At 45.1% G+C, this 72,089-nt stretch overlaps 1 protein-coding gene across 2 annotated transcripts; it reads left to right on the forward strand.

The window, feature by feature from the left end:
* The first annotated feature begins 12,011 nt into the window (after positions 1 to 12,011).
* On the forward strand, positions 12,012 to 39,403 carry CALM2 (calmodulin 2). Of its 2 annotated transcripts, none has more exons than XM_069608422.1 (6): positions 12,012 to 12,235; positions 23,559 to 23,589; positions 24,040 to 24,183; positions 24,266 to 24,372; positions 26,861 to 26,996; positions 38,783 to 39,403. In XM_069608422.1, the coding sequence occupies exons 1-6, from the start codon at positions 12,044 to 12,046 to the stop codon at positions 38,809 to 38,811; spliced, it is 639 nt and encodes a 212-aa protein (XP_069464523.1). In that variant the 5' UTR covers positions 12,012 to 12,043; the 3' UTR covers positions 38,812 to 39,403. The 2 variants fall into 2 exon arrangements, with proteins under 2 accessions (XP_069464523.1, XP_069464524.1); XM_069608423.1 differs by lacking the exon at positions 12,012 to 12,235 and adding an exon at positions 12,311 to 12,647.
* Positions 39,404 to 72,089: the final 32,686 nt, after the last annotated feature.

Below are 72,089 nucleotides of genomic sequence, written 5' to 3' on the forward strand. Positions count from 1 at the left end.
ATTTGTTAGAGGGGAATGGGCAGAGCAAGATCAGTAGGCCTGGCTGGCAGAAATGATGCAACAGGTCACCTCCATGAACATGGATGTGTGGCAGGACGATGGCATGTTACATCAAGCCTTGAGCGAGTTGTATATGAATCCAAATATTAAAGGGGAGCAGATTAAAATGGTCCGACTCAGAGCCTACATATATCTCCACATGGGTGTAATGGAGGAAAAATATGAAGAAAATAGAACCCTTGCGCAAAACCAGTCTGAGCTCTTAAACCAAATCCAGACTGAATTAAAACTAGTAGAAGAGAAATTGCAAAAGAGCCAAGAGTCTCAGGTAGAATTTGAAAATCACATCAAACATTTAAAAGAGGACTTGGCTGTTCAACAACAAAATAATTCAGAGCAAGAGGCCCATTTAGATACATTAAAAGGGGAGTCTCTGGAGAAGGTTGAGTCCCTGAAAGAGTCCACTCAAATTAAACCAACAGGTGTTGTACAATAGAACCTGCTTAGGGGACATGATTGCATTACAAAATCAGATCACAAAAGTTGGAAGAGGAGAATAATAAATGAATCATTAAAGAACTCCACTTTCAAACAGAATTTGACCAAGAACGCCAGACATTAAGTGCTATCAAACAACAGCGGGATGACCTGGCTGAACAGTTCCTGAAATATGCCCTATGTCAGGAAGTGTGCAACTTAAAAACAGACCTACAAAAAAAAAGAGTTCGATCTCCAGGAACTGAATGTACTAAAAGTAGAATATGAAAATGTTTGGGTCATACAAGACAAGTAGAAGGTGCTCTAGAAGAGACACCCAAGTCAAAAGTGTGCAGAGTCAGGAGATGCATCTCAAGCAACAAATAATGGTCTCAGGGTTCCCAGGCAATACAGGCAGCACAAAAAGACAATGAGGTCCTCTGTGATGAGAACAGTGGACTCCCGAGCCAGGTAGCAGCCCAGGAGAAGGTAATAGAGGTCAGGCAAGCCCTGATAGCTGAGCAAAAGGCTCAGGCCGTTGGCTACCGTCAGGAGATAGGGGCTGAGAGGGAGAAACTTGGGCTGTTTGAAAAAGAGCATGCTAGACTGACTCAAAACTTGAGGGACCCCAAACAAGTAGAGAGGGACGGGGCCACCCCTGATCACAGTATGATGCCCTCTGTACCAAGGGCCTCAAATGCATCTACCACTTTGTATGAACAAGGCACTGCTGACTTCATGTCCACTGGTTCACAAGAACCGGGAATCAAGAGGCAGCCCGACTCTAGTAAGTCCAGCATGATTGAACAGGCAGGCTGCCGCCTATCAGTGATTGATGGGCGGGCGTCCCTGTACAGATACCAAAATGTTATAGCCAATATATCGGACCAGGAAGACTCCAATGAGGAGAAACTCAGGGAGCTAGACTTTAAGAAACATCATCTACAAAGGGACCATTTGGTTCGCTTTGCAGAAAAGAAAGAGCATGAATTGAGGCCGCAAAGGAGTATTCTGAAAACCTCCACCCAATCAGGGCAGTGGGGGGATTCTCCACCAACCATGGAAGCAGGGAGTCAGAAGACCACTTTCCTGTGCGAAAGAGGGAGTCCAAGGGGGTGACCAAGAGAGCCCAAAGTACAACAGGGGAGAAGAAACTAGGCCACACCATTCTGAGAGAGACTTTCATGCTCAAGGAATGAGGCAGCGCCAAGAGGACAAAGAGGGGACCTCAAACAGCAGCAGCTCCGGGTCTGTGGGCAAATGGACTTGGGTGAAGCAGCAAAAAAAGGGTAATAAACAAAAGAGAGCTCTGGTGAAAGACCCCATTAATCATGACCTTATATCACAAAAATGCCAAATACTCTGTGTCGGAGCATCTGGAGCTATATGAACAGATGATTAACTCTTGACATTAAAAATAGCCAGAATTGCATAGACTATGCCAAATGGATGTCCTCTCCAGAGAAATCCAGCTTCTTTGCTGGGCTGGAAGACCAAAACCATTCAAAGTGGTCCAGCTACCGGGCGGCCCTCTTGAAGCATTTCTCCACACACAGAAACCCACAGGAGGCCCGCAAAGCTGCCTACAATCTGCAGTGTGGAGAAGATGAGGCCCAAGAGAATTTGTGCAGGAACTGAAACGCACATTTGTGCAACTACCAGGTGTGTGCGCACGAATAGTAGGGAATTCATAAACACCTACTTCCATGCCCTCCCAAAATATATTGTGACACAGCCTGTAAGTGATTTTCATGATAACAGGACCCTGGACTGGGAAATAGAGTGGACTACCGGATCTATGAGGTCCAAAAACCTGTAGAAAGTAAAAACCAAACCAAAAAACCCAAATCAACCAACACCCCCGCTGTTGCTAAGGTGGCAGAGGTGAAGGTTGCCCCCATTTTGGAACTAGAAATGGGGGGCCTAAAAACACACCTTCCCCAAACCAGCCAAATCAGAGGCAAAGAAGACCTTCTGATCAATTAGCAGCAGCTGGTAGTCAAGTAAGAAACCCCACCAATGTAACCTCCATCTCTACTAATTATATCAGTCCCAGGTATAAAGGCAATAAACCTATCTTGGGGTACGTGTGTACTCACGGGCCCAAGGGGGGGGTCCAATCAGGTGAGTACTGGCCCAGGAAACTTCCCTCCTAACTTCCCTCAGGTGGGCAGTAATCCTGCAAATCCTGGCTTAAGTTTCTTCCCCGGTACCTTCCAAACCCCAACCTGCAGGACAACCTTCCTTTCTCTCCCCGCTTTCAGGATTTCAGACCACCCAATCAGGGAGAGGCAAGGCCAAGGCTGGAGGGAGGGTTACCAAGGAAATCCCCAGTACCCAGGGTACTAACTATCCCTTCTCGCGAACAACCTAGATTTGATCAAAGACCCCTGTACCAGCTGGAGCGGGTGTTGCAACTGGAGCGCCAGGTCCAGAACCTAATTCAGGATCTGAGTTGCATGTTGAGGGCTCAGCAGACCCTCAAATGAACATGGGGGCTTAGAAGCCCTCAAACCAAGGGTCTGGCACCCCGGAACAATGACGGGGAGAGAACACCGACAACCAACCAGTTCCAGAGGCGGCGGCACAGGAGGAAGGGCAGTGCAAAGCGCTAGAGCAAGCTTCCTTCCTTACCCGTGAAAAGCCCCTATACACCCCGGAACCGGAACTAAAATCTCCTGTCCACTAAAATCTGAAATCCAGGGAACAGAGGGTGGAGGAAGTCAGTGTCCTCCAGGTTGAAGGGCCAAGAATCCTTGGAGGATTCTGGGAAGAAAGTCTTCTCCTTCTGGGATGGGGGAATTCCTCCAAAAGAAAAACGGGTCCCAAGAGACCAGAACTCACACTGGGTAGGTGTGGGGACCGATTCAGAATAACCCACCTCTTAACGCCAGAATTATTATCCAGAGAACATAATGATCACAGAGGGATACACCCCACAAACCAATTCTGGCGACTGCTTCCAAGGCAGTGGGGGCAGCCCAGGACCAGATGATTCCCAAACTTCACAAACCCCTTCTGGTCACTGCCTCTAAGAAGGGGGGGCAGCCCCGAACCAGAGGAAAAAAGGGATTCTCATATTCCCCAAATCAATTCTAGTGACTGTCTCCAAGAAGGGGGGTATTGCACAGGATCAAGAAAGAAAGGGGAGAACTCCCCAAATCACAAAATGCAAAATTTTGTTTTCAGATTCCCAGACTCCGACACAGAATACTGTCCAAAACCCCACGGTGTCAGAGTCCAAAATAAAGAAATTGGACGCCCAGCTTGCCCAAAATGCCCATTACCTTTGCCCATTGGAGGAGAAAGGTAGATTTTACGCCCCCGTCCGAGTGCAAGGGAAATGTGCATTTTTACCACTGGTAGAAACTGGATCCCAAGCCACTCTTCTGTCCAAAAGGGCCTTTGAGCAGCTAAATTCAGGAAGGGGGAGAGACACCAGATCCCTCTCACCCCTCTTCCTGGACAACTCCAGAACTTCAACGGGAATAAAATTCCAGTCGATGGGACTGCCGATCTGGAAATTAAAATTGGGCAACATAAGGTGACGCACCCGGTTATAGTCGTAACTCTAGAGGGGACCCTATGTCTATAATATAATGACCTCCTCCGGAGGTTGTCTCCCCTGATAGACTGTGTAAATAAGGTCCTCTGGACTCTCACTAACTGGCCAATAAAATTAAAACAAAGTGTCAACAATGTTAGTTTAAATGGCACATGACACATGGTTGAACAAAAATCTGATCAAATTGAGTTTCATTTCCAAAATAATCAAATACCTGATGTTACAGTAATTCTGTATGACAACAAACTGGTGATGGGAACTCCTCTCCATTCTTGAAAATCAACCTTCCTTCCAGTTTAAGTGGCATTCGACACTGGAAGGAAATACCTTGACATGTTATACCAATCCCCAATCTGAAAATCCAAATCCTGTAGTCAAAAGAGATGAAAAAACAACTCAAAGTTTGGCTGACATTCAGAAAATAAGAAATCAGCTGTTCCTCCCTATTCAGTTAAATGAGGGGAGGGAGTCTGTTCTCGCCAGAGTGGGCCCGAATAATGGAAACAGCTTCTTCAGCGAAGCCATGTTCAGGAAACTCCCAAAAAATCTGACCATTCCCACATTTAATTTGATTGATAAGTGGGAAATGGGCCTGGAAACTCCCCATTCCAAACATCTCCTGCCTAGCAGGTATATGCTCAAAATTCCATAGGTGACAAAAGCATAGGGCATAATTGTTGGGTCGTGCGAGGTGTCCCTGCTGCATTCTATTTAGGCAGTGACATTCTCAATCGGTTTGCAATTCATTTGGACCTTATAAATTACAAGGCCTTATCCTGACTGGGGACAATCCTATGGGCTTTGGTGATTCTGAAAAGGCAGTTTGGTCAGCTCAATTGCTGCCGTATGAGGTTGAAGTTCAAATTGGAGAGGCGGTCACCATCGCAGGACGGATCCGACAATTCCCACTTGACTTAAAAATTAAGGACAGAAACTGCGAAGTCCAGACGCATATGTACACCCATCTTCAAAACCAGTGATTAGGGTTAAACCCAACACCATTAGTTAATATAGAGCACAGCACCATTTCAATAGTGGTGGAGAACAGCGACCTTAGGAGTATCACTCTGTGCACAGGCATCATTATTGGAATGGCGGTTGATGACAAGCATTTTTTTTTTCCAGGGACTGAGGAAATGAACTTATAGGACCAATCCCCAAAGACTGCTATGACTGTGATGATGACATACGGCCAGAAAGGATCTTCACCCGGCAAGGGTGGAATTTCCTGGTGTACTCCTCCTGCCCTTACAAGGCGGTGTTGGGGGGGAAGAGAGGTGATCTGTGACATAAGGAAGGATGAGGTGATATTCCAGGTCCACAATGACTGCCTCTCCCAACTGAAACCTTCGGTCCAGGTCAACACCCTCATCAGATACCTCTCCACACAGCTGGAGGAGGCTGCTGAGATCACAAAAACCAAAGTCTTTCCAGGCTTCAGACAGATGGTTGAAGAAATGGTCAACATCGCTGATGCCTGTGAGACCGAGGAACAAAAACAAAAGTTGAAACAGGTGTTTTTAGATTTTCAAGATATCTTTGCTGTGGATTCGTATGACTGTGGTCGCACCGAGAGACATACTACCTCAATTCCCATGGACCCTGGAATTACTACTGTATTCGTGAAGTAATATCGCTTGCCTCTCGCGTCTATGGAGTCTTTGACAGAAATGATCAAAAACCTAGAGTCCTGTGGGATAATTTTTCTAGTCCAAAGTATCTTTAATAATCCGGAGCTGGGGATTTTAAAACCAAATGGACAATGGAGACTTTGCGCACACCTTAGGGAGTTGAACAAATGGGTCCACATGTCCCGATGGCCTCTTCCCTACATTAACCAGGGGCTGGCCCAGATCCAGGGGTCAAAAGTGTACACCACCACAAGTGTACACCTCCTGACCAATGGATACTGGACCGCGCCCATCCGTAGGGAGGACCAGTACAAGCTGGCCTCTACCTTCAGGGAGCAGCAGTGCACATGGACACGGACTCCCTTTGTATACATAAACTCGGGCAATGAATTCAACATCTTCCTACACAAGGCCATGCCGACTTGGGTGAAAGGGGTAACCTGGCCTATGTGGATGATGACCTGATTAAAAGCTCAACTGTTGAAGAACACATAGCGGAAATCTGCTATGCTCTGGCCCAGTTGAGGGTTACCAGAGAAAAAACTGTTCTTCCAGAAGGCACAGTGGTGTGGGACCTGTGTCAACTACTTGGTCTCTGTCCCCAAGCAAAGAAAGTGGAAGCACTATTAAAACTGAAAGACCCCACAACTCAGTGTGAGCTAAGAAGCCTTCTTGGACTGACTAATTACAGTAGAAAGTTCATTGAGGATTACACAGAGGTCACAAGACCCCTGGTCCATCTGTTGAAGGGGGGGTCAAGTTGGAGTGGGGTCCAGAACAAGCTGAGGCAGTAAAACAACTCAAAAGACAGTCGCCTTGTCTAGCTTACCCTGTCAAAAACAAGTTCTTCTTGGAGATGGGGGTCTCGAATACATGCTTGACAGCAGTATTATGCCAAAAGCATGGCAAGGTCAATAAAGTCATCTCCTATGCAAGTAAGACTTTATCCGCTTTATAGGAAAAATTCAACAATTGTGAAAAGGCACTCCGGGCAACGGTGTGGGCATTGAAAAATTACAGCCCGTTCATCCAGGGTGAGCACATCATAGTGGAGACTCCACACCAGCCTTTACAATGCCTCCAGAGTGACAGAAACCGAGTAGGAAATTTAAGTAATGCCAGAATTAGCTCCTGGATTCTGTCCATGCAAGGCTTTCCTGTGGAGGTCAGATATAAGAAGAGTCCCCTCGTGCAAGTTCTGGCTGACTTGCATGATTGTGCCAGAGAATCAAGGACGAAAGTCTCAAAACCCAAGACATCATGGAGGCATACCTGAACTCCCCGCACACAGTCTATGAAGAAGACACGTGCGAGGGGATGCCCACAGTTGATGTTGGCGAGTGCTCCTATCACGTTGACAACAACTGGGAAAAGGAAGTGGTGGCCTGCATGGGGAATGCCTGGGTGAATGATGCCCCGGAGCTCTGCGCTGGGTACATAAATTGATCCCCGAAGTAGTCAGGTGTCGGAGTTGATGGCAGTTTACCAGGCCATCCTCACTGCCGTGCAACACCGGCTCCAAGAAATGGTCATAATCACTGATTCAGATTATGTCCGGAACAGGTTAGTGGAGCACCTGATCAAGTGGAGAACTAGCGGCATGCTGTGTGCAAATAACAAACCACTTATGGCAAGCTCATACAAAATATTGATGCTCTGGTCACCTCTAATGGGATAACCATCTATTGGAAAAAGATTAAGGGTCATTCCAGAATAGAGGGGCCAGACAAAACTGGAAACGACCTGGCTGATCAGTTGGCCAAAACCGGAGCCATCCAGGGGGATCTCCTTGAGATCGAGTCCCTGTTGGGGGAAGTCCAGGTCACTGCTGTCTCCAGGTCCCAGACAAATGCTCACAATGAACTCTGAACTGCCCAGTGGAGTAAGGGAGACACTAGATGCTGATTTAATCATGGCACAAAAAGGGGATCCGATTATTGGGAAGTTTTACCAACGCATTGAGGACCCTGTCAACTTTCCCTTGGCGGAAACCGATTACATTGGGAAAGAGGACCTTGGGGTGTTGATGAAGTGTCCCAAAATGTTCAGAATCTAAGACGTTTGTTGGTAAGGAGATTCATCTCTGGATGTGACCAGTGGGTGGTACCTACCTCATTCCGAAGCCTGATGCTCAGTCACGCCCATGACGCGGCCACTGCTGGTCATCGGGGGTTTCATACTACTCTAGAAATCTTGCGGGAGATAGCATACTGGCCACACATGGGGCAGGACCTCGACCAATATTTGAAGGGGTTTCTTGTGTGTGCATAGTTTCAGCCAAGTTCACTCACACACTGAGCTCCCCTCCAGAAGAGGGGGATGACACTGCCTTGGTCAGTTTTACAAGTAGATTTCATTGGGCCCGTGATTCGCTCCTCTAGGTGGAACAGGTACATGTTAACGGTAACATGCTTGTTCATCAAATGGGTGGAATATCTCCAGGCCCCAAATTGCAAGGCAGAAACAGCAGCTGCCCTGATGATCAACCACATCGTCTAGCGTTTTGGCCTTCCCCAATGGACTGAGTCAGACCGAGGAAGTCACTTCACCAGCGAAGTGATGAAAAAGATGTGGGAGATACTTGGGGTAAAAAGGAAACTTCATATTGTATACTGCATATCCTCTAATGGGGGAGTTGAGAGGTACAATAAAACCATTGCGAGCATTCTCAAAACGTTTATGGCAGGTGCTGGGCCAAGTTGGGACATCTGATTATTGCTTGTCCTAATGGCCATCATATCTACACCATCTTCTGCGACCAAAATGTCTCCATTTGAGCTAATGAATGTACAAAAAATTGTGCTACCTCAGCATCTGCTCTACGGAACACAAGAGCAGACACTGATAAACGCATCCACAACACATTAACATGGTTTTTCACCTTCAGCATGCTTTTGCGTACGCTCAGCGCAATCTGGAGAAATCGGCAGAGGGGATGAAAACTCACTATGACTTAAAAACAACCAAAAAGGAATACCAAGTAGGAGACAGGGTCTACTTGTACAGTTTTCAGAGGAACCAGCCCAAGGAGAGAAAATTCCTCCCCTCCTGGCGCGGCCCCTTTAAAATTGTAGACAAAAATTCACCTGTCATCTACAGAATCTGCATCCCCAAAGGAGAGCTGTCAGAAGAGAAATGAGAGACTATTCTCAAATCGGCTTTGTCCACAGTGGGGGATTCGCACGTATATTATGCAAAAAGAAGTTCAGTGACACACATTGCCTCTCTAAATGGGTATCCTATCTGGCAGTCAATACCATTACATATTTTTAATTATCAAACAATTCAAATGTTATTAATCACGCACAGTAGAATTATCAATAAAAAAAAAATAAAAAAATGATCATATCACGTAAAACAAATACAAAAGCAAAACAACACAAGTATCTATTTAAGTGGGTCCTAATCATGTGATTTCTCTTAGGACAAAATGTAATTTATTCACACACCGATCATTATGCCATTGAAATACTGGCTATTTCATATTATTTGCTGTACGCTATAGGGTCCCAACTTGTACAAGTTTCTGTCCCTTAAAGACAAAAGATGTAGAACAATCTTCAGGGGTATAAAATGTCTTGTGTCGGTTCTATTCAAAGTAACTCTGAATTCCGCTAGAAGGGTTTTCTAACAGTGAAGGTGTACCCTGTTGATCAAAAAGGAGGCACTAATTAATACTGTGCATCACAATACTGGTCTTTTTACTTTAACCACTTTAAAACCCTAATCCCCAAGGGTAAGGAGCATGTTATTATTCACATACCTCTCCGTCTCTGGATAGTTGTCAGAGTCTCTTAAAACCTTGATTGGTTTGTAATCGGCAAGTTCCAATTAATTGTGGAATTCTTGCCTTCTTTTCCTCTATCTCCATACTTCGACGAAGGAGCAGCGGCAGGATGTTGTCTCTAGTGAATTTCCGAGAGCTTTGTGTTACAGCATGAGGTAGTTTATAGTACTAACATGCTTTAACAGGTCACCAAACTATCTTTCATAGCCGTTATAATTTTCCTAAACTAAGCACTTTGCATGAATTAAGTGTGCTTAATGATGTGAGCCCTAATTCATATGTAAGGCAGGAACACAAGCCATTAAGGATAAAAGGTTTTTTGCCAAACCCAAACTTCCAATTTAGCTAACAAAAAGGACTCACTTGTTGGCCAAATTCCAACATAGTTGGAACTACTTTACCGCAATAAAAGCTTATTAAAGAGTTTGTATTTTGAATCTACCACACTTCCAATCAATATACACCATATGAGCTCCTTGCTGGTCCACCTTTTAACAAACTCTCTTCAAAAACCAGCTTAACAGTCATTGACATCAAGTAGAAGCCCAAATATTTTAAAGTCCTGTACTACTTCACGGGGCTGCTTACTGAGTTTGCACACAAAATCTGTCTTTCCTTTATGTCCTGAAAATGTTATATTAGTTTTCCCCGACATTCATTGTTATTCTCCGAGGTATACACATCATACTGAATAACCAACTGCTGCAACCCTATTTGTGTGTGGTCCATCAGGATTACATCATCTGTGTATTTGATACAGCTAATACTGGGGGTCTGCTATTTTTGGAGGAATAAAGGCCTTAGCGCAAGCCTTTCGTAGTGGAAATTGCTCTTGGACGTTTCGCTTGCATATTAACATGAACCCTGATCACAGTGTTAGTATGCAAGTAAATTAATATATTCAGGAGTTCCTCTGGTAACTTCCATCTTCTAAGTTTTTAACACAACCAACCGCAGCTATCTATGTTGAAAGAAAGCGATAGCACCAGGGAAGTGGAGGAGTGTTGCCCTTAAATGCTGCTCTTTGCATTCAAAAGTCCATAATGATACGGTTAAATATGGTTCCTATGCCTCTCCGAAAGCCAGTTTGAAATTAGGGGTGTACCAAACTTCGGCTTCGACTAAGTATATGGCCGAATTCTGGTTGAAAAAAAGCTATTCGGATCCGGCCAAATAGTTTCTTGCTATTCGGCTCTTGCCGAATACTTTAACATTCTAATTTGAATACAATGCAACATGAACTCAGAAATGCAAATATACACTTCTGCTTGCAAAACTGAATAGAATTAGACCAGACAAATTGCTGAAAAATATCTTATATTGTAATCTGCTCTTTAGGGCATGTTTTGTTACAGATTCTTAGACAAAAAAGGTGTTCATCTTTTATGCTTAGCCTGCAACAATGCAGGAACATATTTTCTTTTGGCAAATGTTTAGATTGCAACGTGCACTTTTTTCAGTTGGAAAAAAACAAACTGAAAGAAATGTGCATAGATACTTTCAGTTCCTGTCATATCACTTCCCATTGTATGTCAGTCCCCTTTTCTTTTTTTAAAGACGTGAGTCCCGAGTTTCACATTATCTGATATTTTATCCGGAATTATAAGTTGCATATGTTTGTGTATTGGCGAGAAAGAGTGGCGAGGTTAACTGAAAAGTGAGCAGCATTTGTTTGAGTGGGGTGAATAGTTGTGAGATGGAGTTCACGCATTTCAGATTTCCTCTTGACTTGTGTCCTGCATGAGTCGATATGAACCATTTTATACATTTCTATTTGAGCTGCAAAGAAGTTTTGAAACTCGACCGCATCAACTTTGCAACTGGATAGAGAATGCAATTCATCTGATTCACAAAGGAAGTCCTTTTGCATTTGTGAAGCCTCCACTTTAACTGGTGCTGAATATGCAACAATCTTCTGTACATTTGGTCCCTTCATTTTGGTTCAATCTGCTTTATTTCTGGTTTTCATACTTTAAATAAAGATGCTACATTAATTACAATGAAGAAAAATAAAATTATAGAATGCATTTAATATGGTGCTTTGTTTTTTTAATAAGTGTGTTTTTTGAAGTTTGGATGTTTGGCTTCAGCCGAATAGTTGACAGAGTACTCAGTATTCGGCCGAATACTAAATATGCTATTCGGTACAGCCCTATTTGAAATGCAGCCCCATTTGAAATGTCAGCCTAGCAGCGTTGCTTATCAATTATATTGTGCCAATCTCTCTTTAAATATAACTGAACAGTGTTGCCAATTAAAATGATGTAAAATCCCATCAACACCAAATACAAAGATAACAAAGGGAAACGTTGCATTTCGAGTTACTCACGTCTCGTGTATAAACTCTAATGCTTGCCTCAAAATTGTGCAAATGTACCCATTCGAATACACAGAATGCAACGGAGTCAAGCATGACTCGGTGAGGAAAAGTACATTCACAGAAAGGGGACAGAAACGTGGACGCCCACCGGTGACACTACAAGCAGAAGCAGTGGGGTCTTCTTCAGAACCGCAATATGTATTTTGCGTCTCACCAGCAATTACTGTCAAGACACGCCTGGGTTATTACACTGCAGGCCGGGAATGGACGTTCCCACAGCGTGGAGCGCGCAATCCCACAGCCAACCGCTGATCATCACACTGAAACGCCGCAATACGGCTCCTGCCCCTCCTTCTACTGCGTGCCGCCCCTCGCTACATTACGGCACCGGTCACTGGTCCTACGAAACGCCGGCGCGGCGAACCCAGAGTGAACGGCCAAGTGACGCATTGCAGGTACACGGGCTCCAATCAGAAGCCTCGGCTTCGTTCGTGTTACTAGTCTTCTTCCGCTTTCTTTGCTCAAATTGCAAAGTAGTGCCTTGCATTGAGTGTTGGTTTCTAGCACTAGGAGGCTGAAAATCGGCTGCTTTGTCGCTACGCATAGGTACTGAGACTTAGGTGGTTTTCCTACGAAAGAACGTAATTCTGAAAGGGAAGTATCGAAAAAGTAACGGGTCATCGTCATTCTGACATATCGTGGGCCGCGTGCACTTATTTCTAAGGATGGGGGCGCGGCGATTCGGCGGAGCGATACGGGGCGGAGACAGTCGTTTATGAAGAGCGGTTGACGCCAGTTGTGTGGTAGTTGTCAGTGGCGCGTGAGAGATCAGCTGTGGACCGTTAGACACACGCACCTGTCACAATGGTGAGTTTCATATCGAAAATGATCTGTTCGCAGCTTTTTTTTCAAGTGGACTTAGTCTGCTCCTTTCTTTTGACGTTAAATGTATTTAAATGGGTGCTATGTTCCTCGTTGGTCGGTTGCGCCGGTTTTAAATATTGAATTGTGCTTGGCAGGACTGTTTTGGTTGCTGGCATCTTTAAATGTGATACGATTGTGAGACTCGATTTTGCTTAACATGTTAAACTGTCTTTTGCCGTCACTGTTTTTGTTTGAAGACCGTGTGTTTGCTCGGAATGTGTTGTGTGGGTGGCGCTCTCAGGTTAGTTGCTATGTACCATCACCTTGATGGAACCGGGTCTTGGGAGAATGGTGGCGATGGGGCAGCCGCATTGCGGTTCCCTTTGAGCTTGCAGGTTTTCTTTCCCTGTGAGGGGCGGTTGCATGCATGGTTCGTGGGCTTGTCAGTCTGCGCCTGTACCCGTGTAGGGTGGATCTCGGGCCGCCGCACTGCGGCTTTGGCGGGTTCCAGCCCGGGAAGGAGGGAGAGGGGCGCTGCCTGCGGCCTCCCGGTGGGAGGGGCAGAGCCGCGCCCTTCGCTGCCTCACGCAGGAGGCTGCGTGACCCTCGACCCCGGCTATGGGGCACACGTTGTGTTTGTAGTATTCGTCCAGCCACATCTCTGGCCGTTACGAGCGGCACCACGGTGTGGGCGAGCAATAAGTGGGCTGCTGCTGGTACTGCTCCGCCTGCTTAACATGCTCATCACGTAGCTCCTGGAACACTATTTTATGACTTAGTTCTACTTGATGTCATTGCTAATATATGACCTTGTTGCCAGTCATGTGGTTTTATTATGTGGATCGCAAAATATATGGCCTTGACGCGAGTTCATAGCTCCACGCCTGCCGGGTTTCGCTTTTGTTTCCACGTTCTTGTAAACCAGCTGAGTTGGGTGCTTTTTTACGCACGCATTTTAGTGGCATAATTTAAGAATAGGTGATTGATGCTCGTAGCACGATCTTTGCAGTTGGCGTGAGTCAAGCCAGTGCGCGATGTAGTGAAGCATTACTCGCATTGGCCTGATTTACTCGTTGTCATAAATGCTTTCGACGCCCGAGGCCGGTTCAATATTTAAAATGAGAGAAGTCTACGACAATATCTTTGCAATTAGAAGAATGTACGGCGATAGACGTTTGTGCAAACGGTGTCCGTAGCGTTTGATGACCATGTCAACTTTTAGTCAGACGGTGTCGTTATTCTTGCGGAATTCTTCTTTACGAAAAGGGTGTTCGTGTTCCAGGGCCCTCCGGCATAGGGAGGCGGCGGTTCGTGTCTTCACGTCAACCGTGCCAAACTCGTGTTTGACAAACGCCCTTTACGGCAGTTTTCCATGCGTCTACTGTGCTTCAGCTCAACTCCTACGATCAGCACCACCCTGTGGACAGTAGAGTACCATAGCTGCCAAAGTCTCTTCCGTTTCGGCCTGCCACGTGTATACCTCACCCGCATGCAGTTACTTAACTTGCCACTATAGGCTGCTTAATAGCAGCCTAGCGGGATGCTGTATTTCCGTAGGGAGTTGTGTTCAGGACCGCCTTAGTTTAGGGGCTGCAGCAAGTCCCTTGATTAACCGAACTAGCTGCGTTTATCGTTTCCCGTCAATAGTTGGGTACTAACCCGCAGTAAGGAAATGCTAACCTATTCTCATTATAAATGTCTTTGAAGATAACTTTCTCATCAGTTAACCACTAGTTTTCATTTCAGATACACACACACACAACCTAAAACATTAAATGCAGTACTTATTGGGGCGCTTTATTTTGTTTTTATGCGCAGGTCCTGTTTTCTGTCACGTTAACTGCTCTCGGGCACCTTTGTATCCGCCTGACCTTTATTTCTCACTGCATACTGTTAACCCCTATAATAGGCCAGCTGGTGCATATTAGCTCCTTATCCCCATTAGGCATGCATCTCATGTGTGCTTCTGGTGTGGGTGTTCATTTACTGGTGCTGTATTAAAACTGCTAACATTTCGAAAGTAAAAGTTCACTGTATCGAAATGCTAATTAAACACTGGCACAAAATGAAGCATCGAAGCAGACCAGGAACCAAGACGTTGACTACTGCATTCTCACCTGGTCCATGCCCAAATGTCCCAGCAAGGATAACTAGGCATACATCGAGCGGAATTGCCACTTTTCTAGTGTACACTAGGCGAGCAAAAGCTTGTGAATACACAACGGGCCAAAGACATGTACTTGCCGTTCTTAATTACAGTTCCCACAATTGAGGCTAGAAACAGTGAACACTTAACCAAAGATAAAGTAAAAGGAAGCCCTTTCGAGCATTGGCTGCTGAGAATATCCGAATAACTGGACTAACCAACTGCTATGCATGAACAGAACCCGAGCCTATGCTGTAGATTTTTCTAGACCACAGCCGTTTTAGTAACCAAAATGCCCAATAACTACTTCACTTATTTAAAAAAAAAACCCTTAGCCCCTCAACCGTAGAAACGAGGCAATGAGCAGTGATGACATGCCAGTGACGCAAGTTTACGCCTGCTTGACTACTTTAATTTGGCTCGGGAGACCCTTCGTTGCAGCTACTTGTAGCATGGTTACTTGCATGCACACGTGATCATTCACTAGTGTGAAGTGCAAATGCCAAGACCATCCAAGTAGCAGCCTACTTGGAACCCACACCACTCTGCTTATGGAGTGGGCTGGCGTGGAGCATTGCATATTCCCCTTTGTGACCCCGGGTCAGTCTTTTGAGCCTAAGCTCACCATGCTACTGGCAGCAGTGCATAGTTTTCCATGGTAGTGCTAAACCTAAGCGTTTCCGTGTGTTCGTTAGTTGCTGCATGTCATGTTTTTGTGAAATGGCCTTACACTTCTGCCAAACATAGAATTGAAGACTGCCTCTAACTTACATTGGAGTAAATGTTTAGATACAAATTGGTATGCCAGTCTATATGTTAATGTTAAAGGACATTTGTACCACACACTATCACCACCGTAGTGGTCCCTTGGCGCTCTGGCGGCTCTGAAAGAGGAGGGGAGGATGGGTTAGTGGGAGGAAGCAGGAAAAGTGCAAGAGAGCAGTGATGTGCTGCAGATTCTAGTAGCTAAACCATCGTTTTTCCTGAATGTAGCTAGTTTTCTTTGAGTGATGGTTGCTGTGCTGTGGTGGCTTCCTGTACCTTGTTTTGTATTTGTGGACACGCAAAACCCTGTAGGATTCGATCAATGGTAACTTGCTAATACTATTCTGTTGGATTTGGTTGGAATTGCTTGTGGTTCCCATTTTACTGGGCCTAGTTCCTTTGCATGCTACGTGACTGCTAATCCCATAGAAGGGGGATGCAGAACTTCATGCAATTTACGGATCCGCAAGGCGATTTCAAAGAAATAGCCATTGTCTGCCTTGCGTTTTTTCTTTCCCATAAGGTTACTATTTTTGCTAAGATTTTACATTTCAACACGTTCTAATAATGTGATCTTAGTAACACAAGGTAGCATCCATATCTCGGTGTATTCCTCAAATGAGGTTGCCACACTAAATTCTGTTTAAATCACTGAGTAGGGATCAGGAAGCTGTCAAATTTCCATGGGACGAAAGTTGATTTTTCTTTAACCGAAAAGGTGCAAATAACAACTTTCTCTTGAACCTCCTGTATGATTACTCGTTTCTAGCTCAGATTTACACACGACAGCGCAGGCTATTTCAATGCATCTTAACGAGGAAATGGCAAATCCTGCCTTATAACCTCGTGAGTGACACACCCGAGTAAGCATCCATCCAAGTGCTGAGGGTCATCTTGGTACATGTTGAACTATCCGTTACATTTTCTTTTCCAATTGCCACAACTTAATTTTCTTGACTTTTATTAGTGTCGTGTGTTCTTTGTGGGGGCGGGGTGGGTGGGCGCTCTTCATATGAGCAACTTAATGTAATCTGTTTTAATTTACGCTGCTTTGGTGTATATTTTGGGTCTTTTGTCCTTTATGTTCACTGCATCCATTACTAGTTCTTGGTGGTATAGGTTTAGATGGAAGCCAGCACTACCAGCTTGGCTAGTATTCTAGGGCAAGCGTCAGTCGATCTTTTGTAGTCCCTTTAAAAACTGCCATGATCATACGAGAAACTGGAGTATGATTGCTTTTTGGGGTTAGAAAAAAGTTGCGAGCTACATGCATTATTTCTAACGACTACTGGTGAATGCAGTTTGAGCACTGATGGGCATGGCAGTCAATCGCCTCTGAATCTCTCAAATTCCCTATTCCAACTACCTTCCACTCCACTCCACGCAAAGCAACTGCATGCTCCGACTTGTAATGTACTAATGTACACATGGGACTGAGGGAGTTTTTTATGCCTTGGCGTTTTTCTGACCCAACTCCACAAAAGGCGATGTCTCGCCCACCTGGCTGGAGTATAGTTTACTGCTTTTTTTTCCGTCTAGACGGAAGGGGGCAGTGCTATTGCCAGAATCTGGCACTCATTTGGCCTGTAAACTAATGGCTCACTAAGCAATAACTTGGCCTCTTACACTCTGCCCCGTTTCTGTAGCAGAGACCAGCCTGTCTTAACTCGAGCAAAGCGGCCCATATTTCTCCACCCTTGTTACCGGAATCCTCTGCCAAACTGAGGCCCTTATTCACCCCATTTTCAAACTCTGGAGAAACCTCTCTGCGGTGGACACAGAATGACGCCTTTAGAACATCCGGTGCCAGATAGCAGTTTTGCAGTGGAGCAATTATTTAGCCCCAGTATCACCCCGGTTTTAAATCGGGTTGCTTTATTAGCTCTGCTTGCTGCATAACCTGAAGAGAAATGTAATAACCACTCTTTTGTTGGCAACAAACCTAGTAAGTCTTGATTTTTGGTATCATGCAAACGTTTGGATAGTGACAACTGGTTTGCTCAATTTTGTATTACCAAGCATATGACAAATTGTTTTAACTTGTGCAAATACTCTAGCCACTGTTGCAATTTGATGTTGGTGTGGCTACACATTCAGAATGTATCACATGGTTGCTATGTAACTGGTTGGAATATTTGAAACTTCACTGAATGTATCAATTGATTATCCTATTGGGATGGGTTTAAATACCATCAGCCTAGTTTAGGGGTGTTTCTTGTAGATCAAAATCCGTTTGCTGTGAACCTGTACTGTTTAAAGGTGCTATCATAACGCACCTAAGGCGTGACGAGGTGGGGGGGGGACAGAGGGAAGACAGGCCACCATCTTAGTAGGCCGGGTGACATTGAGATCACGCAAGTCCATGGGAGGGGTGGAAAGTGCAGGGGGGGCAGTGCAGTACATGGGATAACGTGCAGCCTGCTGTAGGGATACAGAAACAGCCCGGAGTGCGAGGGTTGCTGGGGGGCGGAGGGGTAGTGTAGGTGTGCAACGTTGGGTGGGCACCTGGGCCCGAGATCAAATGCTAGCCAGGTAACCAGTGCAGTTTGAGCCAGCTGGGGAGAGAAAGCAGAAGGTAAGAGGGAAGGTCTGGAGCTGACTCTCGTTTCAGAGGCAGGGAGGCTGGTCCAGAGGGAGGCCCCAGCTGAAGAAAATCTACCACCAACTCGATGCTTGGAGAAGTGATTAACCCTGAGGCAGTTGGTGGCGGGTGCACAAAGATATTTAGGAAGAGTTATTGAGGCCCCAGAAGGCCTTGTGGACAATGCTGAAGGTTTTGAACGTAATCCTTGCCGCCGTTGGGAGCCAGTGCAGAGATTTCAGTCCTGGAGAGATAAGATCCCTGGGATTGAGGCCGAGGATAAGTCTTGCAGGACTATTTTGGGGAGTTGCTGAGGGTGAAGAGTAGAGGCAGGCAGACTTGTAATGAGGCTGTTGCAGTAGTCCAGCCTAGAGAGAACCTAAGCTTCTGGGGGAAGGAGAGGACAGGAACACTACCTGGTGCAACTGGTAGTGTGATGTCGAAGATGGATGGCCCTGCGATTTTTAGCCTCATGGGTGGGAGCAGGAAGATGGCCAAGTTGAGCTTGGTAATTGCATCCTTGTCTTAAAATGAGGGGACCTGACTTAATCGTTTCAGCCCCTAAATGGGCTCAATTGGTCTAGCTTTTAGTGTAGTTGTAGCATTCCTTCGGCGTCCGAGTAATAGGTTCTTCTCTGGTCTGAGTACCTAGATCCCTAACAAACTCGTTCAAAAGCACTGCTAAGATGAGGCAGCAGTTTATTTTACAAACCCACTATTACTATGCTACATAGTAGGGGAGCTAGATTTAGCTCCTGATGGTGTGACGCGTGTAGCTTCTAAGAGCTGCGTTGGACTCCCCCAGGGCAACTAACACTTATCTGGTATAAACTCGCATTTGTGTAATACAGCATTGGGGCACATTTAGACATTTAAAGTCAATTACGTGAAGCTGTTGTACATTCCATAGATTGCCTGCTTAATTGTGATGCCCAAATCTGGGCATTCACATCTTCCACGCCGTTGGTTAGCTGTCTATTGGTGCATTTACTAAACACTTCCGCAAAACATACATAGTATTTATCTGGCTGTCTGCTTATCAGTCGGTGCTTATAGGGAAATACTGAAAAACTGGTTTTAGTTTAAGCTCGCCAGGCTCCCCTCGTATCCCAACATGCAGTGTAGTTGCATTTGAAACCTTTGTTACTGCTCTCTTGATAAACAGTTGAAGGGTTGTACTCATTCTGGAACATGCCCAGCGCTCAAGACTTTATTTCCATAATGAACCAGTATTCACAGTAACGTTTGCTATTCAAACATTAATAAGCGTGCCCCTTGGAGGAAGTTGAGGTGCTCTAATATATTCATGCATGCATTTGTAGTATCTCTGGGTATTTCTGCATTGAATATGTAGTGACTTCCGGTCTCTGAAAATGGCATACAGCTATGGCTCACTTTACTTCTGGTTCAATCAGATCTAGAATGCCAAACTAGATGGCACTGGTTTATTGGACCATAATGGGTTTTCTTGGCTTTATATGCTGAGAAACAATATCGCCGAATCTGGTGGCGTCTGCTGGAGAGGTTATGAAGAATAGAGATGAGTATTTGTATGGCCTTAAGGAATTTAGGGTGGGTTATAAGAATACATGTTCCCGTAGAAAGGTTAAACAAGGGGTGGGTTTTGCTTTTCAAACAGTGGCAAAATGGGAAGCTCATACTGTTGAATAGGGCATTCCCATTCCTGCCGTTTGTGCTTTGAAACATTGTACAGTGATGGCTCCGATTTTAGCTGGACCTGCAACAGGATCATGACCCATGAGGAAGCACAGGAAGAAAAGCATAAGATCGTGTAATTCGTGATTGTTCTTGAAATCGTCGTGTGAACCTCAATATTGCGGGCTGTCTCACATTAAAAAAAAGTGTTTTCTAAAGTTTCCTGAGATTTTTGGATTACTGAAGTTGGACCACTATTGATCCGGTCACAGTATCTGGATTATTGCCCTGGCTAGCTTCAACTTGATTTATATGGGTTGGGGCAGGCTTAAAAAAAAAGCAGCATTGCCAAACGACCCTTCCTCAAGCAATGTGTAAGCTTTTGTATTTTCTAGTTTTCGCATTTTGCAGACTGACCTGGGCATTTTCCTTCCTAGCTTGGAAAGACCCTGAGGCCGATGCCATGCTTCTGCTTGTTGAGTACATTTGAATCCTTTGCCCCTGGATGGACAACCCACTGTTTCCACGTTGCTATGTATGAAATTTGTTGCCAACTTTGCCTACGGTCCGGGTGTGTACTATAAATGAATAAACAATTGCAACAATATGGGAATCTGCCAATGCCTGGGGCTGTTTTTTCTCTTCCCAGGAATTTGTCTGCCTACTCGTTATTTCTGATGAGGCCTTGCCGGAAATCATTCTTGATGCAGGACTTGTCGTCCCTTCATGGGATCAACTTTAAACCATAGTACAACCAATGCTTTTTTCTGGATTTTTTCTTGCAGGCTGTTAAACTCTTGGGAGTTTCTCAGACCATGCTTTGTTTTTTGAAGGGAGTCCAGGGCCCTTGATTTCAGGACTTGCGACAGAAGTGGTTTTTCACCATGAAGTTTTTTCCCCACCACCCAACGGCCTAAATTGATCATTCTGACAACCAGTGGCACCCTGGCTTCTTTGCATGTTGATTGAAATGACAAAATACTGAATTGGAAGTGGCTGGTTGCCTGCTGTTAAAAAGTTGCCCCTGCTTAATGGATGCTTGCAGTCGGAATTTAGAAGTAAGCATGGGACAGTCGGTTGCCTTGATATGTACAGAAGCCAGCAAAATTGGAATGTTTTTCAAAAAAAGCCTTCCTTCTTGGACATGGTACTTTCAAATGCATTGTTTTCAATTGGGGTCTAGCAACACACTACCAGACTATGAGGTATGGTGTTAATTGATCTTCAAAAAGAGCATTGCCTGCCAAGGAAAGATACTATACACCATTTACTGGTTGGATTCCACCTCTAGGCCATGTGCACGATTGTCTTTGAGAATTGTTGGAACAGTATATTACTGCTACTTTGGAAGTATTCGATCAGTAGTCAACACATTTTTAATTACCAATTGCGGGGAGGGGGAGCTTGGAGCCTGGTTACCTTGACACCAACAGCTAAAATTTTGGCTCCCCATGAAAAGTGGTGCCAACAAACATGTACATTTAATTCCATTGGGGAAAATCTGTAAATATGACACATCTAAACATTTATTTCATAGGAATCCAAAATGGACAAACTAACTGTATATACTAGCTCCTTGTTCCTCAATGGTAGCTACTGATCGATACCCAGTAGCTGCACCTCAATTTAATTTCGATCCCTGTAATTGGACAGTTTTGCTTTTGAAGATGTTGGTGCTGTATAGACTAACAAAGGCTGCAACTCTAGCTGCTGGGTAGTAGGTGCATGTGAGCTTTTATTAACCAAAGCAATCTTACTACTTTTTTTAGATGCCCTCTTCCTGCTTGCAGCCATGCACTAACTAGTTTAGTAGACATGTGCTGGAATGGTCTGAGGTGTAATGTCACTACTAGACCTGTGGGTTGAACAAGGCCTGATGTTGTAGGTGGGTCTCCACCATCTTTGCCACAATTATAATTGCTTTTATAACGCCAACGAGTGGTTATAAAAGCGGCATTGGGATTTAAACCTTGTTTGTGCTGTCTTGCTTCCAAGACAAACTCGTTTTCCCCCAGAGCTAGTCTTCCTCCCACAATGACTCTTGCGCTTTGAGTTGATGGAGGTGCTTCTCAACACATACAGATACTGCATTAGTACATGGCCATTATTTTGGGACATCTAGATCAGTGGTTCCCCCCCCCCCCCCCAACTCCCCCTTCCCTCCCGAGCAGAATGACAGGCCGGCCCATTCCCCAAATGACCAATGAACGATTGTCACTGCACCCTACTCCCAGTATAGTCTCTCTGCTCCCATCACTATCCCTGGGCACCCCACTCAGTTCCCAGCAAGTCTGGAGGCCAGTGGGAGCTGGTGAGGGGCATACATATTTCCCACAAATGCCATGGCAACCGAGCTCGGCGAGGTAGCCTGAACTAACCAATCAATGGGAGTTCGTGGAGGTTTTTCCGGCTGTGAAGATTTTTAAAATGGGTTAAAATGTACTAATTGGTAAAAAGCCAAAACGTTGCAATTGGTGCTGGGGGCCAAGGGGGAAAGCGTGGTCTATTTTGACTGGACAAGACTGTACCTGTCCCCCACAATGCTTCAGCTGATTTTGGCAGATGGGTAGGGGGACCTTTGTTGTACAACCCTCCTTTCCCCACTTGCCAAAATCTACTCAACGGACCGAAAACCACAAGAACTGATTGAAAATCCAACAAAGATCCAAAAGAAAATGGATTGGATCTCAACGTCTGACACAGCCGCAACATACAAAATTGGTTGCCCACCACAAACTAAAAGCTTTTTTGGAAAAATATCCAAATAGAAGGCTCAAATACATTCCTGAGAGCCTGCTTGAATCTCCTCCATACGAAATTTTAGCAATTGGAGGTTTGTCTACATCTAACAAATGCAGATTCAGAATGTGTTTGAAACGAGACATCTCTTACTATCATGCCCAGGGAATCTGAAAAACATAATAGCTTCAGGTCACATCTTTAAGGAAGACCCCTCTGGTGGTTGCGGCTGATTGGATGAGAAAAGACAGCGTGGGTGACGACTAAGGCTAAAATCCTGGAACTGATTTTGATAAACACGACGATGGACAAAGAACACCGGAACAAGACAGGGATTTAAACAAGTCTGCTTGATTCATCTTGTAAAAACCACAGAGAAAAAAACACAATTTCTCTCAATCAGTACGAGCATACATGCCCACATTTAAATAAAACATACATTTACATAAATGTACCTTCTGCAGGGTCCTGCGCATGGGTGCTGAAATACCCTTCTCCTGGTTGATCTGAACATATGTGCTAGGAGGCGCAGGAGCTCCCCCCTCATACAAGCAGTGCTCCAACCAGCATTTCCTTTGCAAGACTGGCGGAGCAAAAAAACAGCATTGCATGTGCTGTTTCCCTTTCACGGTTCAGCCAGCCCAGGAGCACTAAGCAGCAGAGTGCTCAGTGTTTCACTGGACTGTCTCCTCCATAATGGATGGGGGGGGTAAGGGGGACACTAGTTAGACACCCCCTCGCCCATTATGGAGAAGCTGCCAGACTCGGACTGGCCAATAGGGCAGTGCCTGTACCTAAAATGCTAGGCCAGTCAAAACGGTCCCCTTTTTTACTGCCCCCTGACTTACTGTTAGTACAGGTAACGCTTGACTCCACAATGTCAGCAGGTTGCACATATTATTGTACTAAAATCTTTGTAGTATCCAACTTGTTTTGTAGCATTTTGTGAGTGGTCTGCATTTCATGCAGTTGGGCTAGCGTGTTGTAATGGTACACCTTTTTTTAAAAAAAACTTTATTTTTTGCAGGCTGATCAACTAACAGAAGAACAGATTGCAGGTAAAAAAAAACGACATTATCTAATCACCATGGAGCTAGTATGGATGTGTACCAGATCCCCGGGGTAACATGGTAGGGATTTCATTGCTATGGTGCTGAGCAATAGCAAGGGTTAAAAGGAGGGGTTAATGGAGGGGTGGGTCTCTGCAACATTGCCACCCAGTACAGCCTGAGGAACCAGTGATGGCTAGTAGAGCCCCAGGTTGCTCAATGGCTGCTTACCCGCTACCTGTTAGCGCAAGATGGCTGCCCACTAGGCGGTGGTGAATGGTTGAGGGTGGTGCGCACAGCATGCTTCACACCTATGTTTGGCTTGTAGATTTGGCACCTTCAGTTTTCGTTTGTCACAGATGGTGACAGTGTTGGCGTAATTGATGTGATCATGTACACACGTTCTTGACGAAGCTCGTTTTGCATTTGTAACCTGTTAATGTAACTTTCATCCTACAGAGTTCAAAGAGGCATTTTCCTTATTTGATAAGGATGGTGATGGCACAATTACAACAAAAGAATTGGGTACAGTAATGAGGTCGCTTGGACAGAATCCAACGGAAGCAGAGCTCCAGGATATGATCAACGAAGTAGATGCTGATGGTAATGGTTGAACTTGTTATAGGCTAGTGCATTTGACTCTTTGCTGGACTGTTTACAAATAGCCTATTTTTTTTTTATATAGGCAATGGCACAATTGACTTCCCAGAATTTCTTACAATGATGGCAAGAAAAATGAAAGATACTGACAGTGAAGAGGAAATAAGAGAAGCATTCCGTGTATTTGACAAGGTATGCATAGTTTTTCCAGAGCAGTTTCAGTATGCGTTCAGCTGTGTTGTCGCATGAATTTTCTGGTCTTATTTTGAAATGGCTGCTGTCTTTTTTTTGATCCACAGTATTCATTGACATGGTCTGCTATTGGGCTCAGTGTGTAACTGGAGTCCATGCACTATGTATACCACTGACTACATGATTCGAAATTTAGGGCTGCTGGGCCATTTGGCTCCTGCTTGCATGACGTTACCAAGAGCTACAGTGGCGCCCCAGGCCAGCTGATTTCAGCCACCCCTCCAAACATATGGGAATGAAAAAATTACATTAACACCTACAGCATTTATTTATGTGAAAGTAAGACGTTATGTACTAGCTACAGTGGCAGCTCCTGGTTAATGCTTGGGTGCACAGGAGCTGATTTTAGCTCCTGCTTATCAATATTGTTGATCCCTGAATTATTTTGTATCTTCAATGACGCCCAGGATTCTGTTTGTTGGCTTAAAATCATAGTCCTGAATCCTTGCTGGGCCAAACCAGATTTCTGCCAGGTGAGGAATCGTCATTCGTAATATCCTATGTCACTAAATGCCAGTCTTGTGTGGCTCAGCAGTTGTGCTGATATACCTTGTTTATTTCTGATCTAGTAGCCCTATGTCCTGTATTCCTTTTCAATTGTTTACATACTAAGGGTTGATGCACCATGTTGGTGCCACACAAAAGGCCTATCTTGGAATGTTATGAATATTTAATTGCTACATTTGAGGTCTTGTATTTTCTTCAGACCGTGTTTTGGTTTTTCACGAACGGCTGCATGTCTGCCAAGCCCTCGTCACTCAACACCTACCCTTTAGCATTTATTTGTTCACACTTGTGCCTTCACTCTAGAACAAACGATTGAGCACTCATGTTAACTGCCTTGATATGGGCTGATGCATGGCTGCTGAAGTCTTGGAAAGTCTCTTGTCGTAGTAAGCACACTTTAAGTGCTGCATTATGGTTCCTACTGAACCTCTAAGTGCGATTTAGCACTACTCGGCACCCTGTTAGTGGCCTTTTCTACTGAAGGGAAGCATGTAGCTGTCAGTTTTTGTTGCCAGTTGGTCCATTGGTGTTGATGAAGGTGCCCTGGGCCTCATTGGTCGAGATATCTGGCCATGTGTGGCTGGTGTGCACCTTCTGTCTGTCGCATTGTCATTTGTGGTACTACCTTACTTAGCCTCTGCTTTTGTTAAGAGTACCTCAAATGTTTCTCTGGGTCTGAATCAGCCCAGACATCTAACAGACCTTGCAACAAAGCAATTTTACTCTTGATAAGCGCTAGCTGCACTATATCATACCATGGTTGACTTCATGTCTACTACAGTGTTCCCCTTGACTCTGTATACTGACCTTCATGTTGATGGAGGGGCAGTGGGGTCTTTTGCCGTTTGCTAATTGACTTGGTCACTCCTATACCACCTAGTCTCGTATTTCACTCTCCTCATACAATTCACATTCACAATGCAGGGGCAGTCTGCAATATGTAAGATTAATTGGATCTGCAGCAGATGTGTAGCTATAGCTGTTTCATAGCTTGCATGTGTGCCCATCAGACTTCTTGTACAACATATGCACGCTATGTTAACATTCTCGGTCATTCCCAGCACTTATGTTTAGTTTGAGTGGCTTATGGGGCTGTCTTAACTCGTCCTCCACGTGAAACTAGTACTCCACCATCCCACTCAATCGAATTGGTTCACTTGCTAGCAAATTTGTTTGGTGAATTAATCACTTAATGGTTGAGCAAGTGTCCTGTTTCATTTTTTACCTTCACGTGTGGTGTTGCTGCACAAACTAGGCTTTGCTTGGAAACTGATGTCTGTAGTTGTGTGGAGTCTGTAGTTGTGGAATACACTAAAGAGGTTTTACCCCATGAGGTTGTTGTGCAAAAATCCTACATGCGGTTTTGCGTAAAGGTGACTTATAGTCATGACCATTGTAGTAAGCTTTTGTAAGGCATACATGTAACCTCATTTAACTGCCACTGCATGTATCCTAGGATGGGTATAATGAGTTAAAGGTGGCCTTGCTAGCACTTCAAAAATGGAATTGCTGCACAGCCGAGTTTTGGAGCTGTTGGGTATTGTTTTTCCTTCATTATGTTCTGCTTGTGTTCAGAAATCCAAGTAGAATTTTCCTTACTCTTTTGCATTGTGGCGTGGAGATGTGCAGTGAGTGTACCGGCTTAAAATCAAACTTTAAAGCTACAACCTGATGTCCATACTAATGGCCTGTTCAATGCATCTGCAAACCTCTCCCATACCTTCATTTACTTCTCATTCAACACAAAAACTCCATCTGCTTGTAGATGCGTTATTTCTTTGAAACAAATCTGCTTCAAGAGCAGTAATTCCTCCAGGTTAACAAATTCTGAACACCTGTTAATTTGTAAAGCATCAGATTGTTGACGAAGCATGCACTGTTATGTAAAGTAATTTGAGCTTTAATATCGTTGTTTTATTAGGATGGAAATGGCTATATTAGTGCTGCAGAACTTCGCCATGTGATGACTAATCTTGGGGAGAAGCTAACCGATGAGGAAGTTGACGAAATGATCAGGGAAGCAGACATTGATGGGGATGGTCAAGTAAATTATGAAGGTAAGTTCTGCAACTTTTTAAATGAGGCAATTTGTTTCTTGTACGTTTTCATTGGCCAATCTTGGGTTGTAAAAAGGATTTCAATACGAAGTTTCAATGGTAACCTCTGTCTGCATGTCCTTGAGGAGGTGCACTTGTTCCTAGTGAGTTGAGGCCATGTGTGCTTCCTATTTCCCCCCAACCCCCCAACTGCTCTGCTGCCCAAATCTCATATCTGGCATGCTACAAAGGCCCAAGCCTAAACATGCCAGCAATATGGCAGAGCAGTAAATCTGAACCTTAGCGCTACCATAGATGCAAAGAGACAGTCCAGTCCTGCAGGAGTAGCTACCTCTACTCGACCCCCAAAGAATGTACTGCCAGCCACTGTTTCTATTGAACGCTTCATTACTTCACAAATGATTTGCATTGAAGGGTAATGCCAATTGTTGTCACCCATCAAAAATATGCATGTGAGATTTTGTAAGCCCTGCTCGACTTCAGCGATTAAGTTAACCCCGCCCCCAACACTGGAAGGTGCCTGCCCCCTACCGGGTGGACAAATGGCCTCGGAGGTCCTGGAGGTGGTTCCATGTCAAGTTGTGGAGTCTATTTCTGGCTCATAAGGTCCAGGGATAGCATTGCACTTTACCTTCAGTTTGAGGTCCCACTGTTCCATTTGGTTACTCTAGATAACAGATCATCGTTTTTGTTGTGGGGCCGTATTAGCAATTCAAAGTGCACCCATCAGCCAAGGGTTTTTCCAAGTCTGGTCTGTATGCTGACGCTGGAACCAAAGCCAAGACGGACAGTTGCTTAACATCTTTAGGCTTGATTAATTAGAAAGTCATCCAGTAAGCGCATTTGACCACCTCACCAGTAAAACCCTTGGCATAATTTCAAAAGCTGCTCAAAGGTTCAGTTGGCATCAAACCAGATCATCCATCCGACATTCTTGGGCACTGGCTTCATGCATACCCTTGGAACCAAAACTACCACCTACCTACAGGAATTGGTGGAGCCTAGTCTCCTGCCACAACAGAATTCCAACGTGGTGTGTTCCACAGAAGTATCTTTGGTCTTAACAAACTGAGCAAGAAAGGCGTGTACCAACACGTGACAAAAGAGGGGATCGCCCATTTCGCGGCCGAAATGACGATTTTTTTTCGAAATACATTTATACGGGGAGGGGTGGGTTAGTGTAATATCGTGCTCCCCCATGACGGTGATAATCGCCCAAAAGATAATCTGATCGCTGCACAATAGTTTTGGTTTCACTTCATCCAGGAAGATGGCACGCTTTCAGGCATTATTCACAACCACATGTAATGTTTCTGAAGGAACCGCTCTGCTGGTATGGATTTTGAGTTCGAAGTTCTAGCCTCCCTAAGGGAACCCCCGTTATTGCCGTCAATGCTAGTTACTGTACCTATAACATGAAATTCTAAACTCCAGTCCACACAGCCTGGCCACATACGAGTTTGCTTTGACATGCATTCCAAGCCCATTTGGAAATATGCAGAACATTACTGACTTTCGGAATGGATTATGGGGTTCTTTTTCTCAGATTTTGTATAGCAGATTATATTGATCTTTTTGGAAACCTTTTGTATAAAGGTTTGTACAAAACAAGATGTTCACTGGAAACCTTAATGTGTGGACAAAATCGACTCGATATGTGCATGCACAAGTTATGCAGTTTTTTTTCACCATCAGTCTGGTTTTTAAATTTCATGGATCAAATTGCAAGCACTAGCTTTAAACCCTAAGCAGCAAATTGGTTTTGCTTAGAATTTGATTAGCTAAGAGGGGTGGCATAGCCTTTAAAAAAAGCTGAAGCCTTGTGCACTGTATTTCGTTGAATGCTTTGCTAATGGAGCAGAGCTTGCAGGGCACTGCTGGTCCCCCAAGCGCCATACCGGTCTGGTTAAGAAAATAAAGGATGTGAAGTAGGAAAGTGACAATGCTTATCTAAATTTGGAGGCGAAAGTGAAGCTCAAGACAGCTTTGATGCCTTCACCCTGAGACAAAACGGCGGCTCATGGTAAACATTGGCACTGGTGACTGTTTAGGGTGGTGCTTTATGTTCACGAACATGCTAAACCAGAGCATGGTTTCTAATGTTTATGAAAGGCACTGATAAATGGATTCACCCAGGTGGACCCAAGGCAATATTGCTGTCCAATAGTAACCGTATCGGGTACTCGGAATGTTTACTTTGCACTAAAGCAGAGAACGACTATTACCTGTGACTTGCTTTGGGTACTGCACTATTCTGCCGAAAAACATGATTGGCCTTTTAGACTGCCTTTGGGGTGGAGGATGCGGGAGAAAATCATGGCATCACACCCACATTGTAAAGAGGCCCCCTAAAGTACTATCGGCTTCCTCAAGTCCACTCAACTGTTCATAGCATGCTGTCAAAAGTGGCTATCCTGCATTGTAATGCGACGGTGGATGGAGTGTTTTCTTTGGCTCTCCGGGAAGCAAAAATGATAGCTGGGGTCCCTTACACTTATGGCTGCTACATAGGCTCAATCAGTTATGCCTGGCCAAATGGCTGAAGTAACACAGCTGAGGTGATAAAGTGATTTAGCTTCCTGTGGGAACACTGCACTGTCCTTAAGGCAAAAAACTTGCTGTGCAAAAACCAGCTCCCAATTACAGGCATCAAAGCGTTCTAGTAATTTGAATGTCAAAAATACCCTCCTATCCTTCACCAATGACTGTTGGCGAAGGATCACTGAAGGTGCTTCAACTGGAGTGCCTCGTGATTGCTAGTCTTGAGTTCACATTTGCACCATATACTGGTGTGCTCTGCACTCCATTATGGCGTGGTTAGTAATACAGATGGTAGGTTTTTGTTTGATCACAATAGCTAGGATCACAAATGTGTATCTGTTCGGCAACCACACAAAGCACAATTGGTGTAGAACCCTCTAGAAGCTCTTGAAACCAAGGCAGACTATGGTGCTTTGGGTTCCATGCCTAATGGGCCCTCCATGCACTTTAATCTGCTATGCAATCAGGAATTTAAGCACCACAGCTTTGCATGCTTTACCAATGTAAACTGTTTGCTTGACGGTTTTAGTGGTCTGTCTTGACCAGAATGTCTGCTATGCAGCGGGTTGAAAAAGCCCTGTAAAGCCAGTGGCTATATTGAATTGTCATGTTTTCCAACACTTGGGCATCCAGCAGGCTGTTATTTGACGTTGCATCCTTCAAAAGGCAAAATCCGAGTATAGCGACTCACCTCGGGCAGTGTAAAAGGCCTCTCGTGGTTTTCTGGAGGGTGACTCTGCAGCCATTGTTTCCCCCACATCAAAGCCACCGTCAGTGACCTAGAACCCATGGAAGATGCCAGCCAGAGATTCACCCCCTTTTTCTTACTGGCACGACTACATTTCAATCTGCTTTTAACCCTCCTTAATGGCAAGTAACCACTCTGTTCAGCAGCCCCTAGACACTGTACAGATTCCTCCCAAAATAGTCAATATCACCCTTTAGATCTTGGCAAATGGGGTAGTATTCTAGCTGACCGAGGGGCGCAAGCCTGGTGCCCAGGCCTTTTTACACACCGAAATCTTGTCCATCTTTGCATACCACTTGCACAGGTATTTAAGACACCTGCATAAATCATGGAACTCACTGGTGACAGCCTGCCAGTGCAGCTTGCAAATCCAATCAGTCCACACAGTTCCTCAAAAGAAGCAACGGGTGAGGCCTGGTCTGTTTTTAACTCCTCTTAATTATGGTATCAATTTAACTTGTACAAGAATTGTCGTTCACTTTGTTCAACTGCTTGCATTTTGTAGGTTAGTGTTTTGAATCATGAACCTGCTGTTCACGTTGCTTTAGGACACATGCGGTATTGTGTAAAAGGAGAATGGTCTTAAACAAGGGCTGCATTTATGTGTTTTAATTGGCTATAGAGGCAGTTGTAGCAGCATGAGCATTTCATACTTCACAGAAGCAGTTTTCACCAATTGATTTATGGCATGGGTTCTTGATGTGTTGGAGCCTCCCAGCCAGCAGTTTGGTATTTGTGGAGAAAGCTTTTGGTGATCAAGGTCTTAAGATTGCATGTGTTCACGTGCATGGAAGGGCACCATACCTAGTTTCTTAAAGCAAGGGATAAGGAGGCACGTGGTCTTTCTGATTGCCCAAAGCAAGCCAGTATAATGGAAACTGGTAGCACTGTATATATATTTTCAGTGGCACTGATTGTACTGCTAACCACTCAACAGTGTGTGTATATATATATATATATATATTGCTTAGATCACATGCTGTGCATAGGTCGACATCTAGTGGAAGCTGCGAATTTTAGTTTTTTTTTTTTCAAAGTTCAAAAATGGGTGTTGACACATGGCGTGCCAGTAATACTACCCCTAGTGTGATGTCCACTGTACCCATGATCCCTCACGCGTCTAGGACCCTCAGATTGGTTTTTTCCGCCATACTGGTCGGAAGCATCCCGCAGAGTTGCCTGGCCTTAGCCATAATTTTGCTAAATATGGTAATATTTCACAATTTTCTCCATCCCAACGTCGAGCCACGGACCTTCGACACTCGCTGGCGGAGAAGAAAAACAACCGTTGAGAGCTGCACAACGGAATTGGGCTTCGAAGGCCTCTGGCCTCGGCCCGGGCCTTGGAAGGCCTCTGGCCTCAGCCCTGCAAGTAGGGAGAGTGGTACATACTCTACACTCATATATATTCCTACAGCCCTTTCCAATTCTGCCCCAAGTGCAACCGCAAGTACCCTTGGGTTGACACCCGCCACGTGTAACTTCTGCTTGCTGAGGCACTACCCCGAGGCCAACTGCAGACCATGTTTTTGGTTTAAACCAAAAACCCTTAAGGACCGTGCAACCACAACAACGTTGGGCACGCCAGGCAACAAGAGGCCATGGCAGCGGAGGGTGCATTCAGCAATGGCAGCAACGCTGTTTCGACGGCGAGGGCAATGTGGCAGCCAAGCGCAAGTCCCCGACCTCGGAAGGTTGTCCGGCAGGGCAGCTATGGGGGAAAACCCCCGGCGACACGAGCGCTACCCACAGCACTTCACCAAACACGCTTAGTCCCACCAAGACTTGATGCCCACGTCGAGTTCTCGGAAAGAGGCACACACGGTCCACTGAATCGGTGTCATCTGGGCGTTCTCGATCTAGATCGCTGCATGACTCCAGGCAGCCATCCACTGTTTCAAAAGTGCCTCTCTCCCTGAGGTAACGGAGGTTCGATCATCTGAAGACGAAGCCGACCTCTATCCGCAAGCCGCACTCCAGGTGCCTGCATCAGCAGACCGCGTGACGGCTGTTCCCGAGTCCCAACCTCCACACTCTAGCGATAGGGACACTACCCCCGAACCTAACACCAGGGAAACATTCTTCCACCCACCGGGAGGTGGGAAAACAACAAAAGCATTCTCAACCTTCTACACCACAGAAGCAGTCAGACAGGTCAGTCTTCTACTCCACAAAAAACAGACAAGTCTCAGCCTTCTGTCATTGTACCCAAGACCCCTGCACAAGGCCATAGGTCCAGTCAAGATAAAACAGGGAAACTCTCCTGGGAAAGTTATTCCCAGCTCTAAGGAATGGTCTAGTCATGACATAGTTATGTCTAGGATGTCATCCTTGGCAGACTTCTATGCCAAGAATCCTGAGCACTTCCTCTCCTATGCCCCTGACGGGGCTACACCCTCAGGCTCTAGGGACCCGATGCCCCGAAGTAAGAAGTCCCGAGTTGAGTATACAGCCCTACTCTCAATGTAACGAGGATCCAATTTTTGAGGATCCAGATTTGTGCATTTTGGGAGACCAAACTGCAACGGGCTACTATTAGGATGACTAGGACCAAGAGGACGACCCAGAAACTTAAAAGGGTAGACTCCACAGTAGACCAAGGGCCCCCGGTTACCAACTCCCTGTCAACAACCAACCTCTCTTGAATGAGGTTTTGTCCAGAGCGGCAGGGCACTCCACATTGACACCCAGGGAGCACAGGAAGAGAGGGACTTTGCTGAAGAATTAGTGGGAGAAAAGACCTGTTGCCCAGGCCATCCCTATCCTCAAATCTATACAAAGGAGAATAGACCCTTCCCTTGTAAATCCTAACCTCACCAGGGCGGTAAACCCCAGGATCGAACTATTTCAGGACAGCCCAATCAGACCCGCTGTACATAAGGGGCATCTGAAACCGGACTCCCTGGTAGTGACAAACACCCGAAAGAGGGCGGGAACACCCCTATCATCGTCTGAAGCTCCTCCCGACAAGGAGGGCAAAAAGATTTATGGTTTGGGTAGGAAAGTAACCTCCACTTCTGCCTACTCCACCACCCTACTGGCGAGTTACAACTGTCACCGGTGGGAAGAAGTAGCGTCAACTCCGCCCTAGAACCCTTAAAGCCAGTTGGCAAGGGTTGCGTCGGAGGGGAGAGCCGTGTCCGGTTGCATCTTAAAAGCAGACTTTGATGCCGGAGATAACGCTGGCAGATTGATAGAGCACTGTTATCAAAAGACTTGCTTGGTTAAGGCAATATGGGTTCAAACCAGAGACCCAAGCATTAATAGACAAATGGAGCTTGATCTACTGTTTAGCAAGGCGGTAGAGGATGTGCTAAAAATGCCAATGATGAGTACAAGACTCTTAAATCCCTGGGCCAATTAACCAACAAACCCCCGAATCAAAGTGGGAATGGCAATTTTCGTTGCCCACGCGGCCAACATTCCCGGAGGCTCCAACTATTCCCAGGGGCATGGTACACCATGCAACAACCAGCAGACTACGCAGGGTTATGGCAGAGGTAACAAGAGGTCGTGGTAAGGGTAGAGGCAGCCCCAGTAGAGGCGGCGGCACGCCTCCACCAAAAGTGACGTTCCGTTCAGGGTCCCTTCTCGTGCATCCCCAGTAGGGGGACGCATTTCCAACTTCACCCAAGCTTGGGAAGGGATCACATCAGACGGATGGGTGTTGTCCAGTGTCTGTAGGATACTGCATAGAACTGTTGGAGCGTCCCCGAAACCACCCTCCACGACGAAGTGCACTAAGACCACCAGAAGATCCTCCTCGAAGAGATTGCCAATCTTCTAGCAAAGGACACGATAGAACTTGTCCCGGGACACCAGGTAAACGAGGGTAGTTATTCAACTAACTTCGTTGTGCCAAAAAAAAATTGACAATGCACCCAGTATTGGATTTACGGCCTGCAGTGTCAAGCCCCAAAAGTCTCATGACTACTCCAAGAGGTAATTCCCCTCCTGGATTACATGGCAACATTGGACATGAAAGATGCCTATTCTCATATTTCCATGTTCCCAGCGCACAGAAGATACTTGCGCTTCAAGGTGGATAGTCAGCACTACCAGTTCAAGGTGTACTGCCCTTCGGGTTAGCCTCGGCTCCAAGGGTATTCACCAAGGTGGCGGCACACCTACGAAGGGAGGCAATCCCAGTGTACCCTAACCTGGACGACTGGCTCATCACGGGAGACCCCAGTAATTTGCAGAGCAAACATTCAAAGAACGATCGACCTCCTATTAGAATTGAGTTTCTCCATAAACGAGAAAGTCAAGTCAGGTGCCAAGCATCAACAGTTTCTAGGAGCTGTCCTAAACACACGAGGGGTTGGCCTTTCCATCAGAGGAAAGAATTCGGAATATACTGCTGCAAATTCTGCAATATCAGGCTGGTCGCCAGAATGGTACACAAAGCAATACATTTGCTGGGCATGTTGTCATGTATTAACCTGGTTCCCCACGCGGGCCTGCGTCCCATGCAGGAATGGTTGGCGAGGAGTGGTCTCAGGCAAGTGGTCAGTGGGACTCTCTAGTGGTTGTTTCTCCAACACTTGCCTTCACTGGTGTACAAGAGAATCTGTCCAAGGGGGAAACCCCTTTTACGATCCCGGGATACAGGCGGTAGTCACAACGGACACATGCCTGTCAGTCTCCACCACATAGCTCAGGGTCTCTGGTCTCACTCAGTGGACAAGAACCCTATCCACCTGCTAGAGCTTCTGGCAGTATTTATAGTGCTCCTTGCGTTCAAGCCCTAACTGTTGAACCTGTCAGTACAGAGCCGGACGGACAGCACTACAGCCATGTTTTACCTGAACAAGCAGCGAGGGGTGGGGGGGGGGGGCTCGTCCGCCAAATCTGTCCAAGCTTGCCAAGAAAATTTGGATAGGGGCACTCATACGGAACATCCTGTCATCTCAACATGTTCCAGGGATCTCAATTCTTTGGACACCTTGAGCAGAGATCCCCTCCCAGAGGAACACGAATGGTGTCTACATAGAGAAATCGTAGAAGATAGGTCTATAGTGGGGAAACCCCACCTAGAGAAGATATTTGCCACAAGCGAAAACAGACCGTGCCCAGGATTTGCATCCAGGTTCCCCCATCCAGGCTCCCAGGGGAACGCCCTGTGGATGAACTAGTCGGATGTTTGCGTACGCTTTTCCACCAACTCCTCTAATCGGGAAGGTGGTCAACAAGATGAACAGAATCGATGACGCTCATCCTACCTGTTCCCATGTGGGCGAGACAACTGTAGTTCCCACACTTACGCAGACTAGCGGTGTGCGAACCCATCAAACTCCCGGGCTGGCACAACCTACTGTCCCAGCACCAAGGACAGAGTGCATCCTCAACCCAACTAAATGAACCTGGCAGCATGGCTCCTGAGGTTGAGTTTGGACATATCAATTTACCGCAGAGATGTATGGACATCCTAAGGGAATCTAGGAAGCCAAACGCAAGGCACTGCTACTTAGATTCGTTATCTGGTGCCAGAATAAGCAAATCAACTTAGTTGATTGCACTCCTTCCACAATGCTCCACCTGCTGGACGCAAGGTTGGTTTTTAATTCACTGAAGGTACACCTAGCAGCTCTGTCAGCATACACCACCTCCCATAACAAGGTTTCATGGTGGAAGTACCAGTGGTTCAAGCCTTCATGGAAGGAGTAAAGAGACTTCACCCTCAAATTTCTAACCCACCACCGGGATGCGACCTTAATGTGGTGCTATCAAAACTCATGGGCCCCCATTCGAGCCCATGCATAAAAGCAGCCTCAAACACCTGACTTATAAAACGGCCTTCTTGGTAACAATTACATCTATGAAGGGTCAGCGAAATTCAGGCTGTCAGTGCAGGATCCTTTCTTTACGGTTCGTAAAGATAAACGTACACACCCTAGGTTCTCAAGTTTATTTCTAAATTCCATGTGAACCAGTCCATTGAGCTTCCGGCTTTCTTCCAAGACCCTCGAAGCTCGGCTGAGGTGAAACTACACACCCTAGATGTGCGTAGGATGGTCCTATACTATGTAGACAAAACCAGACCGCTAAGGAAAAACAGAACAAACTGTCTCCGTAGCTACAGGCAAAGAGGAGATCGCGTCTCTAAAGGTGCCATCTCTGGATTGTTAACTGTATCCAGCTGTACTCCCTTTCTGGAAACTTTGCCTTTCACGCCAAGAGGCCACTCTACAAGAGGCATTGGGACCACTCTGGCTTTCATCGCAAATGTACCCCTTGACACCATTTGCAAAGGAGCTACTTGGAGCTCTATTCACACCTTTACTCGGCACTACTGCATTGACAACCATTCAAAGACAGATACTCAAGTGGGACAAGCGGTTCTAGACAATTATTTGCTCATGACCCTTCTCACATCCCACCTCCTCACTGCTTGCTAATCTATGTACAGCATGTGATCTAAGCAGATTCCACAAGCCTCAGAAGGGGATACATTACTCACCGTAATCGTATTTCTGATGCTTGTATCTGCTTAGATTCACATACGACCCACCCTTCCTCCCTTCAGATAAGACTACAAGCATCCATGTGCCTTCTCTCAATCTGCTTGGATTATCTGTACTCGCGCTACTCTTCATGCTACCTCATGTCAGAAAAAAATCAGGGTCCTAGACGCATGAGGGATCATGGGTGCAGTGGACGTCACACTAGGGATGGTATTACTGGCACGCCCTGTGTCGATGCCCATTTTTGGACTTTGAAAAACGAACTAATACGATGCAGCTTCCACTAGATGTCGGCCTAGGCACAGCATGTGAATCGAAGCAGATGCAAGCATTAGAAATACGATTACGGTGAATAATGTATCATGTGTGTATATTTGTAACCGAACGGACTTATCTAAGGACTATCAAAGGTTCGGTTCAGAACATTCATCAGGGATCCTATACCAGTAATGGCTCCGAACAAGCACTTATGGCATATAGTGCATGCTGCTGCATTACGCACATGCTGCATTTAGTGACACGTTCCCAGCCTAATAGGTTTGCACACATAGAATGAGCACCCATTAGTAAACCTGCACTAGATTTGTAAATGGGGAAAAGGCATTTTCAGCTTTTTGTATATTGGTTGGTGCCATGTTAAATAAAAAACAGAGCCACAATACAAGAGAACGAAGTTGTGGGAGGGCAGAACATTGAACATGCTGAACAGTAATTGGAGCAACAGGACCAGAACAGTAATTGGAGCAACAGGACCAGAACAGTAATTGGAGCAACAGACCAATGGGCTACAAGAGGGGGCTGCAGAAAGTGAGTAGAAACTGAGGTAAATAAGGACACACAATAGGAGTGGGGATAGAAGCAGAGCATTGGAGACAGTAAAAAGAAAACCCAGACAACAGCAGGCAGAGCTCGAAATGTAAAAGCAAGACTAGAGAAATGCAGGCCAATAACATAAGGGGCACTGCAAGAAAGAAAAACCACAACCAAGAATTAAAAATATAGCCAGAGTGGTGACATGAAGAGTTGCATCAACTGATACAGCAAGATATAGGATGGGGGGGGGGGAGGCAATAATGGAATGCAGAGTTGGGTAAGAAAGTGACGGATCAAGATTGAAAAAATGGCATAGCAACACTTATCGGTGGGAGCCAGACCATCAGTAAGTGAGACTGGGGAAACCAAGGAGTAGAGATGGAGCGGAAACATAGTGGCTGTCAAGCAGGTAGTGCCAGGCAGCAACAGTAGGCCCGAGAGGCGGAGACTAGTAGAGTGAGGATTTGATATAACTAGCTGGCAGCTGCATTACTTTTTGTGTCCAGTACAATGGTGATGAAGCTGGGTACTACGCACCTACAAGTTTGTTTTTGAACCATTTTAATGTACAAATTGCATATCCTTGGGCAGTTTTTACTCTTGCCGAGGAGAACTTGTTTACCTTTTCAATTTGGATTTACTCTTAATTAATGGGAGTAAAACATACTTTCTGGAGCACTGGGAGCAATTTTACTGTACTATATGCAAAGCCTCGGGACCCCAGATGCTCCCACTTACTCATCTCCTTAATGTTTACTTTCAGTTGTAGAATGCTCCTTTAAATGCAGAGTCCCAACTATCCATATGATTGACACTATTTATTCAGCCAGTAATCTTAATGCTACTTTCATGTTGCATGGTGTAGTGTAGAAGGAACTCTTGCCATTAGCTAGAATTATTTAACTTTATGGTATCTGTTCATTTTGTCATGGTATGCGCCCAGGTGATCCTACTGTGAATTCAACAAGCATGTGATTTTAACAGCATATCGTTGTCAACCCCTGCATGTGCATTTAGTAAAACTAGTAGATGCTCGATACCAACCAAAGCACACAATTAGCAAGCAGCGATGTTGCTTTGATAAACCTTAGTAATGTAGTTTTTACTGCTGCCAAATGTAAACCTAGGCGAAACCCTGGATAGAGCATAGCCTGCTGCCATTAAATTTGTAAACTCTTACAGAGATGTAGGTAAATGTAATTTTTCTTTTTCTTTTGCAGAGTTTGTACAAATGATGACAGCAAAGTGAAGATGTACAGAATGTGTTAATTTTCTTGTACAAAATTGTTTATTTGCCTTTGTTTGTAACTTATCTGTAAAATGTTCCCTAATGTCAAAAATATGCATGTCTAGTTAGGATTCATTATCATTTTTTTATCCTATTATCCCCATCATCAAAGGAACTTAAAAGAGGTGATCAAGTGACTATTGTTGCATGTGGCTTACCCTGGATATCACCAAAGCCCTACTGCATATCTGAAATGAGATGGACTTCTTGGACAAACATCCAAGTTGAGGAGCTCCCATCTGGGTTATACCTGAAGTTTGAGTTCTTTGGGAAGTATCTTCATTGTTGAAATGTAGAGTTGTCTCTACATGGACTATGGACAGTCAACAATATGAAATGCAAGTTGCACTACTGCAAAACGGGTGTATCATCCAGTCACCAGAACACTTTTTGCATCTATTCTTCTTTTGTACTGCTGTCTGTATTGGAAACCCAAATTCTAATGTTACTATGCTTTTTAACTTTGTTTAGCCACTTCTCTGCTTATGGCACAATTTGCCTCAAATCCATTCCAAGTTGTACATTTGTTTTCCAATAAAACAATTTATCCATATTTGTATAAAATGACTAGTTTCTGTTTCCAAAGCTTAGTTTAAGGCTCCCACAAGGCCAGACCGGGTATGCTTAAGTGGGTGGAACATCGGGCAACATCGTATAACCAATGTTGCTGTGTGCCAGTGCATGTACTACAGTTACTCAACACATCCTCACTTCCAGTTCACCCAGGCCAGGGATAAGCAGGGATCCTCCTGCCTTAACACGCAGCAGTTCGTTTCATTGCTGCCCCACATGCCTCTGCTAACACATCGAAGTAGTGACTGCTGCACAGGTCTTCTACAATTGGGCTAATGCCTAGACAACATGGCAGAGCAAGGTTGAGTGGACAATTGGCTTCCCTGAGGCACTGTCCAATCTGGTGTACCAGAGAATCTGGACCAAGAACCGAGCTGGAATTTGAAACCTATGGACAATAAAGCTCCTACAGTTGGTAGGCGGTGCTGTCCTGGAAATGTTGGTTAAAACCTTCCCGAGAGCCTGGGGTACCTCATTACGTCATTGTGGTGAGGCCCAATTTTTAAGGTGTGCTTTCTGGTCCCCTCTTAACATCAGTTAACTTATCAATACAGTCATGATGCCTGTTGCCCATATCTAGACTGGTCTGTTTTCCTGCATCCTACACTGAGGTTTGCTTCAGTCCAATAATTGGACATTGGACTTTTGGAACATTTATCAATTCTCTACTTTAAGAGCTATGCTTGAGTCCTTTGTGGTTTAATATGAATCAGGTGAGGGGTGTTATTCTTCACTGGATTTGAGACCAGTGTCTTAGTGCTGACATTTTGCAGGTGTGGCGCTTGGGGCAGAGTTTGAATATCAACCCAGCCCCTGCTGGTGTCTTTGTTCCTGGCTAAATGGATTGAGTTTGATGCTGTTTGTTGGGTAAACCTTTTACCATGGAGGTAACCTTGTGGTGGGGCACCCTGTGTTCCTGCAGAACAATCTGGGCTTCGCTAGAAGTGGGGAAACATCATCCTCTAAGATCATCTTGACCATAGACAATGCTTTCCCCCTCCCCAAAAGCAGGCATCCTATGAACAAGCTGGTGTGCCAGGCCTCCATTGTTCTGCAGGGATGCATGGGAATGAACTTGGTGAAGAGGGCATTTGGAAGAGGTCTTGGGAAGTGGAAATCCACTAACCTAATTGAGAACCAGGCAAGATTGGGGGGTGGAGCAACAGTGAATCACTTGCATATGCAAGTTACACCCAAGAAGCTAGCCCACTTGCTAACGGAGGTATCTTCCCGCCCCGAGCTGGATATTTAATCTATTGATGTGACTTAAACACCAGGGTGGAGCTGAGGTGCACCATGTAGCCTGGCTGAAGAATGAGATCCTGACTATTACAGCGCAGCCTTTGACTTGATGCCCTGCAGAGCTACAGATTATCTGCCATCTAGCCAAAGGCCGCATTGAGCGAACCCAACCCCTTGCTGTAACATGATCTTCATTGGATGAACATGCCTATGCTAGCTAATATTTGTAGTACGAGTTTAATGCTAAAGGGTCTCCCTGGATCTGTTGCATACGCAAGCTGAATGTTTTCAGAGTTCTTGGTAGAAGGGGTGAACATCAATTTGTGGCGGAAGCAATTGATTGTCTTCAATGCTTTGAAACGACTTCGTCCTGTGTGATTACTAGTGAATGAAATCTGAAAGGGATCCTAGTCTCGACAATAACCAAGTCATATTCCGTTATATGGCATTATTGTAGGTCACACGATAGTTGCAACTAAATTCAGGAGGGCATCAGTGTTGCAGAGATTTTTGGATTGATGTGGTAACATGGTTGCTGGTTCTAGTTTGAGGCAATCCCTAGCCCCAATGCATAGCTTTGCAGATGTTTGCATTTTTTAGAACTGGCCCACAATGCCTGATGGTGAACCTTGTATGCCCCACTTGAATAATCGTGTCAGTCCTCCCAGCTACAGATGGTGGTTGTTTTGTAGCGCACATTTGAACCTCAAAGATTGGAGGTGTGGGGGGGGGGTGTAAGCACAAAAATAAACGGTTGAACAGGTCAGATTGAAATGCATCTAGAAGTTGTTATACCCTAAAACACACTATCATGTTCTCGGTTTTCCCAGAAATGTCATTGGCTAGTGTCGTGTCCTTAGTGTTACAGTGAAATGCAATTGGACCAAACAGTTCAGTTCTATTCCCAACACGTCACCGCCCCATGTGGCGCTACATCAGTTCTCGGGCCACCCCTGAAAAATTGATAATTAATAAAACGGCATGTGATAACCACCTGAACGTTACACTGCCACAGGTCTGCACCCAAGAGGACAAGACTCCCTGCTTCTGTTGCGAAAGACATTCGTGTGTTACCTGGCACATTATGTCCAGTGGAGTCTCCCTCAACAGCCAGTAGGCCACAATAATGCACAGTCCATGAAGAAACAATTGGCGATGAAGTCACGACCAGCAATAACAAATACATGATTGTCCTCAGACGACCCAGAGTAAGGGCTCCCATAAAGAGTGTTTTCTACCCTCATTTTCCAGACTTGTCCTTATACAATGAAATCCTTGATTAAAAACACTGCTAGTTGTAAATGTCACACTTGCCTGAAGAGAAGTGCAGGTTGCAGTCTGGGCACGAGTTGTCGGTGGCCAAGAGGCAAAAACTTGCCAACCAGCAGAAAACTGGCAGTGAAGTGTTAAACATTCAAAGCTATGGAGCCTGTCTTGTCCACGGCTCAATTTACTGCTCTGGCCACAGGGGACCCTATGCAGCCTCTCACACCAGGCCTTACATGGAGAGGGTCATTCACCAAGCTGCCTTTCTAGGGGAATCCTTAGATCCTCAAGGGATGCCCTCACTAGTAGAAGGGCACACCCCACAGGGGTATCGCCCATCACATAAGTCATGCCTGAGTAGATCCTCCAGCACGAAATCATGTCGGATTTCAAAGCGCCAGTGGACAAATCTCCAGTGAACACTGATTCTGACTATGTAGTTCAGACACTGGCCCAAGACGAGGCCCCAATTCTCCCACAAACCGGAGAAAGTGAAATGATTCCAGGCAGGCACTCCTGCCCCCCACACCTTTTGGTTTCCCAGGGCTCAGTACTACTTGCATAGAAAGCTTCTGTTTATGGTTCAGGAAAGCCAGCTGCATCTCAAAGCACTCTGGAAAGATGGGGCAGGGGATTGGTCACTCCACTCAGATGGCCTCCCACACTCCGCTTTGAGGCCTTCCTAGAGATAGACAAGTCCACCCAGGTGTACTCGGCAATCTCCTGGTTTCTCCTCGGATGTGTTTCAGTAGCTTTCCTGATGGTCTCTCCTCTCTCCTCCTGTCTTTCTCCTTTTTCTATCTGTCCTAGTGCAGCCCCCCTTATATAGCAGTGATGACGCCACCAATTTTACAATCTTGGGGCGGTACCCTGGAATAATTCCTGCCTCCAGGGTTGGACAGTTACCCTTCTCTCTTCTCCCAAACCCAGCCTCCAAGTCAGGATTGGTTTAGGGGTCTGGAGCAACATATGGCAATTCCCATTTGTAATCGCACTTTGTTTTCCTTGCAACTTTTTGGCAACAACTAGTTTATCACAACTTCAAAATTCCACCAGCAACTGCCATACTGAACATATTTTCTGATTCAGCTAATCATGGAGAATTAGATAAGCCGACCACCAAATCCTTACCCTATAGCACATCCATGTGGCACCTTTCTGCGGTTTCCATTAAATGTACTTATAAGTTAAGCATATACCTCATTTCATTTTCCACCTGCTCACCAACACTCGCATTTCGAACATGTTCAGATCAGCCAGAAAATCAGCTTAGATAGCCATTACAGTTCCATAAGTCGCATTCTATATGGCCAAAATTTCCTGGAAATTATATAAATGATACGTAGACGAAATCCATCTGATTTATGATGGCTAAGAAAAATGCCTAAATGTTAATGGTTCTTTTAAATTGTGAATCTTCATGTTGGCCAAATGACCCTGGCTCCTGACATCCGACCATTTGTTTTTACTGGGTCAGCCTGTGCCCAGTGTTTTTTTTTTTTTGTCTTCAATCTCCTTTGTGTTGGAAGCTTGCTCTTTGAAGTGGGTGCCCCATTTTCACACATTGGTCATGCTCCAGCCAAGGGGGACTTGAAGTCAATGCTTTCAGAGCCAGCAGGTCTGGAGAACACTGAATTTCGACACCTTTAGCAGGACATTTTATTGTGGTTGGGCATTAAATGCAAGATGTGACATCCAGCCTGAGGATGGGAGTTTTCATTTTGTCCACAGCCAGTAAAAGGGTCTGCCTTGGGCTGACATTTTCCATGAAGACAAAGTGGCTCTTCAATGTCACTGGAGTTTTGGTTGGTGAAACATAATTTCTGATGTTTGTTAATCTGCTTAGAATCACATGCTGTGCATAGGTCCGACATCCAGTGGTCACTGCGGAGTATTGCATTTTGTTTTTCGTAGTCGAAAAGGGACGTCGACAAGGCGTGTCTGAAATACTATCCCTATAGTGACGTGCGTTGTACCCACTATCCCTCACGCGTCGAGGTCCCTCAGTTTTTTTCCGCCCAGCTACTGGTCGCCTTTACGCAGAGCTCCTCGAGAGAGACATTGCAGATTTCATCTCCTCGACCTTTGGTCGTTTTCCTATTTAATATATAACACATCGATCCCTCCCTCGACGCAGTTGTGAAGCTGTCTCCGCCGAGCAAGATCTTCGACGGAGGGGACGAGCGGAGGAGATCCTTCGGCGTTGCCGAACACGTGGCCTGGCCTCGCAGGCCATATACAGTAGGGAGAGTGGGGTCGTGGGACATCTCTGGTTCTTTTCTGCGAATGCCTTTCCTTTTCCCCTTCCTTTCCCTTGGTGTCGTTATCATGATTTATTGCCTCGGCTATGGAGAGGACACCCTTTAGGTTTTGCCCGCTTTGCAAGGGCAAGTTTACTTGGAAGGACAAGCATTCACGGTGTAACCGCTGCTTGCCCCTCGATCACAAAGAGGAGGGTTGCACGGCTTGTCGGCTTCTTAAGCCAAAGACTCTAAAAGACCGTAGGGTCAAGAGGTGGGCGGCCTACGCTATGTCGAAGGCCGATTCTTCACCCGCCGCTGCTACCACCGACAGTGACGAGGAACGTGATAACACGACCTCCGCTACGGAAGTCGTAGACCCCTCTAAAGAGCGCTCGCGCTCTTCGTCGTCTGTCCCTGGCCCCGACGGGTTCGGCTCACGCCCTGCTTATGGGGATGAACACCCCGGCGACACTGACGCACACGATACCACACATGCACACAACCCATGGCTCTTCGTCGAAGACGAAGAAAGCATCAGCGCCCAAGGAGACGCAGGTTCCACCGGTGGCCTCCTCGGACTGTTCAGGTTCCAAGCTCCTCTCGCAGCCGCGACCAGCGACTGGGCTTTCGGCAAATAAGGGCGCCACCCCCAAACATCGGCCGGCGCGCACCAGCAGAGAGCGCATGCCGCCGTAGAACGATCGACACCTGTAACGTCAACCACAGCCCTCCGCTGACTAACGAGTTGCAGAGAGCTTGGCGAGGATCGTTGTAGCCGACGCCCAGAAGCGTACGCCGAAAGACACGTCGAGCGCTACTCAAAGGTCGAAAGACACGCCGAAAAAGCCCGAAGAAAGACAGGGACTACCCCCTTCAGTCGGGGGGGGACCCCCAGCACACCGGAAGGCTTTTCGGAAGGCGACGGGACACTTTCCTCGACTTTATGGGAGAGGTCGAGCAGTTTTCAGCTAGATGACACTAATTTTCCCCCGCTAGACCGCTCAGGGGTACCCCACGAAACCATGATAAGGCTCCATCTCTGCATGGAGAGGTTTATGAAGACCCAGAACCCTCCTACTCCCAAGAGAACAAGAGAAGGGCCTCAGGAGGACCCCAGGGCCAAATATCCGAGACTATTCAATCCCCAGCAGGACACAGCCTCAGATTTCCATAATGTGTATGACCTCACTGGTGAGGAACAATACTTGGAAGAGGAGGATGAATTTGTGGACGATGAAGAGTAACAGAACCAGGAGGAAGGTCTGGAAGACAGCCCAGACATGGTAGGAGAAGGCTTCGGAGAAAATCCAGAAGAAGGACCTTCTCATCCCTGGCAATCCCCATCAGTATATTCGGACACTGATGTCCTGAACCTAAATCCTCCTGACAATTCACCTGTTAGAAACACGTCTCCCATTGACGATCAGCCCACATTCAATGCCCTGTTGCGCAGAGCAGCAGCACATTTCGAACTGGACACTGGGGAGAAACCCCCGGTCAGCCAGACCATTCCCCTCCTCGCTTCAGTGAAGAGAAGAATCATCCCTTCGCTATCCACACCCGCACTAATCGGAGGAGTTAATCCGAGAATTGAAAAACTTTTCACTCCTTCACCCTCAGACCCGCTGTACATCAGGGGACATTCCATTCCGGATTCCCTTGTAGTAAATAATACAAGGAAGAGGGCAGGGGTGCCGCTGTCCACCAGCGAGGCACCACCTGACAAGGAGGGCAAGAGGTTATATGCCCTTGCAAAGAGAGTCACATCCTCGGCTGTCTTTTCGGCAAGAATTGCGAACAACAATTCTTTGCTAGCTAGCTACGTGGACGCGCAGTGGGCCAAACTGCGCAAAGATGACGAAGAAGCGCTGGAACCACTACGTACACACCTGCTATCAACTATTGGCGAAGGAACCCAGGACAACCAGAGTATTGTAAAGAACTCTCTGGATGCTGCAGAGACAGCGGGACGTTCCCTGGTTCAGGGAATACTCCTAAAACGCCATGTATGGCTGTGCAACTCAGGGTTCAAACCGGAGACAAAGGCGTCTTTAATAAATAAACCTGTTGAAGACTCAAACCTCTTCGGGAAAGCGGTGGATGAGGCTCTGGAGATGGCTAAAAAAGAGTTAGATACTATCAAAACTCTTGACCAGATCTCTAAGCCCACTACCAGACGCGGCTATGGCAACAAACGCTTTTTTCGTGGCCAAAGCCAACAGCAGAATCGGCAGCAACAGTACCCTGCCACCAATTACCAGACCAATAGTGGGCAGTACAGCCAAAGAGGCCAGCGCTGTGGCAAAGGGAGAGGTCGGGGGTCCACCCCCAGAGGCTCCCAAGCCCCCAACACCAAGTGACGCGAAGATTCGCGTCCCCTCCCATGCAACACAGGTCGGGGGCCGGATAACATCCTTTCTTCCAGCATGGGAGGGAATAACGTCAGACCGCTGGGAACTTTCCACCGTAGCCCACGGATACTGCATCGAATTCAACGGTTCCCCAACATACAGACCCCCGAGGGGACGACGCATGACACCAGAACACCTTGCCATCCTTCTCCAAGAAGTACAACTACTGCTGGAAAAAGGAGCCATAGAGGTCGTGCCTCTATCTCAGGTAACGGAAGGTATTTATTCAGTCTATTTCCTTGTTCCCAAAAGATCTAACCATGCGCCCTGTATTAGATATGCGCCCAGCGAACAAGTTTATCAAACCCCAGAAGTTTTGTATGGTGACCTTACAGGAAGTGATCCCACTGCTATCACAGGGAGATTACATGACAACATTGGACATGAAAGATGCATACTTTCATATTTTCATGTTGCCAGCGCACAGAAGATACCTCAGGTTCATGATAGAGGGCAAACACTACCAGTTCAGAGTGCTACCCTTCGGCATAGCATTGGCACCAAGGGTATTCACGAAGGTAGTGGCAGCGGCCCACCTGCGCAGGTTGTCCATCCCAGTTTACCCTTACCTCGACGACTGGCTCATAACAGGGGATTCTTAGGAAACCTGCTTCTCCAATACCCAAAAGACTGTAGACCTTTTGTTCCAGTTGGGCTTCTCCATCAACGAAAAGAAGTCCAGCCTAGACCCCAGCCAAATCAAACAATTCCTAGGGGCTCTAATTCAAACAAAGGACGGCCTCGTCTTCCCCTCCAACGAGAGGGTCCAAAACATGCTGTTTCAGATCCCTCAATATGGGACCGGTCGAGAGGTGACGGTACGCTAAGCAATGCGCTTGCTAGGCATGATGGTGTCGTGTATTTATTTGGTACTTCACGCGCGCCTGCACCCTATGCAAGAGTGGCTCAACAGCCAATGGTGTCAGGCCAGCGGACTATGGGACGATCTAGTGGTGGTCTCGCAGGCCTTGGTTCTCTCGCTACGGTGGTGGACAAAGGTAAACCTGGAAAGAGGGAAACCCTTTGCCACACCCGCGGCGGAAGCCACTCTAACCACAGACGCATCCCTCACAGGATGGGGGGGGCTCACCTATCCCATCAGACTGCTCACGGAGTGTGGACTCCGAACGTAGCATCCAAACACATAATTCTACTGGAGCTACTAGCTGTGTTCAAGGCGCTAAAAGCCTTCCAGGAACACCTACAAGGCAAGACTGTGTTGGTCCTTACAGACAGCACCACAGCCATGTACTACATCAACAAGCAGGGGGACACCCACTCTCCAGGACTGTCCAAACCGGCCCAAAATATATGGAAGTGGGCTCTCAAACAAAACATGTTCCTACTGTCACAACATGTACCAGGGGAACTCAATCTGCTGGCAGACAAACTCAGCAGAGATGTCCCCCTGCCCGTAGAGTACGAATGGCGACTGCACAAAGACATCGTCTTCACACAATGGGGATTCCCAGAAATAGACCTGTTCGCACCCCTGGAGAAATCACAATGCCAAAGTTACGCCTCCAGGTACCCCAGAACCAATCCAAGGGGAACGGTCTGTCGATACAATGGTCAGGGAAATTTGTTTACGCTTTTACCCCGACTCCCCTTCTCAACAAGGTGGTGCACAAGATGCACCAGGAACAAGTGACCATGATACTGGTGGCCCCAATGTGGGCCCGACAGCCATGGTTCGCTCACTTGATGGAGATGTCTCTATCTCCCCCAGTGAAACTCCCCTGCCCTTAATGCTGTCACAAGAGAAGGGCAGGACTCTGCATCCATGCCCCCAGAACATGAACTTAGCAGCTTGGCTCCTGAGATCATAGAATTCGGACATCTACAGCTCCCGCAGAGATGCATGGACATCCTCAGGGAAGCCAGAAAACCTAACACTCGCCACTCCTATTCTAGCAAGTGGAAGAGATTTGTCATCTGGTGTAGAGGAATAAGCATCAACCCGATTGACTGCTCTCCCACACATATTGTTCTATACCTGACCCACTTATTGGATTCAGGTGTAGTGTTCAATTCCATTAAAGTCCACCTAGCGGCACTTTCTGCATACACCACTTCCCAACTCAGTGTCGTGGTGGAAGATCCCTGTTGTAAAGGCCTTCATGGAGGGAGTAAAGCGAATACACCCCCCGATAGCTGACCCAGCTCCCGGATGGGACCTTAACGTGGTACTTACCAAACTCATGGGCTCACCATTCGAACCCATGCACAAAGCATCTCTTAAACACCTCACTCTTAAGACTGCTTTTCTAATAGCCATCACCTCCATCAGGAGAGTAAGTGAACTACAGGCTCTTTCTGTTCTACACCCCTTTGTTACAGTTCACAGAGATAAGGTGGTTCTACGCACGCACCCAAGGTTTGCTCCGAAATTCATCTCGAAATTCCACGAAAACCAGTCTATAGAACTGCCAACGTTCTTTCAAAATCCTTCCAACTTGGGAGAAAAAACTCTGCACACACTAGATGTGCGCAGAGCGGTCATGTTCTACATGGAAAGAACCAGAACACTGAGGAAGACTAATCAGTTCTTCGTCTCGGTGGCAGCAGGAAGAGAAGGGGATGCAGTTTCAAAGTCCACTATTTCTAGATGGATTGTTCAATGCATCACTCTCTGCTATACTCTTGCTAAGAGAGAACTGCCCTTTAAGCCAAGAGCACACTACTCGAGGCACGGGGGGCGTCCATAGCATTCATTGCAAATGTTCCCCTTGAGTCCATCTGCAAAGCGGCTACCTGGAGTTCTGTGCACACCTTTACAAAACACTACTGTCTAGATGCACACTCGAGATCTGACTCCCAGGTGGGACAGGCGGTATTAAGACATCTTTTCTCTACTGTTCCTTCTCATAACCCACCGCCAACTCCGGGTACTGCTCGCTAGTCTATGCACAGCATGTGATTCTAAGCAGATTAACAAACATCAGAAGACAATGCATTACGTACCGTAAAAGCATTTGTGATGGTTGTATCTGCTTAGATTCACATGCGCCCACCCTTCCTCCCCGCTCGGATGGAAGGAACATAGACTTCATTTTATATCTCTTTTCTGTACTCACTCACGTCTAGAAGGCTCCCTCAGGGCAGACAAATACAAACAGAGGGACCTCGACGCGTGAGGGATTGTGGGTACAAGGCACGTCACTATAGGGATAGTATTTCAGACACGCCTTGTCGACGTCCCTTTTCGACTACGAAAAACAAAATGCAATACTCCGCAGTGACCACTGGATGTCGGACCTATGCACAGCATGTGAATCTAAGCAGATACAACCATCAGAAATGCTTTTACGGTAAGTAATGCATTGTCATACATTGCTTTTGGTCAACCCGCACACCATGTGTTTCCTGATATTTCTGTGAGCAGTGGTATTTTATTTTATTGAATATAGTTGACTAAACAACTTTTTCAATATATAAACAATATTAATTTACAAGTACAAATGAAATTCAGCATTTACTTTAACAAGAAACATTCAATTAATAATGTAATACATTGTGCAAATAGTCCAAATAGATAAAAACATATAAGATAACAAACAATTAGGACTTAATTGTAGTAATTTTAGGTAATAAACAATTTGAAAGCAATTTAAAAAAAGGTTTAAGCAAGAAGATACGATTTGGAAGGAAGAAGAGAAAAGGCCTAACATATTAGGAGCTTAACTAAACCAATATGTTCTTAGTTGGAAGACATAACACATGTCATAATTCTCTTAGAACCATTGTCATTAGTATATAGTATGAGACTCATCCTCATTTAGCATGCGATTCTTTTAACAATTGCTAATAGGTCCTTCACATATTTACTTTGCCAATGCTTAAACGCAGCTGCAATCTTGATGGTCGTCATATTTGTCTTTAAATCAGTCGACACATCCTTAAGTTTTGACATAATGACTTCCAAAAAATTGTGAGTGGCAATACGAAGACTCATTGAGTTGGTGGACAAAAGTAACGACCATTGGGTTTCAGGAGTTAGTTCACCAAGGTAGGATAAATGAGGTGCAAAAAATGTCATTCTAAGTTCAGTTAGCGCTGGAGAAGCAGGTACAACATGTCGAAGTGTTTCTCTAACTCCCTCAGTTTTACAAAAGGAACAATAATTTTTATTAACCGGCAACAGCTTTCTTCTAGCTAGAACATCTCTAGTTGGAAAGAGGTTAAATCGCAGCCGTAAGATAGTTGACCTTAGTTGCACAGAGGGTGACTGTTTTAAATATGGGGCTAGAGTTCCACGGGTTTTATGTTCAAAGATGAGCATTTCAAAATCTTTATATAACAGGCACTTCGTTCTTGTTTCAATCCAGTCAAATCTGAACAATTTTTTTCTTTTGCCTTGTTTGGTTGGTCGATGAGCATTTCTAAAGACAAATCAATTTTAGCCAAGATGTTAAATTTCTGGGCCATCCATGCTTTTGCAAATTGATGATCCGATGTTAACAAGTAGAGGGATAAAGAAGCCAGTATAGTATCAGATTTATCACAAATAAGACATTTCCGAAACAAGGCACATAATTTCCAGTGATATTCAGTACTCAAGGATGTTAAATCTAGTTCAAATCTTAGCCAGGGACCTGGGACACATTGAGGAAGTTGTAGTACAGCTCGCCAGTATGAAGCCTCCATTTTTTGCAATCTGTCTGAACAGCCAATTTTTTTAGTTTCAAGGCCATATAGTATGGTTGGAACTACTTTGTTTCCAATATGTTATGGCCGGGCTGATCGTGAATTTTCTGAATTTGTGCAGAATGATTTTGGTCTGAGAGATGGCAGATTTGATCTTGTGGTCCAACATGATTGAGTGCAAATCCACAGGTGAGGAACCATCGAATAAAATTCCCAAGTATAGATATGTTGGAACAACTTCAACAATTCTATTATCTATTCTCCACTCAAAGGGTCTTTTTTCATGGACCTAGGGGCATAGATGACTACTTGCGTCTTATTTAGATAAATTATCAGCTCATTCGATGTTAAATATTCAGAGAGCAGACAATAATTTTTGAAGGCCTATGGGTGTCTTAGAAACCAACACTAAATCATCGGCGTACCACAAAGCTTTAATAGGTGAGCCATTCATTTTTGGTGAATCTGAAATCATATCAGAAGAAATGTGTTTGACGTCTTGGATGAAGAAATTGAAAATGGCAGAAGCCAGCACACATCCTTGTTTCAACCCCCGGAAAGTTGGAATTGCCCTTGACCGAAGGCCTGAGACAGTCAGACGGATTTTGATTGAAGTCGAAGAATGCAAGGCATATATGTCACAAGGTTTTAGGGCAATTAGCCAGATGTAATTTATTCACCAATCTGGTTCTGGATACAAAATCGAAGGCTGTGTGAAGGTCAACAAATGCAAAGTACATTGGCTGTTTAGAGGACTGCGCTTGGGCTTTTAAGGCATTGAGTTATTAGGTTGACTTATGTACCCAAACCAGCTACAAAGCCTGTTTGACAGGGGTCTCGCTGCTGGTGGATCTCCGTCCAACGAGAGAAATCCCATAAGAGCAAAGATCTTCCTGGGAGCATCGAGCAGGGCAATAGGTCGATAGCTCACCGGGGATTTCCTGTCGCCCTTTTTAAAGATTGGAACAAGTAGAGATGTTTGCCATGAGGTTGGAATTTTTTTGCAACTGATGATCTGGTGGAATATGTTCAAAATCAGCGCCCATTCCAAGGGCTTCTGCTTGAACACGAAATTACTTAGCCCATCTGGCCCTGCAGCACGTGAGGAAGAGGAGGTTTTGATTAAACCCTCAACTATACTGGGTGAGCACTCCAGGTCCCAAAGTTTCGGTGTAGTAGAAATGTAGTTAAAGTTTGCATACATCGGATCAGAGTACAATTTCGAAAAGTGCTCAAGCCACTGAACTTCGGTGACTCCACACAGTTGAAGGTTCAATTGAGTTGGAGACACCGCACTGTTGAGTAGGGACCATATTTGACCTGAATTTTTGTTATTTGCAGCCGCCAGAAAGGCTTCGCCATCCTGCTGATATAAAATGGCTCTTCTAGATCGACACCAGTTTCTATACTGGCATTTAATTTTCTGTCGATTCATTTGTCGATCAACCATGGGCATTTTTCGTATAGCTCTTATAGCTTTTCTATAAGTATGTTTGGCCTGTTGCATAATTTGATCATGATGTTTATGTGCAGTAGTGTTGTTTGATCTATCAACAAACACAGAGCCAAAGCTTGGAAGGATATCTGCATAGAAGTCCTTTTTAGAAATGAGCAATCCTTGAGTGGCAAGCTCAAGGTCATGTAAAGATGCAGGAGTCCATTTAAAACGTGTTCACGCAGTATTGACAGTCAAAATCTGTTTTGACCATTGTTGTTGATATTGTGGAAAGGCCTTCCCATTCAATAGTTATCATATGATCACTGATGGTTTCCGTTATGACTTTCAATTGGGTGGCCTTATGGAAGAGACTGAGATACAAAAACATATTCAATAATTGACTGGGACTTTCCTCTTCCCCATGTCGCATTAGCCGCAATGTCACCTGAGATAGCACCATTGGCCATGTGTAAGTTGTGGTCTTTCACAAAATTTAGCCATTTTCTAGTGTCACGCTTCTGACTGGATGTTTTTGGGCTAAAACAATTGAGATTTATATCCCCAACCATGAGTAAGCCACCAACAGAATTATCGCAGGCTATTAATTCCAACATTGCGGTCAAATCTTTATAAAAGGTTTTCTCAGTCAGACCCATAGGATTTCGATATAAATTTATTAAGGCCAAAGATAGTACGGAACTTGTTATTTTAACTAATTGAATGAAATTGTTGGGAGAGGCCCATTGGGTAATCCTTAATCCTTTACTCGTTTTAACCGCCACCAGAAGGCCAGATGTTGGTCTCCCTTTAGAGGCCGTTGAAGCTGGGAGCAGAATGACATCATGGTCATCCCATATAGGGGTAGTCACCAACCAAGTTTCCTGCAAGGCCACAATGTCATATTTGTTAATGTTAGATGAATCTGACCATTGCAGGCGAGAGTTATCTCTCGTGTTCCATGAAACTAAACTGTGTTTTACTTGGGATTGCTCGGTTAGTGGTTATGCTTGGAGGTTGCTGAAAGTGGGTATAATGGGAATTTGTGCTGGGCCACAATAAGAGCAGAGACATCCAGAGGGATTTTGTGGAACAAGTGGAGTGGGCACAGTTGGTTCAAACTCTGGCTTCAATTAAACGCTCCGGATCTTGGGCAATAAGGAAACCCATTTTAAAGAGTACCATTTTTTCTTTCCAGATTGAATTCAGAACAAGCCCAGATTTGATCCAAAGTCGCACAATTGCGAGGTTTTGGTTGCACACAAATTCGACCTGGTCAATCTCACTTGAAGCAATATCCTGGAGATTGCTTACATCCCCAAAGATGTTTAGGATGCTGGCCCTGCATAGATCGTACTGTTCATCGGGTGCATCTCTGCATTTTAAGATTAAGGAATGACAGTTTGCAAAAGTATTGCCACATGTCCGCTTACGTTTTTGTGCACCTTGTTTTCTAGCAGTAGGGATGGAAGCAATATCCTCACTTCTCTTAGAGGGACCAACCTCCGATACAAAGTTTACTTTTTTTTTTCCAACCATCCAGCTGTTCATTGGATGAGTTTTGACAACACTCATAGGGTTAGAATTAGTGTACATTGAATGTGCGTGAGTTTGCGGATTCAAATTGGACCCATTTGCAACATTGACAGGGGGACATAAAGCAACACGTTCATTTCATATATGCCTCTACTGCCATCTTAATAGAGGCCATCTGTTCTTGTAAATCAAACTGTCTAGCAGAAAGCTTCCCCATTAGACACTCTGTAATAGATTGGCTCTGTTTGGGATTCGGGGGAAAATTCACCGGAATCCGTGTAGGTTGAGAGGAAGGAGGATTTGATGGCAGATTTCTATTAAGTGGTTCATCAATTAGATCAATAATTTCTGTCAGGAGCATATTCAGTTGGTACATTGGTTAGCGTTGAATTTACAGGAGGCACTGAGCCTACACCAATGGAAACTGCGGATTTGAAAGTAGGGAGTGCAGGAGGTATGTTTGGCACGTCAGACGAGCAAGCTGGTAATGTTTGCAGAGCCATCTGACGTTGAGTGATCATCTCATCCTTCCTTTTGGATGCAATTTTGGATTTTGCCTTTGTTAAACGAGTTCTGCAGACTTTTGCTATTTTTTGCAAATCAGCCAGTGAAACAGGTGGTTGTCTGGCAATAGCCGTATTTTTTTTTTGTTATTTTCTTTGGGCTGTTGTCAAGATTGATACAAGATTCATTAATAGATAAACAATCAGGGGCAGGAGATGTTACAGGACGAATTATATTTGCAAAAAAGGGCAAAACCGAGCTAGAGGCAGCAGGCCCTTCAAACTCTTGTGTCGTAATCATAGGCTGATCAGGACCTACGGCCACATCAGCCTTGCTAATGGGCTTTGAGAGCAACTGGATAGTGTCAGGTAGTTTTGCAAATCCTTCAGCCAGCTGTTGTATTTGCAAAGCTTGTATGTGGATTTCTGGTCAAGCGATTCAAACAATTTGTATAAACTGGCTAGTGTAGTATTCACGGCTACTAAAGTGATTTCAATTAGAGCCAAATTTTCTATTGGATTTGCAGACGTATTAGTTGGTAAACAACGTCTAGGTGTTGGAAGCAAAAAGGAGTCGTACAGAGTTGATGGTTGAGCCCATAATGCTTTGATTTGCTACCCCACACGAAAGGTCTTCATGAGATTTATTTAGTTTTCCACCACTAGCGTGTAAGGATATATTTGATACATCTGAGAAATCAGGTGAAACAGGCACGTGACTAGACACTTCTAAAACTGTTGCTAAGGGACACAGTTGGCAGAGCATTTCTTACCTCTTGACATACCGATTCAGAGTGAATGTTTGCTAGTAAGGTGGAGTCTGAGATAATAGGCAGACAGTTGGTAGGTTCATGAGCTCCAGGCAAACAAAACAGTGTTTCCTGCATTAGCCTTGGGCGTTTTCAATGTGAAAGGAGGCGGCACACTAGGAATTTGATCTGGCATAAATTCTTTGCGTTTGGCACAAAAAGTGCGGATGTCTTTACTCGCAAGTGGTGTTCGCAGAATGAGGGTCAAAATAATGGATTTTTTGGAAATGCGGTTAGATCAGTAGTGAGTGAAACGCTTAAAGCGTTGCCTGTCTCAGGCATGTTTGTCTACAAGTATATGGACAAAAATGCATAAGACAATGTTCTTCTTTTTAGCGTGTAAGCGTGCAAATATGGAGCAACTAATTGCAAATGATTCACCAAATGTTATTGTCTATATGACTGAGTTTTTTTTTTTTCCCTCACACTTTAGTTTCAGTGTACAAAATCTTGCAGGGACTTCTTCTGTTTGGGGCCTTTAAATGCACCCCACATGCCCTGTTCTTCCATGACTCTTTGTTGGGGAAGAGCAGGGCAGAGTGGGGTTTCATTAGGCATAATTTCCTTAATCATGGAGTTGGCACTCCAGTCTCCCCTTCATCTGTGTTGCGGGTATGGCATGGCACCACCTTTTCTTCTTTTGGGATTGGGCACTCCAGCCTCCCATTCCATTGTTGGGTTGAGGGCGTGGCATGGCACCTACTTAACTTCCTTTCCAGTTCCATGGGTTCTCACTGGACTCTACTCTGACCTCCAGGCTGGAAGTTAATGATGTTGGTTCTCTAAGTTTCAGTAATTTCTACACATTTTTCCCCGGGAAGATTTACATAGAATTTACAACATACAATTGCAACGACATTTCCGTTTCACAAAACTATTTTCTCAATTTGTACAATAACACAAGTAAATGACTATTATATATCCGTCTGATTTTTCATCCTTCCTTTTCATTCTTCCGATGGTTCCTCTGCTCGACTTTCATTTGGCTCATCAGTCATCAAGCTGGGATGGCAGCTTTTCAACTGGTTGATGTGGACCGATTCTGTCAGTTCTCCTTTTGGGATGCAGATTTTGTAAGCAACAGGTGATATATTATCTAAAATTTCAAAGGCACCACACCAAGATGGGAGTAATGTCCGCTACTTGACCTGTTTCCTTTGAAAATCGTACATTTAAACAGTGTCAGCTGTCTCTGCAGGCTTGAAGACCCTTGTTTTACAGGGGGCTTGGTCATAGCTGCTAAAGACTGCCATATGTGCAGTTTTTCTTTTTATTCATCTATTCATCTACATCTGGGGTGAAACGTTTCCCATCAAACGACGCATCCATAATTTGCTCCTGCACTTCTGATTTAAACTTGGTTTCTTTGAGCAGTAATTGGTCTGTTTCCTAATGCGCTAGCTCCATACTAATGTATATGAAGACAATGTTTATTTGTTTTGTGGTCATTGTGCAGTAAATCTGAGAAATTCAAAGCTTATTCTGTGAATGACTGAGGAATAGACATCACATCTGTAACATAGCCCAAAAGTGGCCTACACATGTTTCACTCAGAGCTTTCTCAGGGACCTACATTTACTAAAAGATTAATTTATTTAACTCCTTGTATATGGAGAATTGCATAATGCGAGTGACCTCTGGGAACCTGTTCTTGATATTAGTGCCTGGAGACTGCCCCTAGGTGGTATTGCTGTGTGGTATGTATCAACATAACATAGGATTCGCTGGTCCCCTGGGGATGTACTCTCCGGCACAGTCTTTATTCGTGTTTCAATATTTTAAGTCTGTTAATGGCAGACATTTTGCAATACTCCATTTCCTCGAATGCCAGTTTGTCTGGGAAAATATGCAAATGGCCAGTACGAATACCACTTCTACCTAGTATAGCTATGGGCTTTGAGCAGTGCTTGCTGTCTAAGAGATGAAACTACAGCCAATCCCGCTAATGGCTATGTCTAGGTGGTGGTAGGAGGCCTCCTAAACGGGTCACTGCTTGCAATTTTGGTGGGAGTTGTAGTCGGTGAGCTCGTTCCGTAACTTAAGTTGGCCGCTGCCATGACTTCTCCCCCCATTGCCCTGCCCAAATCTGAGTTGAGTTTTGTTACTTTCTTTCCTGCATTATCTAGGAGGTGGTCATCATGACCCAGAAGTCTCTGTGAAGAGTAAGAAGACTGACTCTTTCCAAAGAGAGTAGTCCCCACTGTAGTGGAGCGTGCTGGGGTGGCTCATCAGTTTATCTGTTGGGATGGATCTGTACCTCATGTCCAACCTTTGTGACTGACTAAACGGTGGCTGGTTTTTGCCAAATTGCAATGCCCCCTTCACTGGAAGACTATTCTACCCAGGGAGAAAAGGGCAGAAGCACTACGGGCCAGTGGTGGGTGAAATCTGCTTGCACTACTCAATGTATGCTCTGACCTAGTTGGAGATGCTTCACATGGAGAATGACCAGATGCTGCCCTGGAGATTGTGACCCCTGTAATATGGTGACCTATGACTTTCAATGGGTGGGTTATGGTCTCGGACACCATACAGGCTGCAGGGCTCCCTGGGTTAATCTGGGGAGTGGGGTCTACTGTTGCCGAAGGCTTTTCTGGGTCCTTAGGTGCTTGCCTGGTAATTGGAGTCGGAGGGGAAGCCTCAGACAGTAGTCCGGTATGAGGCGAAATACCCTCTGAGACGAAGTCCCCGACATAAACTGTGTCAGCGACTGGTCCCATCGGGAGGAGGCTTTTAACGGACTCTGTGTTGGGTCCGGTAAAAGCCTCCTCAGAGACCTCAGTAATGCAGTGGCTAACCGCAACAGGTCCCATAAGAGCAGTCCCGCTTTGGCTAACTGTCAGCTGGGCCATGTGCCAAGAGCTGTATTTATCATCTTGGACTTGAAGTAGTTCTTGAGGTGATCTTGAGCAGTCGTCTGAAAGATGGCCTCCCACTGTGTCAGTCGACCTATAAGGGATTTGAAAGAAAGTACTTTACAGAGCACACAGGTGTCCAGTGATGAAGTAGGTCCAAACACTCCAGAGTGTGGGGATCCAACCCAAAGAATCTGAGACGCCCAGCGCACACAAAGCCATGCCTACATGTTGGGAGTCAGGGTGTGATACGTGCAGTACCAGTGAAAATACTGATCCCTAGAAGAATCTGAAAAGCAAGGTTCCGATTGAGAAAGCATATCTACATTCGAGACAGTACAATGGTCATTTGAATGTAATTCCAGAAGAAACAGGACAAATGAATGGCGAAGATGAATGGTGACGTCACATAAAGCAAGATTGATGTGCATAGAAGAGATGCAGAGACAAGAGAATATGGGTAATTCTCTAAAGCATCAAGTAAGTATCGAAGATGAGTGACTTTTTGGGATCAAGATGAAGCTTATGCCAAAAAGATAGATGAAAATATCGAGCCGTTTTACACGTAGATATGCAAAAAAACGCACAGTCAAAGTATTCCTGAGGCTAGCTTTATAGTGGATAGATTGTGGCATGCACCAACACATATACATATATATATACATATATAAATTACATGGCCACAGTAGTGGCCAAGTAGTTATGGTTAAGTTGCTGTTTCCGTAGGAAGAGCACTTTTTGGGCGGCTTATAACTTTGCCCCCCCTGGACGAATCCTCACTAAACTTTGCAAAAAAAGTATATGGCCCACTCTGAATTGTTTTGCAAAGTTTGGTGATTCGTCCAGGGGGGGCAAAGTTATAGGGGGGTCCCAAAATTTTTCTTTTCCCCATAGACTGAATGGGAATTTTTTTTTGCTCGTGCCTGCAGCCCAAACAGCTCGATGGATTTTCACCAAACTTGGACCAGGAGCAGCGGCTTGGTCCCAAAAAGCGTGCTTTTGCAAATTTGGTGAAAATCCGTCCAGTAGTTTTTTTTTTAAATGACCAAAAAGTAGGTTAAAAAAAATTAGTGATGTGTTCGGTCCGCGGACACACTTCCCTGTTCGCTATGCGGACAGTTTCCTGATTGGCCAATCGGCTTGCGTGATGTCTGCGGACATGCGACGTGTTTGCTGATTGGACGGTGTTAAGCATGAAGCGCGTCAGATTTTCGGTAGCGCCTGCCATCTTGGATTTGCGGACATCCGCGGACAGCGCGGTGAAAGTTTGTTCAAAATGTGTATTTAGTAGTGTTGGTGTGTAGGAGTGTTTGGGGAGGATGGAAGGGTATGAGATAGGTTAAATGTTGTGCTTTTTTATGTGGTAGATGTTCTTTGTGTTACATTTGTCTGCGGACATCACAGGTGTTCTGAAATGTTCTAAATAAACTGAATGGGGGTGTTCTGAGGACTCTGTGTCCGTTTTGTTCGCAAGCAAGCTGAAACTGTTCTAAGAACACTTGCGGTGTCCTGAAATGTTGGCAAATAAACAAAATGGGGGTGTTCTGGGGACCCTGTCCGTATTGTTCTGTGACAAGTTGAATGTGTTCTAAGAACACTCGGGGTGTCCTGAAATGTCCACAAATAAAAAAAATGGGAGTGTTCTGATGACGCTGTCTGTATTGATCGTTGTCAAGTTGAAAGTGTTCTAAGAACTCTCGTGTTGTCCTGAAATGTTTGTAGGGGGTTTCCTGAAGACGCTGTCCGTATTGTTCGATGGCAAGTTGAAAGTGTTCTAAGAACTGTCTTGGTGACCTGAAACGTTCGCAGGGGGTGTCCTGAAGACGCTGTCCGTATTGTTCTATGGCAAGTTGAAAGTGTTCTAAGAACACTCGGGGTGTCCTGAAATGTTCGCACATAAACAAAATGGGGGTGTGTTCTAAGAACACACGCGTTGTCCTGAAGTGTTCTCAGAACTCTCGCAGTGTCCTGAAATGTTCGTAGGGGGTGTCGTGAAGACGCTGTCCCTATTGTTCGATGGCAAGTTGAAAGTGTTCTAAGAACTGTCTCGGTGTCCTGAAATGTTCGTAAATAAACAAAATGGGGGTGTGTTCTAAGAACTCACGCAATGTCCTGAAATGTTCGTAGGGGTTGTCCTGAAGACGCTGTCCGTATTGTTCGATGGCAAGTTGAAAGTGTTCTAAGAACACGGACATTAAAAGTTTCCATAGGCCATAGTTGAAATGTTTTACTCTATGGGTGTGATATGCTGCGGTGGTTGTGCCAGGGCATAGTGTTGGGTGCATGGCCATTTTGGCCATGCACCCAGCAGTCTATGCCCTGGCCACAACCACCGCAGCATATTATAACTTTGGGTCCAAAACAAATTTATAAGTAACAAAGTTATAAAATGCTAGGGGTGTGATATGCTGTGATGGTTGTGGCCAGGGCATAGTGTATAATATACTTACTGTTTGGTTTAGTAACTGGAGTACATGTATTTCTTGTTAATTTCTGTGATATTAGTATTTTGTAATTACTTTTTACATTGTATAATCAACATTTCTTTTTGGACCCTCATATTTAGTAGATTACAATCCAGTGTACTGTGCAATTTGCTCAGTTTCTGTGTTTGTTGCTAAAATCATTGGGTCTGTGGGAGAAAAAAAATCCATGTTGGATTAAAAAAACCTTTTTCTGTTATGCTACAGTTTTTGTTTTCAGTGTTCATTTGTTGTTTCTGGCTAATGCTTTATTCATTGGGTTGTTGCATTTCTTTTGGAGCAGTAACATATTTGTTTGGATATTATGAAATTTTGGAGCAGTTGGATACCAGTAGGCGTATTCTAACTGTCTATTTTTTTATATATTTTAGTGGTATTGATTTATCTGTTTGGATATTGTAAAATTTTGGGACAGTTAGATACCAATTGGCGTATTCTAATCGTCTATTTTTTGCTCTAATTTAGTAGTATTCATTTATGTGATTAATTGTTGTAGAATCTTTGGGCAGTTAGATAACTTTTGGAATATTCTAACAGTTTATATTTTTTACTACAAGTTTACTTGAGGTTTAAGTACAGTTTAGTTATCAAATTTTGGTTTTAAGAACATTAAATAAGCGTTTGTAAGATTTGCTGGTAATCTCTGCTTTAGAGTAATGGTACTATCATTACATTGAAACCATCCACATTTCTTTTTTATATATGCAGTGTAGTGCCCTGAATTGGTTGTGGCTCCTGCGTGGTAGATTATACCTATTGTTGTGAAGGTTATCTTACCAAGTGATATTTGACCATAATCTACCATGGTTTGCATTTTGTACAAGTTGCTGAAATGGAATGGATTCACAATTAGGTATTGATAGATATATACAAAACGTTCATTGGGGATTTCATCTTGTGTCACATTGTTGCAGAGAGTGCATGTATGTTTCCACATGTATGAAATCTAGAAGATTTCATTTATAGGTATGTTTTTGTTTTCCAGTACTTGTAGTAAGTACATTAGAAATTATTGTGGATCTTCGTGTGAGTTTATAGTGAATTTCATCATTCCAGCACAGTAGTCCAATTGTTGTCTTATTCCATAAACACTATACGTGTTGTCAGGATTGTTTGCTGCATTTCTGTGAAGAACTAACATTTGCAAACATAATGGGTTTGTACTGTGTAAGTAAATGTTGTCAACAATTGGTGGTAATTGAAATAGAATATTCATTGTTACATTTGAGTAGCAACTTACACCAACTATATTTGAGAGTTTAAATGGACCAGGTAGTTCTGTATCTGACTGCTTTTTTTGGAGTGTGTCTTCCTTCTTTGAAGTAGCACCTGATTTACTTTCCCTAATTGATCTTTTTTGCTTGTGGTACTTGATGAAGTATTACTTTCTTTTACTCTCTTTGGAGGATTTGCAGTGACATCCTGTTGCTTTTCTGTTTGATTTATGTTTCTTTTATAATGTTATACTTTCTGTGGAACAGAATGTGTTTAGGTGGGGAGTGTATAGTGAGCGAAGTCTATTGTATTCTAAAATGCAAGGAATATCAGCGTTTATTTTACTTGCATCAAAGTTGATTAGAAATACAGTCAAGTGTACGTAAGCGTGATAGTGCTACGTAGCTCATGCCTTCTTTAAAGACTGTTTTACCAATATCTATCATTGCTTTGTCTAGGGTAAGACCTTGTGATTTATGAATCGTGACTGCGTATGCAAGAGTTAGAGAAAATTGTTCTCTGCGTACATACATGTCTTTGAAGAGAAGGAATCGAGCTGTTGAGTGTCCTATCCTTTTAACTTCTGAAAGTTTGTCAGAGTATATTGACAAACTGAATTTTGTTGTCACGTGGGTATGTTTGAAAGCCAACAACTGTACCCAGTGCTCCATTAACTAGTCCTTGGTCCACGTCAAGGTTACGTTTAAGCATTACTATGCAATTTAAGGATAATTCTAATATCTTTTCTAAGCCTGCTATGTTTGAGATTGATTTTTCTAAACTATTTAGTCTTGTTGTGGCTTGGTCACACATAGGTAGTGTCATACCATGTACATCTAGTTTGTCTGTGGCGCTAATTTCGATTATTGGTTGCATTTATTTACTTAACATTATTTCATTGAATTTGAAACAGCTTGCAAGAGTTGGCATTAAGGCCATACAATTGACATTTTTGTGGGCTAATTGTTCCATAACATCTGTAGCACATGCATTATCGCCATAAAGTGCATTAATTTGGCGGGTTTTCAATATTGTTTCTGCTTCTTTAGAGAGTATACCAACTCTGATACTTTTTAAGATGTTGGCATAAGTGAGATCTGCAGATTGCCGCATGTTTTCTGTTAATTCTCTGTATTGGACATGTTGCCAAAGGTTGACATTTCCAATGCTGCCAACAGTTTTACGGCAGAGTTTGTGTCCTAATGTTTTAAAAATAGGCTCACCTTTTACTGGTGTCAATTGAAGAATTCCTCTGAAAATAATAATGTGTTTTCCTGCAAAGAGCTCTTCATAGTTTGTTTTCAGTACTTCTTGTAATCTGAGGTGAATCAAAGCCAACATTAGGTTGGAGACCATGCTCACTTCATCTATTAGTAGCATTTTCATTTGTTTTAATACTCTGCGTAGTTCCATTGCAGCTTCTGCAGAAAGTTTGTAATAGTCTAATTTGTTCTGGTGTTCTACTGGCAATAGTAGTAATCTGTGTAAAGTGACACCACCTATGTTGTAGGCAGCTAAACCTGTGGGGGCAGTGACAACAGCTGACAGTTTGTTGTTTGTCAATTGTTGAAGGAATTTACTGATGATTTTGATTAGGAATGGTTTGCCAGAACCAGCTCCACCACTGGCGTACAGTAGTATAGGCTTATAATTATGGCAGCAACATTGTTTATTTTCATGTTGTACACCATGTGCAATTTGTTTTGTTACTACTTCAAAAATGCTACTTTGTTCGCTGTTTTTTGATTGTAGTATAGTTAAGTCTTCTTTATCTTCATACTGACACATGGTGTTTACTACTTCTATCATAGCTAATTCTGCCTCATTTATTATTAGTGGTTCTCCCAGTGGTTCACGGCTTCCTGTTACAGAAGGTTGACTACTGTCAGGAGTGTCTTTATCTAGTTGGGCCTGGAGTTCTTCGTGTTGCTGTTCATTGTGCAACATGGTTTTGTATTGTGTAAAGTTTACATCAGTTCTCCAGCATGCGGTCTGGCATGGATTCACATGCTCATGAATATTCCCCGTCGTCAGGCCGGGAATCCTCGGTATAGAAAAAAATCAGTATCAGTTTAGTTTCTGATCTGTCTTTCTTAGTAGTAACCAATCACTGGTCTCTGGGTCATACTGCCCCCAGCCAATGACTGCCCTCTCCCTAAGCCCTGCCTCCGGCAGCCATCCTCAGATCTTTACTGCACGTTCAAGTGTTGGGAGTCCTCGTGCTGTAGCTCTCGAGCTTTTGCTGCGTTTTCGCACTTTCAGGAGATTTTTCTCATTTTTCGGTTAAATAGAGCCTCAAGCTCCACCGTTTCTACATCCGATCAACAGGGATCCGTTTCAGAGTTTTCTACGCCCCTCAAGGGTGAAGATTTCATCGAGTTACGCTTTTGGAGGATTCCAGAAGTTCCGAGGCCTACCCCGGACATGGTCCAGGAGAAAGGCAGCTCGACGCCCAGGAAGCTGTTCAGGACCTGCCCTGGATGCCAGCTTCAGAATGTTTTCAAGGAGGACGAGCATTCGTTATGCCTCTACTGTCTCCATGAGGACAAGACGCACAAGGAGAAGGACTGCGTTTTGTGGGAACATGTCGGAGCGGACCATGAAGGATCGCCACCTCCGTCTCGCCAACTGGCTGGAAGGGAAGAGCCTGTGAGGCGAGAAGAAGAAAAAGAAGTCAGAGCGGTCTTCTAAGTCCTGTGAGGGCGCCCCGGCGACAGGGGCCCAACAAAAGGCTAAGCACCGTGAGTCCGCTGGCACCGGGAGCGCCGAACGGTCGGGCTCCTTGGCTGCCAGGCAGGGCGCATCCTCCCCGGCGCCATCAACCACCAGCCAATGCTCTGGCTCAGGTAAGAGGAAGTCCGAGAACCCGGCGAAGCTTCTGGAGAGGCCCCAGTCGATCTCGAAGATTCCGGCAGAGGGGGAGCGAGGCTCGGACCCCCCCCCCCAGGTGAAGGCCCCAGGCGTCCAGAAGGTGACAATGGACTTAATTCACCCTGCTAAGACCTCGATTGAGGATGTCGCCACGGCCCTTGCTCAGCCTGTGGAGGCTACACCAGTGGAGGCGCTCTCAGGACCCAGAGTCTCCCTGCCACAGCGGATTGAGTAGTCTTTCAGGCCCATTGAGAAGACCCCCACGAATTCCTCGTTGGAAAACGTGGGGGAGGGGCTAGTGGCCATCATGGATAAGGTCACGACCTCTGAAGAAGAGCTCATCGGGAGGGATCCCGACGAGGGCAACGAAGAGAGCGACGGTGTCCCCGACAAGGCTCCTCAAGAGCCCTCGCGCCTGTCGTTTCTGGCGCCGCAGGACACCTCGGCGGCCATTTTGTCAGCGATTCAGTCCTTATGGTCGGAGATAAGGACAAGGTTGCCCCTTCCCCCGACGGAGGTACCTGAGCCAGACCCGACGGGGGAACCGGAGCCAGGACCTTCGGAGAGTCCACCGGATAACAGGAGGAGGACGCATCCTACGCCACCTCTCCCACGTCTGCGGCCTGCTCTGCCTTCCCCCCGGTCTACTACCCACGGGGATGATACAGGCACATCGCGCTCGTCCCAAAGAGGCTTTGGGGCTCCGGAGTTTACTCAAGGTACTTCCTCGTAAAGAAGAATACAGGAGGATGGCGCCCCATCCTGGACCTACGACGACTGAACAAGTACATCAAGGCACAGAAGTTCCGTATGGTCACCCTCCAGCATGTGCTGGGACAGCTGGAGGAGGGCGATTTCCTGTCGTCGTTGGACTTGGAGGATGCCTACTTCCACATCCCCATTCTAAAAAGACACCGAAGGTTCCTCAGGTTCGTGGTCCAAGGGCGGCACTACCAGTTCAAGGCCCTCCGTTCGGATTGAAGTCGGCACCCAGGGTGTTCACCAAGTGCCTCGCACCGGTGGCGGTGCGGCTGCGCCTACAGGGGATCCACGTCTACCCCTACCTGGATGACTGGCTCATCCGGGCAAGGACAAGGGAGCTCGCCGTGGAGCACACTGCGAAGACCGTCCAGCTGCTCACAAACCTGGGATTCTCCATCAACTTTCCAAAATCCCACCTGGTTCCGTCGCAAGTAGCCCTGCTTCTGGCAGCCAAGCTCAACACAGTGGCGCGGCTGGCCTCGCCGTCGGAGGAAAGGACCAGGACCATTCTGGGCAAGGTGCAGCGTCTGCTGGCCACGGACATGGCCAGGGTAAGATCTATCAAGTCCCTCCTCGGGATGATGTCCTCCGGCATTTATCTGGTGCGCCTTTGCAGGCTTCGGATGAGACCCTTACAGGAGTTCCTCGACGCCCGCTGGATCCAGTCGACAGGCAGCTTCGAGGACAGGATCCCTCTCAACGAGACGTTCCGTCAGGCGATCCGGTGTTGGGGTACCCGCTCCCATCTGTCGGCGGGCACAGACTTTCAGACCCCACCCAGCTCACCAGGTGACGGTGACGACGGACACCTCCCTGGAAGGTTGGGGAGCACACTCTGGAGATCTTCACGCGAGAGACCTTTGGCTCCCGGAGGAGAAGTCTCTCCACATCAACATCTTGGAGCTCCGCGCAGTGTTCTGGGCCCTCAGGTCTTTTCTTCTGTCCCTCAAGGGCAAGGTGGTGAGGATCTTCACTGACAACACCACCACGATGTTCTACATCCGGAAGCAGGGCGGAACCAGGTCCCCGGCCCTATCCAAGGAAGCCCAAGATCTGTGGCATTGGGCCGTCGCCCAAGGGATGTTTCTGGTGTCTCTTCTGGCAGGAATAAAAAACACGATTGCCGACTCACTCAGCAGGGAGCTGCGCTCGTGCCACGAGTGGGAACTACTCCAGGATCAAGTGGATCGACTCTTCCGACGATGGGGCGAACCCCAAATCGATCTCTTCGCGACGGCCTAATGCCGGAGGTTCGCCAGCAGGTTCCCCCAGCCGAGGAGCATGGGCGATGCTTTCTCGTTCCCCTGGGATGGCCTATTTCTTTATGCGTTCCCTCCGCTGCCGTTGCTGCTCCGGCTCATCAACCAGCTCAAGAGGTCCTGGTGCAGGATGATCCTCGTCGCACCGGCGTGGCCGAGACAGATCTGGTTCCCGGACCTTCTGGACTTGTCAACGTCCACATCAGTCAAGCTGCCGACGGACGCAAACCTTCTCTCCAGAGAAGGAGGCGCCATTCTTCACCACAACCCGGAGTCGCTGAATTTGCAGGCCTGGCTCCTGCGGCACTAGAGTTTGGAGGATACGACATCCCGGCCGACTGCAGAGAGGTTCTTGTAAAGGCCAGGGCATCCTCAACTCTCAAGTGCTACGGACATAAATGGAAGAGGTTCTCTGTCTGGTGCCGTGCACAGAAGATTAACCCTCTGCGGATTACGGCCCCTCAAGTACTGCCGTACCTACTGTCGCTGGCCAAAGCTGGACTGGCTCATGCCTCCATCAAAATACATCTGGCTGCAATCTCCCGATATACCAGGACGACGGGACAGGGGTCATTGTGGTCTCATCGCCTGGTGAAAGAATTCATGAAGGGACTATTCCGATCATTCCCGCCAGTGAAGGCTCATGCCCCGGCGTGGGAGCTTAATGTGGTGCTGACCAAGCTCATGGGGGCCCCATTCGAGCGCCTTTGAAGTTCCTGTCATGGAAGACAGCTTTCCCCGTGGCCATCACCTCCGCACGGCGAGTGGGAGAGATCCAGGCCCTATCTTGCAAGCCTCCATACTTGACTTTTCATGACACAAGGGTGGTGCTGAGGACACACCCATCCTTTATGCCCAAGGTGCTGTCGGACTTCCACCTCAACGAGCCCTTGGTGTTGCCAGTTTTTTCACCGGCCGAGAGGACTTTGCACTCGCTGGATGTAGCTAGAGCGTTGAAGTTCTACGTGGACCGCACAAAGAGTTCCCGGAAGACGTCACAACTGTTTGTGAACTTTGGGACAGTGAATCAAGGGAAAGCTCTCTCGAAAACTTCCATTTCCAGATGGCTCTCCGGCTGCATCATGCACTGTCACCGGTTGGCAAACCGGGAGCCCGAGAGCCCATTCGACCAGAGCAATCGCTGCTACCACGGCGTTCCTGTCTGGTGTGCCCCTGCTGAACATCTGCAGGGCTGCGACGTGGAGGTCGACGCACACCTTCACAAGATTCTACTGCGTCGATCAGGACTCCAGGGAGGAATCCAGGGTCGGCCAAGCAGTGCTGCGCAACCTGTTTGCCTAAGGTGAGCCTGGTGAGGAGGTAAGAGTTGCTTAATGTTGAGTTGTTTTATTGCTTAATGTTGAGCCTGTTGCCACCTCCCGTGGTTGTGCATATGTGTACTGCTATGTATTCTCTTATTCATGAGCATGTGAATCCATGCCAGACCCCATGCTGGAGAAGGAACAAGTTACTTACCTGTAACTGTTGTTCTCCAGCATGGGTCTGGCATGGATTCACATGCGAACCCTCCCGCCTACCCCTCTGCGGCTCTTCACTTGGTCATACTGCCACTTTACGTGCTACCAAATCTGAGGATGGCTGCCGGAGGCGAGGCTTAGGGAGAGGGCAGTCATTGGCTGGGGGCACTATGACCCAGAGACCAGTGATTGGTTACTACTAAGAAAGACAGATCAGAAACGAAACTGATACTGATTTTTTCTATACCGAGGATTCCCGGCCTGACGACGGGGAATATTCATGAGCATGTGAATCCATGCCAGACGCATGCTGGAGAACAACAGTTACAGGTAAGTAACTTGTTCCTTATAGTGCTTTCATTTGCTTTGAAAGCATCTTCATATGAGTCAGTTTTCTTCTTCTTTTCTCCATGGTTTAAAGAGTTGTAGCAGTGACATGATATTTCTTTATGTTGAGGAGTCTTCAATGACAATTTGATATGATTAATTAAATTTGGTTTAGTGAGTTTAACTAAGCTGCCTTCACAGTTTGTCACTCGGTATTTACCTTTTTTTTCATCAGGTTTTATATTATTTTTGTATGTGTAGTTTTGGGCTATGTGGTATAGACACATGGTTTCCAAAGTATTACTTCTGTTTGTGTAGTATGTGCTCAAAAATCGTTTTTTAAAATGTCTTGGCTGTTGGGATCATGTTTGGCTATTGTTTCTATATCTTCGTATGTTTTTAGAACTCTTTTTCTAGATTTAGCTGGATCAAGACTTAGCCATACAATATTTTCAGATTTACCATACAATGCAGTACCAGTTAAACGATCAGCTGCTTCATATGATCCACATTCTCTATGGGAGAGCATTTTTATGCCCAAGCTGTATAATTTCTGAGACACTGTTTTATCTGATGAAAGGTCATTCCAGAGGTCTTGGAGCTCTGTCTTTTCTGCTTTGGTTAAATATGCTGTGACATATCGTGCAACTGCAGTAGAATTGTCTGCGATGTATTGCACATCTATGTTTGCATTCCATAAGTGGACAATGATTGCATTATAATCATTGATATATTTTTCTTCTTTTCTTTTTATGTAATATGTATTTTTAGGTGACTTACCTTTAACACTATGTCTAACTGAAGATATGAGGTTGTTCACTTGACCTGTATTTGTAACTGGTCTAGGGAAACCAAATCGGCATTTGGTGTAGTATTTCCCTTTGTTTTTGTATTTGCAACGACAATATTTGCCACATTTATGTCTTTGAAATTGTAAAATTTGTGCATGAAGGTCACTATTTGTGGATTCTGATGGAATTTCACAAGTGACATATTTTTCAATAAACTGTAAAACAGTGGCATCACTGTCTTGACCAAATTTAGGAGTATCTTTAATCCATAAAAGCATGTGGATATGTGGTGCTCCTCTGGCTTGGTATTCTTTTCTCCAAAAGAAGTGTTGCACTTCTCCAAGGGGAGGAACAGTTTTATTACAAATAAAATGTAGCATAGCAATGAAGCGATGGTGAAAATATCTTGAAACATTAACAGGATCCAAAGAACAAAGTTCTCCTGGTGTTAGTATATCTATGTTTGTTTTGTTTTTATTTGATATGCGTAGGAAATCATGTAAATCTTCCCATGCATATTCTGCACAACTTAATGTAACAAACCAAGTGGGTGGGCCAAGGTTTCTGATAAGGTTTCTGATCATACAACGTACATCTCCATGACGTCGAAACCAGTACTCTTCAGAACCACGCATATTTGCTAATAGATTTGTAATATTTGATTGTAAAACCTCATCCTTTTGTTGCACTTTTTGTAATAATTGTGTAGCTGTCATATTTTGAAAGTGGGATCCTGATTTTAATGTGTGCAACTCCGTGACATAAAGTTGCTAGTTCACTTTCAAAGAGTAGGTGGAATATGTATTCCCAGATATAGACAAAATGTAGATCTTCAGAATACATCCGTAATGAGCGGTATTCTGAAGCTGATATTTGAATAGGTCTATCATACCTTCCTCCTTTGCCAGTAGGAAAGAGTAGAGGAAAAGCACGTGCTTCTGTACTTTTTTCCCATATGCTGATTGGTGATCCTTTTGTTTGACGCATTTGGTATATTTCCAGTGCATCTTCTATGGTGTCATTAGAGTGCAAAGGAGGAATTGTATAACGGTCTAAAGTATTTGATATTGTAGCAGGATCTATTAGCTCAAATTGACCAGCTTCTTGTGTTTCTTGAATTTTCAGTTGTATCTTTCAAGTTTTCTTCAATATTAATTTCTTTGTAATATTCATTATTCTCTTTAAGATATTGTAAGGCTTGTCTAACTTTATGTAAATCTACCAGCTGTTGCCATATTTTGTTTTCTTTTGTAGGTACTCCATTTACTAAGATAATTAAAGATTGCTGCATTGGACATTGCATTCCTAGAGTATGCACATTTTCTTTTAGATCTAATGGTAAATAAACTACTTTTCCACAAATGCTTTTTACCAATTCAGAGGGAGCTAATTTTACTGTTTTTGGTTGACGGCGTATTATTGCTTGAAATGGGTGTACCGTTTGAATTATGATGCTCTCATATAAATTAAGTTGTTGTAGGGGTTTTGGTAGTGGGTATAATTCCAAATTATTTGTGATAGCACGTGAATGAGTTTGGTTGTTAAGTTTTGTAGTGCAGTAACTGCAAAGTATTAAGGGGTCCCTTATTTCGTATTTGTTGTCCGCTACAAGGTAGAGAGCTAATTCAAACCATTTAGAATCTTCATTGTCTTCTATTTTATATGATAGGGTCACAGTTTTCGTGTTACGCTTATAAAAAGTTCTGCGGCAACATACACATACATGGTTTGGTAGTTCAGCTGATGTACTTTTAAATGTTAGTATTTCTTTTTTGTATGTGTTTAGCAAAAGGTTGCCATGTGTAGAATTGTTGCTAATTTGATTTAAAGCTATTTCATTCTGTAAATGGCTTTCACTTCCAAAATATTTTTTCTGGATATAGTCAATTTCTTGAAGTAGGTCTTTCGCTGTACCATGTACAAGAATGTTATTTAAATTTGCTAGTGCTAAAGCAGGACTTTTAGCATAGTACAGTTTATAGACTAGATTTCTTATAGTTGAATGATGTGTTGATATTCTTTTGATATCATGGAAGGTGGTTTTACAAGTAGGTCCTGTAATGCAGGCCCATGAATGTCCTTGTAGTCCTGTGTATTTGCGCACTGGACAGATATCCATATTTTGCAGTAGTTTAATTTCGATTTTGTCCTTGCTTTTTACATATTGATTGAGGAATTGGCGTAAAGACTTGCAAAATTGTTTAGGAATGTTACATATTGACGTGCATGGCCATTTGTACACTAGACAGTCTGATTCAGTTGAATGGAGGGGTAATTCTAAGTTTTCAGGGCATATTTTTGTAAGGAGTACTTCGTGTTCCATTATGGTATTAACTTTTTCATAAACTCGACCACTGCTATGTATGGCAATTGTATTTGTTTGCTTTTGTTTGTACGCTTCTTCATTAAAGTATGGTTCTGTGCTCGTAGTGTGACTCCATTCACCTCCGCAGATACTTAAGAAGTTCTTTCTGTTGACATTTTGTTTATTGAGAAGTCTTTTTTGTAATTTAGTTGTTAGTTTTGTTAGTGG

Source organism: Ambystoma mexicanum, chromosome 4q, assembly GCF_040938575.1.
Source record: "Ambystoma mexicanum isolate Mex_15411 chromosome 4q, UKY_AmexF1_1, whole genome shotgun sequence".
Taxonomy (NCBI): domain Eukaryota; kingdom Metazoa; phylum Chordata; class Amphibia; order Caudata; family Ambystomatidae; genus Ambystoma; species Ambystoma mexicanum.

Excerpts from the sequence above, each read along its gene's own strand:
- CALM2 (XM_069608422.1), top strand. The coding sequence starts at position 12,044 with ATGGACGTTCCCACAGCGTGGAGCGCGCAATCCCACAGCCAACCGCTG. Across the intron at positions 24,184-24,265 it reads CAACGAAGTAGATGCTGATG|GCAATGGCACAATTGACTTC; the intron begins GTAATGGTTGAA and ends TTTTTTATATAG. Across the intron at positions 26,997-38,782 it reads TGGTCAAGTAAATTATGAAG|AGTTTGTACAAATGATGACA; the intron begins GTAAGTTCTGCA and ends TTTCTTTTGCAG.